Genomic DNA, 72,089 nt, shown 5'->3' with positions numbered 1-72,089 from the left:
TATTGTTTCCATATGATTGCCACTCATATTTCCAAACTCTGGGAGGTTTAGACTCAACCTGCTCTATCTTTCTGAATAAGATGCTCCCTTCATTCTAAGAATCAACCTGGTGAGCATTCTGCAAACTGTCTCCCATGCAAGTACACTGTTCCTGAAATGAAAATATCAAAATTGGACACAGCAATGGGTGTATCCTTGATTTTCTGTTTACCTGTAACAAAACATCTCTGGTTTAACATTTGATTCTCCTTGCAATAAAGGCCAACATTATATTTGCTTTCACAGGTACTTGCAGTACCTACATGTTAATTTTTTTGTGTTTCATATATGAAATAATCCCATTATTTTTGTGTCTGGCAATTGGATGTGGGCTGATTTCAGAGCATCCACTTCCAAATAGTGGTAAGTGTATGGATTGGTCAGCAGTTTAGAAGGCCTGCCTCCTTTTCAGTTGATACCAGCACAGGTTAACTCATGTTTGCCAGGCCCTCCATCTCTCATTGCCTTCACACCCCAACCATGCCTTCAAACCCTCTTATATCTCCAATTCCCAGGTATATTCTATGCACAAAATGTAGGAAAATTCAAACTGACCAATTGTTGTCTCATCAGCCTATGCTTGATCATTAGTAAAGTGATAGAGGAATGATGAGCAGTGCTATCAAGCAATACTTGCTTTGCAATAATGTGCTTAGTGATGTTCAGTATGGTTCTGCTAACGTCATTCAGCTCCTGACCTCACCACAGCCTTGGCTGCTTTCAAACATGAACAAAAGAGCTGAACTCCAGAGATGAGATGTGAGTAACTGCACTTGACAGAAGGCTGAAGGAGTCCTAACAAAACTGGAATCAATGGGAATCAGGGAAAACTCTCCACTGCTTGCAGTCTTACCTAGCACAAAAGAAGATGGCGGCAATTTTGGAGCTCAGTCATCTCAGTGTCAGGCCATCTCTGCCTTGGGCTCCTCAGGATAGTGTCCTGGGCCCAACCACCTTCAGTTTTATCATAAGGTCAGAAGTGAGGATGTTCACTGATGATTGTACAATGTTCAGCACCATTCACGATCAATATCATTGCGATTACAATTGTCCAGAAATTGAACTCGGTTAGCCATGTAAATACTGTGGCAAGAAAAGCAGGTGAGAAGCTGAGATCCTGAAGACAGTACTCCACTTCCTGATTCGCCAAAGCCTGTCCACCATTTCCAAGTCAGGAGTGGGATGAAATACTTTCCACTTGCCTCAATGACCAGAGTGGCAACAGTGTTTGCCATTTGCAAGATGCACTGTAGAAATTTAACAAGGTACCTTATACAGCACCTTCCAAACTTAAAACCATCAGCATTTCGAGGGACAAAGGTGTCAAATACATGAGAACATCACCATCTGCACATTCCTCTCCAAGCCGCTTACTATCCTGAATTGGAACTATATCACTGTTCCTTCATTGTTATTGGGTCAAAACCCTGGAACTCACTCCTTTATAACATTTTGTGACTCCCAAAAATAAATGGACTGCAATGGTTTAAAACGCAGCTCACCACCAATCTCTCAACAGCAACTATGAATGAGCGGTAAATGCTGACCTAACTAGTGAAATACACATTACATGAATGAATCAAAACAATCACTTATAAATGTTTACCAATCACATGTATTCGCTGCGTACAGAACACACAGGAGTCATGTATGAACTCATGAATGTCTTTGAAATACTCACAAAAATAAAAGAAAATGTTCTTAACATTCTCTAGAAGACAACTGTCCTTACATTCTCAAATACTGTCAATCAAATACGACACTGACAATCCCATTAAAGAAAATGTTAATTCTCTGAAGACCATTTTTTTAAAAGAAGAGAATCCCTACAATGTGAAAACAGACCATTTGGCCCAACAAGTCCACACCAACTCTCTGAAGAATATCCCACCCAGACCCACTCCCCTACCCTTTCCTTTTAACCTATGGCTAAATCATCTTAGCTACACATTCCTGGACACTTTGGGTAATTTAGCATGGCCAATCAAGGATGCCTGCCTTGAAGAAGTTTTCCTCCTCTCTCTACAAGAATTTCAAAGAGTCCCTCTCCCACTGCAACTCCCAGGTCATTTCCTCTGCCCTGAAGCTACTCTATGCTACTTTCTCCCCACCGCCACCCTCCTCTAGCTTATCTCTCCACGCTCCAGGCTCACTGCCTTTATTACTGATGAAGGGCTTTTGCCCGAAACGTCGATTTTGAAGCTCCTTGGATGCTGCCTGAACTGCTGAACTCTTCCAGCACCACTAATCCAGAATCTGGTTTCCAGCATCTGCAGTCATTGCTTTTACCTCGTTGATTTTAATCCACCAAACCTGCACATCTTGGACTGTGGGAGGAACTGGAGCAGTCAGAGGAAACCCACACAGACACAGGGAAAACATGTAAACTCCAAGGCTGGAATTGAACCTAGGTCCCTGGTGTTGCGAGACAGCAGTGCTAACTACTAAGCCTCTGTGTCACACAATTTGTAATTAACTAAGTATAAACACAAAGCCAAATAGAAATAAACTTACTAATTTCATAAAACTATGAGTCAAACAAACTTAGCAGTCTCTTTCAAGCTGTGAAAATGGTTCCCCATTGCACTGAATTCAATGCCTTTGAACTCTATCAAGCATTCATAATGAGGCCATTTGGCAAAACAGATATTTAGCCATCTGCACAGCCTATGTTTTGACACATTTGCCAGATCGAATACTTTAAAAAAAAAGTATGAAAATTTGAAGGGTTTGTCAATGCTATTATATGGCTCATTGTTTCTGTATCTGTTAGGTATAGGAAGCAGGATGACCAACTTGTTTTAAGCAAAATAAGAAAGTTTTACCATGACGTGGATGATGACATTAGAGTGGAGAAGATGTGATGGTGACCATAAGAGGGTTGTAGTGGTGTGGGTTACTGCGATCGGTGGCAGGGGTGGTAGGAGAATGAGGTTTTCTGGTCACCATAAGAGTGGTGAGGGGACAAGATGTTGGGCAAACAGAACTTGCGATTTATTGTGTGGAATCATGTATTTATCAACTCTTTCCTGGTTGATTCATAGACTTGCAGTACAATAATTAAGCAAACTCCCTCTAGTGGCTGATGGTCATTAGGGACATACAACAAGAAAGAGGGAAATGCGACAGTCAAACCTCCAGTTGTCCTTGAAATCTTTTCCATTCATTCACAGGGTGTGGACATCACTGACCAGGCCAGCATTTATTGTCCACCCCTAATTGCCCAGAGAGCAGTTAAGAGTCAACCAGATTGCTGTGGGTCTGGAGTCACATATAGGCCAGACCAGGTAAGGATGGCAGTTTCCTTTGTTAAAGGATGTTAGTGAACCAGATAGGTTTTTTTTCCTTACAATTGATTCATGGTAATTATTAGACTTTTTAATTCTAGATTTTTATTGAATTCAAATTCCACCAATTCCCTTGGAGGGACACAAACCCAGGTCCCCAGAACATCACCTGGTTCTTCAGGTTGCTAGGCCCAGCGATATTACTATTAGGCTATCACCTCCCCTAAATACAAGACAAAAGCTGTTCCTTAAAAGACTTTAAGACTCAAAATAAGGGACAAGCTCTTAAAATACTGGACAAAAGAACATTATGACTGGAAAAAAGCTTCAAAGCTTCAACAATGTGTTGAAATTAAATCAATTTGTAAATAAAACCAGACGGTCCTCTAGAGACATTCATATTTGTTTCTCCACACTGCAGAATGTAACCCCTCAAAATAGAGCTCTGGAGCATCTGAATCCTTACACAATACAAGTCAATTTACTGATCTCTTACTCTCTAAAGACAGAAACATTGAAGACATAACTTATCAAATATTATGATATTAAAGCTGGCAAGAGCTTTTAAACTTATTTGCCAGGATGTTCCTACTACTCCAACAGGCGTTCCTAATGTTTACAAACTGACATACCTAATGTGGCTCCCAAAGCATTAAGGAACCAAACCACCTCCATAGAAATAACAATAGAAGGGAAATTTGGAGCAGGCATTTAAAGAGTGAACCCAATGTCACTGGGCATGGTCAGTCAAGTTTCTGGACTCCGTGAAAATGGAATGGCAGCAGGAATTGGAAACAAGTGTAAGAATGCAGCCCAGCATTTTCTCCTTCTCAGGCAGGGTTGTTCATTGTTGGGAGACAACATTTAATCCCTTCATTTCCTCCAGGCAACATTCTTTCCCATCTATTATTGTATCATCAGAAAATGTGGCTACAATATACTCAGTCTCGTCATCCAACCATTGATTTAGCTTGTCAATAGCTGAGGCCCCATTGATTGCTGTGGCACCCCACAGGGTACAGTATGCCAACCTGAAAATGGTCCGTTTATCTCAACTGTCCAGTTTCTGTTTCTAAGCCAGTTCTCTGTCCATACTAATATCTTACCTCAGCATCATGAACTATTGTCCAGTCATATTTTTTGTGACATCTTATCAAATCCCTCTTAGAATTTAATGTACTACATCCTGAGACAGGGAATTATGTTTAAACAAAAGGAAGCATTTATTTCCCATGTATATTAATGACTTGAATGAGGGAAGTGAATGTACTATTACAAAGTTTGTAGACGACACAAAAATGACACAGCAAGTGAGAATGACACAAAGAGGGATACAGACAGACTAAATGAATGGGCAAAATCTTGACAGGTGGAATATAATGTGGGAAAATCTGAGGTTGTGCGCTTCGGCAGGAAGAATAGAAGAGTTGACTATTATTTAAATGGTGAAAGACTGCAGAAAACTGCAGCACAAAGCGATTTTGAGGCCCTTCTGCATAAATCACAAAAAGCTACAGCCACATTCAGTAAGTAATAGGGAAGGGAATTGAAAAGCTGCCCTTTAGTTCAAAATGAATAGTGTATAAAAACAGGGAATTCTTGCTAAAATTATAAAAAGCACTTATTCAACACCAAGACTAATGTGAACAGTTTGGTTCCTTTCTCTAAGAAAAGATAGACAGGCATTTGAGGCAGCCCAGTGAAGATTCAATAGATTGACCCATGAATGGAAATAATTATGAGAGGTTGAGTAGGTTAGACCTGTACTCATTTGAGATTAGAAGAATTTGAGGTGACTTTATTGAAACATGTAAGATTCTCAGTGAACTTGACAGAGTAGATGCTGAGAGGTTGTTTTTCCTTGCTGAAGAGACTATGGAGAGACAGTATAGTACAGAGTAAGGGCTCACCCAGTTTGGAAGGAGATGAGGATGAATATTTTTCTCCCAGAGGATAGTGGGTCTATGGAAATGGTAAGGTAAAAACAATGACTGCAGATGCTGGAAGCCAGATTCTGGATCAGTGGTGATGGAAGAGCACAGCAGTTCAGGCAGCATCCAAGGAGCAGCAAAATTGATGTTTCGGGCAAAAGCCCTTCATCAGGAATAAAGCTCTACTGTAGAGCTGCGTCATTATTTAAGATTGGGAAAGGGATTTACAATCAGAAAGGGAATCAAGAGTTATGGAGAACAAGTGGGTTGAGGATTATCAGATCGGCCATGATATCACTGAACGGTGGAGCAGACTCAACAGTGTGAATGGCCTACCTCTTTATGTTCTTAAGCTAATTATAGGAATGAAGATGAACACAAGCAATGACTTAATAGTTTTACAATTAAAGAGTTTAGAGTCTTTTAATATCTGATAGATCTCTGGCACGGAGCCTGTCCCCGTTACTCAGAAGGGAAGGGTGAAGAAGAGCAGAGCAGTAGTAATTGGGGACTCGATAGTTCGTGGCACAGATAGGCGGTTTTGTGGGAACGAGAGAGACTCACGTTTGGTATGTTGCCTCCCAGGTGCAAGGGTACGTGATGTCTCTGATCGTGTTTTCCGGGTCCTGGAGGGGGAGGGGGAGCAACCCGAAGTCGTGGTCCACATTGGCACCAACGACATAGGTAGGAGGAGTGCTGAGGATGTTAGACAGGCTTTCAGGGAGCTAGGTTGGAAGCTTGGAGTTAGAACAAACAGAGTTGTTGTCTCTGGTTTGTTACCCGTGCCACGTGATAGAGATTCGAGGAATAGGGAGAGAGAACAATTAAATGCGTGGCTTCAGGGATGGTGCAGGAGGGAGGGGTTCCAGTTTTTGGATAACTGGGGTTCTTTCTGGGGACGGTGGGACCTCTATAAACAGGATGGTCTACACCTGAACCTGAGGGGAACCAGTATCCTTGGGGGGAGGTTTGCTAGTGCTCTTGGGGGGGGTTTAAACTAACTCGGCAGGGGCATGGGAACCCAGATTGTAGCTTCAGGGTGCAGGGCCTGGAGTGTAGGGAGGTGAGGAACATGGCATCAATTTCCAAGGAGGGTGCCTGTAAACAGGGAAGTGGCTTGAAGTGTGTATACTTCAATGCAAGAAGTATACGAAATAAGGTAGGTGAACTTGCAGCGTTGGTTGGTACCTGGGACTTCGATGTTGTGGCTATTACGGAGACATGGCTAGAACAGGGACAGGATTGGCTGTTGCAGGTTCCGGGATTTAAATGTTTTAGTAGGGTCAGAGGTGGGGGTAAAAGAGGGGGAGGTGTGGCATTGCTTGTCAAAGATAGTATTAAAGCGGTGGAAAGGACGATGGATGAGGACTTGCCATCTGAGGTAGTTTGGGCTGAGGTTAGGAATAGGAAAGGTGAGGTCACCCTGTTAGGAGTCTTTTACAGGCCTCCTAATAGTCCTAGAATCATTGAAGAAAGGATTGGGAAGGTGATTCAGGAGATGAGTGACAGTAATAGGGTGGTTGTTATGGGGGACTTTAACTTTCCTGATATTGATTGGGAAAGCTATAGCTCAAGTTCGTTAGATGGGTCAGTGTTTGTTCAATGTGTGCAGGAGAGTTTCCTGACACAATATGTAGACAGGCCAACAAGAGGTGAGGCCATACTGGATTTGGTTCTGGGTAACGAACCAGGCCAGGTGTTAGAATTAGAGGTAGGTGAGCACTTTGGGGATAGTGACCATAATTCGGTGATTTTTACACTCGTGATGGAGAGGGATAAGTGTGTACTACAGGGCAAGAATTATAGCTGGGGTAAGGGAAATTATGATGCGGTGAGGCATAACTTAGGATGTGTGGCTTGGAAAAGTAGACTCCAAGGCAAGAGTGTAATTGATATGTGGAACTTGTTCAAGGGGCAACTATTGAGTGTCGTTGATAATTATGTACCTGTCAGGCAGGAAGGAAAGGGTCGTGCGAGGGAGCCGTGGTTTAATAAGGAATTGGAATCCCTTGTTAAATGGAAGAGGGCGGCCTATCTCAAGATGAGACGTGAGGGTTCAATTGGGGCGATTGAGAGTTATAGGGTAGCCAGGAAGGACCTGAAGAGAGAGCTAAAAGCAGCAAGGAGGGGACATGAAAGGTCCTTAGTAGATAGGATTAGGGAAAACCCTAAGGCTTTCTATAGGTATGTTAGGAATAAAAGAATGACTAGGGTAGGAATAGGTCCAGTCAAGGATAGTAGGGGGAAGTTGCGTGTGGAGGCGGAAGAGATTGGGGAGACACTGAATGAATACTTTTCTTCAGTATTCACTCAGGAACAGGGCATTGTTGTCGATGAGAATACTGAGGCACAAATAAGTAGAATGGATGGCTTTGAGGTATGTAGAGAAGAGGTGTTGGAAATCCTGGAAAAGGTGAAAATAGATAGGTCCCCTGGGCCTGATGGCATTTATCCTAGGATTCTCTGGGAAGCAAGGGAGGAGATTGCAGAGCCATTGGCCTTGATTTTTATGTCCTCTTTGTCTACAGGAGTAGTCCCAGAAGACTGGAGGATAGCAAATGTGGTTCCCTTGTTCAAAAAGGGGAGTAGGGATAGCCCTAGTAACTATAGGCCGGTGAGTCTCACTTCTGTTGTGGGCAAAGTCTTAGAGAGAATTGTAAGGGATAGGATTTATGCACATCTCGATAGGAATAATGTGATCAAGGATAGTCAGCATGGTTTTGTGAAGGGCAAGTCGTGCCTCACAAACCTTATTGAATTCTTTGAAAAGGTCACGAAGGAGGTTGATGAGGGGAAAGCGGTAGATGTGGTATATATGGATTTTAGTAAGGCGTTTGATAAGGTTCCCCATGGTAGGCTACTGCAGAAAATACGGAGATATGGCATTGAGGGTGAGTTAGAGGTTTGGATTAGGAATTGGCTGGATGGAAGAAGACAGAGGGTAGTAGTTGATGGCAAAGTTTCTTCATGGAGTGCCGTCACTAGCGGTGTTCCGCAAGGATCTGTTTTGGGACCATTGCTGTTTGTCATTTTTATAAATGACCTGGAAGAGGGGTTAGAAGGTTGGGTGAGCAAGTTTGCGGATGATACGAAAGTCGGAGGAGTTGTTGACAGTGAGGAAGCATGTGGCAGGTTACAGCAGGATATAGAAAAGCTGCAGAGCTGGGCAGAAAGGTGGCAGATGGAATTCAATGTAGCTAAGTGCGAGGTGATTCACTTTGGGAAGAATAACAAAAAGATGGGGTACTGGGCTAATGGTCGGATACTTGGTAGTGTGGATGAGCAGAGGGATCTTGGTGTCCATGTACACAGATCTCTGAAAGTTGCCACCCAGGTAAATAGTGTGGTGAGGAAGGCATATGGCGTACTGGCTTTTATTGGTAGAGGAATTGAGTTCCGGAGTCCTGAGGTCATGATGCAGTTGTATAAGACTCTGGTACGGCCGCATCTGGAATATTGTGTGCAGTTTTGGTCGCCATACTATAGGAAGGATGTGGAGGCATTGGAACGGGTGCAGAGGAGGTTTACCAGGATGTTGCCTGGTATGGAAGGAAAATCGTATGAGGAAAGACTGAGGCACTTGGGGCTGTTTTCACTAGAGAAAAGAAGGTTTAGGGGTGACTTGATTGAGGTGTACAAGATGATTAGGGGGTTAGATAGGGTAGACAGTATGAACCTTTTCCCGCGTATTGAGTCGGGTATTACAAGGGGGCATAGCTTTAAATTAAGGGGGGGTAGATATAGGACTGATGTTAGGGGTAGGTTCTTCACTCAGCGAGTCGTTAGTTCATGGAATGCCCTGCCAGTAACAGTGGTGGACTCTCCCTCTTTATGGGCATTTAAGAGGGCATTGGATAGGTATATGGAGGATAGTGGGTTAGTGTAGTTTAGGTGGGCTTGGATCGGCGCAACATCGAGGGCCCAAGGGCCTGTACTGCGCTGTATTCTTCTATGTTCTATGTTCTATGTGTGTTCGACACAATAAGCAAACAGGCTTTACAAACCATCTTTTTCTATTTCTGTCATCTGTAAAAGGAAAACTAACACTATTACATTGAATTTACACAATCTAAATGCTCACTTCTCAGACAAATTGCAGACATGACAGCAACTTGTATTTTCAGGTGAATTACCAAAGTCAGTTAAAGGAAACAGTTGGAAGAATTTTACCATTAACATAACCATCCTTAATGATACCCAACTGTGAGAACTGGTTGTAAAAAATGCTCTGGAAACAATTTTGCTACAGAAATTATATCTAAAATACGTGCAACACTTGTTGAAGCAGGGCTTGGATTGGGATGTAAGAAACACGTTACTACTACAATTGCACCGTCTTTTTGAGCTTTTAGAAAACATCAATCTAATTCATGAAATATCTGTACTTTTTAGTGTTGTCTCAAGCTAGAACCTGCTGGTATCTCAACAAGATCTAATACAAAATGCTAAAGGGTATTAAATATATTGATGTAAGTTAATATGAAACTTCTGACTTGCAGAAGAGTATTTAGACGTGCCACTTCAATGTCCCTGATGGTCTGGGGTTAACCCACTTGTTCAAGCAAAATAAAACGTTTTTTTTATTCACTCATGCAACATGGACGTCGGTTGACCAGTAATTGTTGGTTGTGCCTGGTTTCCCTTGAGAGGGTGGGGGTGAGCTGCTTTCTTGAACAGTCCATGTGCTCCAGGCCAATTGGGAGAGAATTCCAGGACTTTGACCCGGCAACAGTGCAGGAACGGCGATGGAGTTTCAAGTCCGATATGCAATCATTGGCAAACAAAGTTCACCATTTGGAGCTCCTCAGATACTGAAGTAGACCATGATCTCTACAGTATCTAGGCTTGGGCTGCCAAGTGGCAAGTAACATTTGCGCCTCGCAAATTCCAGACAATGATTTTCTCCAATAAGAAACAATCCTACCACTGGTCCTTGACATTCACTGGTGTTACCATCACTGAATCCCCCATGATCAACATTCTTGGGTTTACGATTGACCATAAACTCATCGGACTTTCTATATAAACACAGTTGCTAAATGAGCGGATCAGAAGCTAAGAATACTTCAGTGAGTAACTCACTTCCCGACTGCTCAAAGCCTGTCTGTCATTTTGCAAGGCAATGATCAGGAGTCTGATGAAATACTCCCCCTTGCCTGAATGAGTGCAGCACCAGCACCACTCAAGCTCATCCAGGACATAGCAGCCTGCTTCATTGACATCGCATCGACAAGAAGCACCCACTCCCTCCATCCCTGATGCTCAGTAGCAGCAGTGTCTACTAACTAAAAGATGGGCAGCAGAAATTCATCAAAGACATTTAGACAGCAGCTTCCATACACATGAACACTTCTATCTTGAAGGAAAAGTGCAGCAGGTACATGAGAATACCACCACTTGAAAGATCCCTTCCAAGTCAGTCTTGATCATGACTTAGAAATATATCCATCTGATGAAGGAGCAGTGCTCCGAAAGCTAGTGCTTTCAATTAAACCTGTTAGACTATAACCTGGTGTTATGCGATTTTTAACTTCGGAAATATATCGCCTTTCCTTCACTGTCACTGAATTCCGTACCGAAAGGCATTTTGGGTCAACCTACCACACATGGACTGCAGTAGTTCGGTAAGGCAGCTCACCATCCACCTTCTCAAGGGCAACTAGTGATGAGCTAGAAATGCAAGCCATGAGTGAGTAAAGATGGCAAGTGGTTTCTAGGGAAGCTTGCAGGTGGTGGTGTCCCCATGTATCTGCTGCCCTTGTCCTCTAGATGGGAGTGGTCATTGGCAAAGAAGGCACAACATTCTGCACTGCGTTGTGTAACTAGAACACTCTGCTACTACTGAGTGTCAGTGGTGTAGGGATTGGATGTGGTGCCAATCAAGTGGGCTGATTTGAACTGGATGATGTCAAGCTTTTTGAATGTTGTTGGAGCTGCACTCATCCAGGCAAGTTAGGAGTATTCTATGTAAATGGTAGACAGACTTTGAGGTGTCTGGAGGTGTGTTACTTATTGCACGATTTCTAGCCTCTGACCTCTTGTAGCCACTGTATTTATATGGTAAATCTAATTGAGTTTCTGGTCAGTGGTAACCTCCAGGATATGGATTGGAAGGGATTCAGGTAATGTTGAAGTCAAGGAGCAATTGTCTCTTATTCGAGATGGTCATTGCCTGGAATTTGTGTGGCATGAATGTTGCTTGCCATTTTTCAGCTGAAGCAATTTGAATTATTTTGAATTAATAGGAATTAACTGAATCTTTATCCTATGTATGCTAACTTGAAATTGTCCTAACTTCTAAAAACAATGTAAAAGTTAACTCATCCCATTTTTGCTATTTCATATCACAGTTTTATTTAAGTTTTTACATCATCCAAAGTCACATGACACAGGGTTGTGGTCCAGCAGGTTTATTTGAAATCGCACGCTTTCGAGTGCTGCTCCTTCAACTGTTTAAGGAGATGTGCTCTGAAAGTTTGTGATTTCAAGTTAAACTGTTGGACTATAACCTGGTGTCGTGTGACCTTGTCCACCCCAGTCCAACACCGGCACCTCTGTCATTTTACATTGTAGCCACTGGGCTAGTTCCCACTTTTGATTATTGCCCAGTGTATCTGCTGTAGTAACATGAGAGAGTTGAGGCCTTATCAGATTTATGGTATGTGAGCGTCGATGTGGAAGGGGCACAGCAGGTTGTGTGGTATCGGGAGGCAGGAGTGTCCAGATGAAGGGTCCCGACCTGAGATGTTGGCGCTCTTGTTCCTCTGGTTTTACATTTCGTGCTTTTCCAGCACTGGACACAGTTCTCTCGCTGTGGCCTAACCACCATTTTATAGATTTACAGCATCATCTCCCTGTTCTTAAATTTTATGCCTTGACTAACAAAGGCAGATATCCCATGTGTCACCTTAACCACTTTACCTGTCCCACTACCTTCAGGGACTGGTGGACATACAAATCAAGATCCTGATCCTTACTGCTGCTTCATGTATTCCCTTGCCTTGTTTATGCTGTCCAAGTTCATCATACCGCACTTGCCCAAACTGTATTCCAATTCTTTTGCCATTCACCCAAAATTAGTCTCCTTTGATTCTTGACTGTGCTGCCTATGTGATCAATTTCTCCCTATCTATGCAAGTAGCTAAGTTTCTAAACTCCCCAGAGCTTATCCACTATGTCCAAGTCCCAGTCAGTGTGATCAACACTCTCCACTTATGTGGATGAATGCAGATCAAACAACACTTGAGAAGTTCAACACCATCCAGGACAAAGCAACTGCTTGATCACCCATTTACCAACCTGAATACTCACTGATTCACCCCAGCAATGCACAGTGGCAACAATGTGCATCGTCCGTATGATGCACTAAAGTTACTTACGAAGACGTTTTTGACAGCACCTTTCAAACCTGTGACCTCTACTGCCTAGAAGAGCAAAGGTATCACCTAACAGTTCCTTTTCAAGCTACACACCATCCGTACTTAGATCTATATTGCTATTCCTTCATTGTCACTGAGTCAAAGTCAACATGGATTTGTACGTGGGAAATCATGTCTCAGGAATGTGATTGAGTTTTTTGAAGAAGTAACAAAAAGGATTGACTAGGGCAAAGCGGTGGATGTGATCTATACGGGCTTCAGTAAGCTGTTCAACAAGGTTCCTCATGGGAGACTGGTTAGAAAGTTTAGATCTCATGGATTACAGGGCGAATGAGTCATTTGGATACATGACTGGCTCGAAGGTAGAAGACAGGGTGGAAGGTTACTTTTTAGACTGGAGGCCTGTGACCAGTGGAGTGCCACAAGGATGGGTGCTGGGTCCATTACTTTTCATCATTTATATAAATGATTTGGATGTGAAGAGATTAGGTATATTTAGTAAGTTTGCAGATGACACCAAAATTGGAGGTGTAGTGGACAGTGAAGCAGGTTACTGCAGAGTACAATGGGATCTTGCTCAGATGGGCCAATGGCTGTGAAATGGCAGATGGAGTTTAATATGGATAAATGCGAGGTGCTGCATTTTGGAAAAGCAAAGCAGAGCAGGACTTATACACTTAATGGTAAGGTCCTCAGGTGTGTTGCTGAATAAAACGACCTTGGAGTGCAGGTTCAAAGCTTCTTGAAAGTAGAGTCGCAGGTAGATAGGATAGTGAAGAAAGTATTTGTTATGCTTTCCTTTATTGGTCAGAGTATTGAGTACAGGAGTTGGGAGGTCATGTTGCGGTTGTACATGGCATTAGTTAGGCCACTTTTGGAATATTGTGTGCAATTCTGGTCTCCTTCCTATCAGAAGGATGTTTTGAAATTTGAAAGGGTTGAGATAAGAGTTACAAGGATGTTGCCAGGGTTGGAGGATTTGAGCTATAGGGAGAGGCTGAATAGGCTGGGACTGTTTTTGCTGAAACGTTGGAGGCTGAGGGGTGACCTTATAGAGGTTTATAAAATCATGAGGGGCATGGATAGGATAAATAGACAAAATATTTTCCTGGCATGGGGGGAGTCCAGAACCAGAGGGCACAGGTTTAGGGTGAGAGGGGAAAGATATAAAAGAGACCTAAGGGGCAATGTTTTCACATAAAGAGGGTGATGCGTGCATGGAATGAGCTGCCAGAGGAAGTGGTGGAGGTACAATTGCAACATTTCAAAGGTATCTGGATGGGTATATTAATAGGAAGGGTTTAGAGGAATATGGGCCAAGTGCTGGCAAATGGGATTAGATTAGGTTAGGATATCTGGTCGGCATGGACGAGTTGGACCGAAGGATCTGTTTTCGTGCTGTACATCTCTATGACTCTATGACTATTACAAAATGACTTGACTCTGCAAAACTTTGAGTAAAACATAGCACCATCTGCTGACTGACCTCCAGTGTTCTATTGTAATGATTTAGACTGCAAACAACCAATTCTCTCAGGAAAGATGGATTACTACTTAATATCTTGTTCTGTTCAAGTGAGGAGGGGGAGTTGTCTTCCATCTTATCTACCTTCTAGGTTGGCCACAATAAAGAGTTTGTTTTCTTTTTTAGTGTGAGGTTATATCTCTCTAATAAATATATTATTACCTAATGTTTATTATATCAGTAAGGAACCAATTGTAAGGTTTAGATGAGTGGAAGAAAGAGCAAATTTATTATCTGCTAGCCCAAAGAAAAGTAGCATAGACATGACTTCAAATATACCTTTACAAATGCACAAATTAGCAAAGGGGTAAGCTAAGTTTAAAGGGAGATTAAAGGAACATACAACCTATAGTCCTCAAGGTGCCTTTGAGGCGTACTTGTTTTTAGGCTGTGACTGGGATTGTTTAATTGATGTCTTACATCTTCAGCAATTCCGAATATGGATGATTTCTTTAAGTTCTTGGTGCCAGAAGCTTCTTTCCAATTTGCGTTGTCGGGCATTTTTCCTTATTGTAAGTTTAAGACAAAGAGCCTTCTCCAGTTCATTACGATCACAAATCCATCTTCTTTGTTCTTCCAAATACTGTTCCCTGAAAGACACCTGGTTTATGTATTCCAGACGTCTGTGTTCATTAATTACAAGCTTGATCACTGTGGGCAATGTCTTTCATTGTAAAGGTGATATTATGCACCAGTCCCTCAAAGTAATCAAGCAGGTGCAGCTGTTGCTGAAGAAGGCAAATGGTATATTGGCCTTTGTGTTGAGAGGATTCAAGTACAGGAGAAGAGATAGCTTTCTGCAATCATACAGGGTATTGCTGAAACCACATCTGGAGTAGTGAGAGCAGTTTTGGTCTCAGTCTCTGAGGAAGGATGTTCTAGTTATGGAGCGAGATCAACAAAGGTTACTGACCTGATTCCTAGGATAACTGGACTCACATATGATGAGAAACTGGATCAATATAGACTACATACTTTGGAGGTTAGAAGAATGAGATAGTAGTTCACAGAAACCTAAAAAATTCTAACAGGACAAGACGGGTAAACTCAGAAAAGATGTTCCTGATGGCTGGGAATCCAGAACCAGGGGTCACAGTCTAAGGATATGTGGTAGATCATTTAGGATTAAATGAGGAGAAATTCCTTCATTCAGAAAGTGCTGGGGCTATAGAATTCACTGCAACGAAAGCAGTTGAGGCCAAAACATTGAATGTTTTCAAGAAGCGAATAGATGTAGTTCTTAGGGATAAAGGGATCAAAGGACTGAGCAAAGTGATTAGCCATGATCATATTGAAATGTGGAGCAGGCTCGAAAAATCAAATAGCCTACTCTTGCTACTCTTTTTATGTTTCAATGTTTCCACCTTCAATACAATCAGTTCTTCTATAACATGATGAATGTGTTCTTGTACAACCCCATGCTATAGAAAAATAGTGCTTTAGAAATAGCGCTTAATGTATTGGCGGTGTAATCACATTATAGCCAACACCCGTTTTAAAAGTTCATCTGTTGGATTCGAGTCCCCAGTTCGTCAATCACAGTGTTTATGCTGGGAGATTACTTTGACACTTTGGAGCTACACTCTGAGTGATCTGATTTAACAGACCAGCATAGGTACTAGTCATATTGCCTGAGGCTAGACATCAGTCAAGGTCCAAAATGATAGGAAACAACATCTATATCACCACCAGCAGGTTTCTAGGAACAGCAGAGAGAGATGCAGCTCATAGACCATACCAGGGATACAGGGTCTGCAAGCAGAGGATACTCTTCCTTATGGTGTCTGAACACTGCTGCCTCAGAAAGCATAGAGTGTTGCGCCAGCTAGTAAAGATGTTTTCAGCTTGCTAAAACTAGACTTATTGCCAGTCAGAACTGGTCGTTGAGCTTTCTAAGTGGCTGTCAAAATATCAACCCACTTTACATTTTCCTACTAATTATAACGATTATTTGGCATCCACCAAATTGTTACATTGCAGTGCAGGTAAACCAACCCATCATATCTGCACTGGTACTCTGAGCATTTTGACTTTTTTATAATATCTCTGTGCATTGTTTCTATTTCAAAAATTACCTAATGCTGTCTCAACTAAACTTTCCTCCACACACTTCAAGATAGTGCATTCCAGACCATAACTGCTTGCTCTGTGAAGAATCTATTTTCTCACTCTCACATTTGCTTGTTTTGCATAGCATTTTATAACTCTTCCACTTCAAGGAAAACTAGCTCAACATCTCCAATCTGTCCCCTTAATTGAACTATCTCTGGAACTTTTCTTGTAAATGTCTTCTGCACTCTTTCTAACACTATCACATCCTTATTATAATGTGGCACACAGAACTGTACATAATATTCCAATAGAGGTCTAACCAGTGTCTTATGCAAATGTACCATAACCTTCAAGCTCTTAAACTTATTTGTGATCCTATTTATGAAGCTTGGAATACTGTATGCTTTATTAACATTGTCCTGCCATATTAAATAACTTATGTATATAATAGTAAGGCTGCAGTAGTGAGTACAGTGAATTATTTCTTGATTATATGTTTTGTGGAGATAAATATCTTGATTAAACTTAAAATATAAGCCATAGCTATTAATTTAACCTGGGGCAGTGTTTTGTAGAGGAATAAGACGGTGTTATTTTCTGGGACTGTAGATTGTGAAGGAGCAAATATGGCCTTTGCAGTGAGATGTATTTCTTGTCAGATGTGGGAGTTTAAAGAGAGTTTCAGGGTTACTGTGGATTATATTTGCCATAAATGCTGTTGGATGTGAATCTTAGCAGATCGAATGGATCGGTTGGAGGGACAGTTAGAAGCGATGAGGAGTTTGCAACAGCAACAATATGTGATGGATGGCAGGTATAGGAAGGAGGGAAAGTCTGAGATACAGTCACATAGATGGGTTAACTCCAGGAAGGGTGAGAGAGGTCGGCACCTTGGGCAGGAGTCTTTTGTGGATATACCCATTTCAAACAAGTATGCTGTTTTGGAAAATGTAGGGGGTGATGGATTCTCAGGGGAACGTAGCACAAACAGCCAGGTTTCTGGTATTGAGACTGGCTCTCATGCAACGAGGGGTATGTCGGCTTCCAAGAGATCAATTGTGTTAGAGGATTCTGTAGTCAGAGGTACAGACAGACGTTTCTGTGGCCAGCAGAGAAAAAGCAGAATGGTGTGTTGTTTCCCTGGTGCCAGGATCAAGGATGTCTCAGAGAGTGTGCAGAATGTTCTCACGGGGGAGAGGGGCCAGCAAGAGGTCATTGTCCACATTGAAGCCAACGACATAGGAAGGGAAAAGGTTGAGATTCTGAAAATGAGATTACAGAGAGTTAGGCAGAAATTTAAAAAGGAGGTCCTCAAGGGTAGTAATATCTGGATTACTCCCAGTGCTACGAGCTAGTGAGGGCAGGAATAGGAGGATAGAGCAGATGAATGCATGACTGAGGAGCTGATGTTTGGGAGAAGGATTCACATTTTTGGATCATTGGAATCTCTTTTAGGGTAGAAGTGACCTGTACAAGAAGGACGGATTGCAGCTAAATTGGAAGGGGACTAATATACTGGCAGGGAAATTTGCTAGAACTGCTCGGGAAAATTTAAACTAGTCAGGTGAGGGGGGTGGGACCCAGGGAGATAGTGAGGAAAGAAATCAATCTGAGATTGGTACAGTTGAGAACAGAAGCGAGTCAAACAGTCAGGGCAGGCAGGGACAAGGTAAGACTAATAAACTAAACTGCATTTATTTCAATGCAAGGGGCCTAACAGGGAAGGCAGATGAACTCAGGGCATGGTTAGGAACATGGGACTGGGATATCATAGCAATTACAGAACATGGCTCAGGGATGGGCAGGACTGGCAGCTTAATGTTCCAGGATACAAATGCTCCAGGAAGGATAGAAAGGGAGGCAAGAGAGGAGGGAGAGTGGCATTTTTGATAAGGGACAGCATTACAGCTGTGCTGAGGGAGGATATTCCCAGAAATACATCCAGGGAAGTTATTTGGGTGGAACTGAGAAATGAGAAAGGGGTGATCACCTTATTGGGATTGTATTATAGACCTCCTAATAGTCAGAGGGAAATTGAGAAACAAACTTGTAAGGAGATCTCAGCTATCTGTAAGAATAATAGGGTAGTTATGGTAGGGGATTTTTAACTTTCCAAATACAGACTGGGACTGTCATAGTGTTAAAGGTTTAGATGGAGAGGAATTTCTTAAGTGCGTACAAGACAATTTTCTGATTCAGTATGTGGATGTACCTACTAGAGAAGGTGCAAAATTTGACCTACTCTTGGGAAATAAGGCAGGGGAGGTGACTGAGGTGTCAGTGGGGGAGCAGTTTGGGGCCAGCGACCATAATTCTATTTGTTTTAAAATCGTGATGGAAAAGGTTAGACCAGATCTAAATGTTGAAGTTCTAAATTGGAGAAAGGCCAATTTTTACAGTATTAGGCAAGAACTTTCGAAAGCTGATTGGAGGCAGATGTTCGCAGGTAAAGGGACGGCTGGAAAATGGGAAGCCATCAGAAATGAGATTACAAGAATCCAGAGAATGTATATTCCTGTCAGGGTGAAAGGAAAGGCTGGTAGGTATAGGGAATGCTGGATGACTAAAGAAATTGAGGGTTTGGTTAAGAAAAAGAAGGAAGCATATATCAGGTATAGACAGGATAGATCGAGCGAATCCTTAGAAGAGTATAAAGGAAGTAGGTGTATACGTAAGAGGGAAATAAGGAGGGCAAAAAGGGGACATGAGATAGCTTTGGCAAACAGAATTAAGGAGAATCCAAAGGGTTTTTACAAATACATTAAGGACAAAAGGGTAACTAGGGAGAGAATAGGGCCCCTCAAAGATCAGCAAGTTGGCCTTTGTGTGGAGCCACAGAAAATGGGAGTGATACTAAATGAATATTTTGCATTAGTATTTACTGTGGAAAAGGATATGGAAGATATAGACTGTATGGAAATAGATGGTGACATCTTGCAAAATGTCCAGATTACAGAGGAGGAAGTGCTGGATGTCTTGAGAAGGGTAAAGGTGGATAAATCCCCAGGACCTGATCAAGTGTACTTGAGAATTCTGTGGGAAGCCAGAGAAGTGATTGCTGGGCCTCTTGCTGAAATATTTGTATCATCGATAGTCACAGACGAGGTACCCAAAGACTGGAGGTCGGCAAACGTGGTGCCACTGTTTAAGAAGGGCAGTAAAGACAAGCAAGGGAACTATAGACCAGTGAGCCTGACCTCGGTGGTGGGCAAGTTGTTGGAGGGAATCCTGAGGGACAGGATGTACATGTATTTGGAAAGGCAAGGACTGCTTAGGGATAGTCAACATAGCTTTGTGTATGGGAAATCATGTCTCACAAAAGTGATTGAATTTTTTGAAGAAGTAACAAAGAGGATTGATGAGGGCAGAGCAGGAGTTGTGATCTATATGGACTTCAGTAAGGCGTTCGACAGGGTCCCCCATGGGAGACTGATTAGCAAGGTTAGATCTCATGTATTACAGGGGGAACTAGCCATTTGGATACAGAACTGGCTCAAAGGTAGAAGACAGAGGGTGGTGGTGGAGGGTTGTTTTTCAGACTGGAGGCTTGTGACCAGTGGAGTGCCACATGGATCTGTGCTGGGTCCCCTACTTTTTTTCATTTATATAAATGATTTGGATGCAAGCATTTACAGTTAGTAAATTTGCAGATGACACCAAAATTGGAGGTGTAGTGGACAGCGAAGAGGGTTACCTCAGATTACAACAGGATCTGGACCAGATGGGCCAATGGGCTGAGAAGTGGCAGATGGAGTTTAATTGAGATAAATGCGAGGTGCTGCATTTTGGGAAAGCAAATCTTAGCAGGACTTATACACTTAATGGTAAGGTCCTGGGGAGTGTTGCTGAACAAAGAGGCCTTGGAGTGCAGGTTCATAGCTCCTTGAAAGTGGAGTCGCAGGTAGATAGGATAGTGAAGAAGGTATATGGTATGCTTTCCTTTATTAGTCAGAGTATTGAGTACAGGAGTTTGGAGGTCATGTTGCGGCTGTACAGGACATTGGTTAGGCCACTGTTGGAATATTGCGTGCAATTCTGGTCTCCTTCCTATCGGGAAGATGTTGTGAAACTTGAAAGTGTTCAGAAAAGATCTACAAGGATGTTGCCAGGGTTGGAGGATTTGAGCTATTGGCAGAGGCTGAACAGGCTGGGGCTGTTTTCCCTGGAGCTTCGGAGGCTGAGGGGTGACCTTACAGAGGTTTACAAAATTATGAGGGGCATGGATGGGATAAATAGGCCAAGCATTTTTCCTGGGGGTCGGGGAGTTCAGAACTAGAAGGCATAGATTTAGGGTGAGAGGGGAAAGATATAAAAGAGACCCAAGGGGCAACTTTTTCACGCAGAGGGTGGTATGTGTATGGAATGAGCTGCCAGAGGATGTGGTGGAGGCTAATACAATTGCAACATTTAAGAGGCATTTGGATGGGTGTATGAAGAGGAAGGGTTTGGAGGGATATGGGCTGGGTGCTGGCAGGTGGGACTAGATTGGGTTGGGATATCTGGTTGGCATGGACGGGTTGGATCGAAGGGTCTGTTTCCATGCTGTACATCACTATGACTCTATGACTCTATACACAAGGCTTTCTGCTCCTGGACATCCTTTACATTTGTATCCTTTATTTTATACTGTTTCTCCATGTTCTTGTGCCAAAGTGCATCACTTTACTCTTTTAGATTTAGATTTAGATTTAGATTACTTAAAGTGTGGAAACAGGCCCTTCGGCCCAACAAGTCCACACTGACCCGCAACCCACCCAGACCCATTCCCCTACATTTATCCCTTCACCTAACACTACGGCAATTTAGCATGGCCAGTTCACCTAACCTGCACAGTTTTGGACTGTGGGAGGAAACCGGAGCACCCGGAGGAAACCCACGCAGACATGGGGAGAATGTGCAAACTCCACACAGTCAGTCGCCTGAGGCATGAATTGAACCTGGGTTGACAGGAAGAAGAAAAAAAATTACCTAAATGATTGTCACCTATCCAACCACTCTGTTTAGTGTCAATATCCTTTTGAAATTCTGCACTGTCCTCCCTACAATTTACAACTGCCCACAAGTTGTGTCTTCTATAAGCTTTGAAATTATCCTCTGCATAACAATATTTAGACAAATAATAGATATATATATATCAATAAAAGCAAAGGTTCCAATATTGACCCTTTGGGAACTCCATTACAAACCTTCCAGTGCTAAAAAAATCCATTATTGCAATGTTCTCCTTAAGCACCCTCTTTCTTTATTTTCTTTTCTGTATTTTCTAAACAGCAAAGTTCAATACTCTGTTTTTGCCACAATATAATAATTCCACAAAGCAAACTATATCCACCAATCCTAGTAACCATATGCTCTGCATTTACACAGATTCAATGTAATCCTGATGTGTGTTTTGATCCCTTCTCCCAATTTCAACTCCACTTCGTAACTTTCTGTTCTCTATGTTAGTGTTACCTGCCTCTCTCAGAATTTTGTGCAAAACCAGTATTACTTTATAATATTCTTTCCTTGATGCCCACATCCTGCAGAGTTAGTCTAAATTTTCTCCAACAGCTCTAGCAAAATTTCAGCAAGGAACTCTGTCCAGGCTCTGAACAGTGTAACCCATTTGTCTTATATTGGTCCCATCCTCTCCGGAGTCAGTTCAGTATCCCAAGAATCTAAAGTCCTCCCTGCTGTACCATCTTCCCAGCCCTTTTTAAAAGAATAATTTCATGGTATATGAACTTCACTGCCTGCACAAGAATTTATTGTCCATCTCTAATTGCCCAGAGGGCAATTAATTGTCAACCACAATGCAATGATGCAAGATTTGTCTTAACTTTCTATTTCTTCACTCACTTACATTCAGCATCAGGCACTTCAGCCATCTCCATTGTTAAAGCCTTGAAACTGTTTTAATTTAAATATTAACAACAGACCCACATTTGTATCTTTGAAATTGAGCACAAAAGTCTTTGGTGGTAATTGTTACCCAGAGGGACTGTGACAAGTAAATTTTTAATTAATTCTGCCTCATTATACATTACTAAGTCAAAAATAGCTTCATACTTGGTTGGTTCCAGATGTATTGTGTTAAAACACTTCTGGATATTTTTGATAAACTTATCTTTGAGGCTATTTGATTTGTCCAAACCTATGAAAATTAAAGTCACCCATGATTATTGCAGCATCTTTCTTGCAAGCCTTGATCCATGCTCTGTCTTACTTTGTAGTTAGTTTCAGGGACCTATAAACTACTCCAAACAGTGACTTGTTTCCTTTGCAATTTCCTATCTTTCCCTAAACTAATTCCTGCAATTGAGTTGATCTCAAACTTTATAAACGGTGTTACCCCACATCCTATTTCTTTCCACCTGGCCTTCCAAAAATCAATACCTTTTAATGTTCTGGTCACAACCTTGGTCACCTTGCAACTGCTTTGTTCTAACAGCTATCATGCCATATTTATTCATTTCTATTTATGTTATATTTTCAACCATCGTATGCGAAGACAGGAAGCATTCTGTTACAGAGACTGTTAACTCAGCTTCTAACCCATTTTTCCTATGCTGACCTTATTTGTTAGTGTACTTTTTTTATTTGTACAGTCTGTTCATTTCTGTCACAATTGGAAGACAGTTTAAATGAAATGATTAGTGGTTACCTTACCTGTGATACAATGTGTGTCGGGTGTCCATGTGAAATGACAATATTGAGCAGCTGATGAACGTGAACAGTTTATATGGTAGGTGAAATTAGAGAAAAATAGAAGGGCAGTGGACTCAAAGGGAGAACATAATGACAGTGATATGAGTTGAAATCATCAAGGATGAGATGTTGCTCATCCTCCGTGTGGTTGTTTGAAGTTGAAGGTGGGAAGAGTACAGTCAGCAGAATAGATACTGCTCTCTGCAACAAAGTCAGAGTCTCAAAGGCTGTGTGGCTTACCTGATGTCAAGGTTCAGGACATCTCTTCTGGGCTGAGAGGAATTTGGAGTGGGTGGGGAACAATCCAATTTTCAGAGTCCACGTAGGTACCAATGACATTGTTAGGACTAGGAAGAAAGATTTGCTGAGGGATTACAAGCAACTCAGGGCTAAATTGCCACAAAGGTAATAATCATAGGAGTCACATGCAAATTACATAGGCTAAATAAGATGAAAGATGTAAATGTAGGAATTAATAATGAGGAACAGGGAATTGGCAGATAACGTAAGTCAGTACTTTGCATTGTTTTTCATGGTGGAGGACACTAAAAACACCCGATAAAGAACAGGTAAGCAAAGTATTAATGGAAGGAAATGTCTTGCAACAGTCTCTATCACACAGGACAAAGTATTTCACCAATGGGACTGAAGTCAGACAAGTCAATAGGACCTGACCCAGCTAACATCAATATATTTTAAAGGTTTGAAAAATAATGGAGGCATTTGTCAAATACTCTAGAATTCACCAAATTCCGGGAGAACGTCATTGGATTGATAAACTTCTAATGTGATACCCCAATTCAAGAAGGGAAGGAGACAGAAAGCAGGAAACTATAGGCCACATAACAAAACATCTGTCATTGGGAAAATGCTAGAGTCCATTATTGAAGAAGAGGTAGCAGAATATTTCTCAATCAAACTGAGCAACTGGTTTTGTGAAAGGAAAATCATTGTTGACAAATTTGCTAGAGCTCTCTAAGGACATAATAGGTACAGTTGATAAAGGGGAACCAGTAGATGTAAAAAAACAAAGCTAGATTAGAAACTTTACATAGTTCTTGATGGGTAATGGGCAACAAGGATTTTAATTGGGAAGCAAGAAGAATCCAATAAGCTGAGACACTCAGAGAAGAAGACACCAGAGGAACTATAGGATGTGACTGGTGGATGTATGTTTAATACTTTTCTTGGAAGATTTCTAATTGTTAAAACCTAACTTTATTAAAACCTAACATCTAACTTTATTAGAAATTGGTATTATAGTCAAGTGAGAAAAAGTCAATATGGAGAACAGAATAGAAAGATGCCAAGGTAGTTGGATGTTAGGAAAATTATATATGAAGTTTTAGCAAGCTTATTAATGGCAAAAACTGAATCACTTAAGCTGGTTGAAAACTGTCTGTGTAAAAGTAACAATGAATTGTAGATGTCTCTCTGTATAAAGTAAGAATGTTAAAGCTTTGAAATACTGTGTTACAAGATTAGCTACAGCCACATGAAAATTCTTGGCATTCTCAACCACAGAGCTGAAGATGATTGGGGACATGCAGCCCTTTAGGACCAACAACATTGGTAGAAAGCGGGATGAGATCCTACAACAAGAATTCAGGGAGATATGTTACAGATGAAAAAAAAATTCTCATAGATTGTAATCTCTGGGTTACTCCTGGTGCCATGAGCTAATAATCAAAGGAAAAGGGGGATGGAACAGATGACTGCATGGCTGATGATTTGTGGGGATGGTCTTTAAATTCCTGAATCACTGGTTCATTTCTGGGAAAGGTGGGACCTCTTCAAGTCCATAAATATATATTTACAGTACAAAAGTCAACCCATTTTGATTGGAACTTTCAAAATTTTGCATTCCATATCCTGTGTTTGTGAATTGCCCATCGACACAGTTCTATGGAGATTTTCTGGTTTATTAGTACCAACATGAATTATACCCTCTGAGGTAGTTTTAGAAGCAGCAATTCTAAATGCCGACCACAGTGATTAGGCTGCAGCTGTTCCTTACAGCTTAGTGGCAGGAATGCAGTAGTCAAGAATGTCTCTTAATTCTGAACAGACACACACCACTTTGTGGTCTGATTGCATCAGTTACTCTTGATTGGCACATTCATAAATTTACTTTATCATGTTTGTGTCTTAGTTTGAATGCTTTCATTTCAGTAATTAGCTTGTTTTCTTTAAAAGTTCAGTTTAAAGACGGGTTGGTTCTTGGGACACAAAACCTGGCTATTTCTAACAATTGTCCAGTTACGAATTGGCTTTGAAGTTAACATCAAAGACTGATTCCTGGATTGTCCACGAGGAAGGTTTGGAGATATTGGGCCCGTTTTTATGTATATTCATTGGAGGTTAGAAGAAGAGGTTCGTAAAATGCATTGTGTGAACCTGACAGGGTGGATACGTAGAGGATGTTATCCCTTCTGGAAAAGACTAGAGCTATCCTACAAAGTTTTAAAATAAGGGGTCTGCCATTTAAGACTGAAATGAGGTTTACAAAATTATGAGGGGCATGGATAGGATAAATAGGCGAAGTCTTTTCCCTGGCGTAGGAGTGTCCAGAACTAGACAGCATAGATTTAGGGTTAGAGGGGAAAGATATAGAAGAGACCTAAGGGGCAACATTTTCACGCAGAGGGTGGTATGTGTATGGAATGAGCTGTCAGAGGAAGTAGTTGAGGCTGGTACAATTGCAACATTTAAAAGGCATCTGGGTGGATATGTGAATAGGAAGGGTTTGGAGGGATGGGCTGTGTGGGACTAGATTGGGTTGGGATATCTGGTTGGCATGGACAAGTTTGACCGAAGGGTCTGTTTCCATGCTGTACATCTCTATGACTCTATAACACAAAATGTTGTTCCTCACATTGATAAATGCTAAGTGTCACAGAACACAGAATTATCATAATTGGTATTGTTTTATTGTTGTATTATTGTTAAATTGCTACATTTATTAGAGAAGTTCTTGAGTTGATATCAATATTCCCTCATCCATAATGACAGGGAGGGGAATATATCAACAACTCACCTCTTATATTTCAGCTGTCATTGTATGACAGTTCGTTGCCTTCAAAAATGAGATAACAAAAAGTCCAGAGACAGCATGTTCCTGTTAAGGTGAGGTACCAGAAGACTTGAGGTTGGCTAACGTGATGCCACTATTTAAGAAAGATGGTAAAGAAAAGCCAGGGAACTATGGACGGGTGAGCCTGACATCGGTGGTGGGCAAGTTGTTGGAGGGACAGGATGTACATGTATCTGGAAAGGCACGGATTGATTAGGGATAGTCAGCATGGCTTTGTGTTTAGGGAATCATGTCACACTAACTTGACTGAGGTTTTTGAAGAAGTACTGAAGAGGATTGATGAGGGCAGCATGGTGGATGTGATCTATATGAACTTCAGTAAGGTGTTTGACAAGGTCCCTCATGGTGGATTGGTTAGCAAGGTTAGATCACATGGAATATACGGAGACCAAGTCATTTGGATACAGAACTGGCTCAAAGGTCGATGACAGAGGTGGTCATGAAAGCTTTTTAGACTGGAGGCCTGTGACCAGTGGTGTGCCACAAGGATTGGTGCTGGGTCCACTGCTTTACGTCATTTATATGTGATTTGGATATGAACACAGGAAATATAATTAGTAAGTTTGCAGATGACACCAAAACTGGATGTGTCATGGACAGTGAAGAAAGTTACCTCAGAGTAAATGTGATCTTGAGCAGATAGGCCAATGGGCTGAGAAATGGCAGTTGGAATTTAATTTGGATAAATGTGAGGTGCTGCATTTTGGAAAAGCAAATTAGACCAGGATTTATACACTTAATGGTAAAGTCCTGGGGAGTGTTGCTAAACAAAGAGACCTTGGAGTGCATGTTCATTATTCCTTGAAAGTGGAGTCTCATGTAGATAGGAAAGTGAAGAAAGCATTTCGTATGATTTGAACATTGGAGTCAGGAGTGTTGAACATAGAAGTTGGGAGGTCATGCTGCGGCTGTACAGGACATTTGTTAGGCCACTTTTGGAATATTGTGCGCAATTCTGGTCTTCCTCCTATCGAAAGAATGTTGTGAAATTTGAAAGAGTTTGGAAAAGATTTACAAGAATGTTACCAGGGTTGGAGGGTTTGAGTTATAGGGAGAGGCTGAATAGGCTGGGGCTATTTTCCCTGGACCGTCGGAGGCTGAGGGGTGACCTTATAGAGATTTATAAAATCATGAGGGATGGATTAGGTCAATAGACAAAGTCGTTCTCCCAGGTTGGGGAATCCAGAACTAGAGGGCATAGGTTTAGGGTGAGAGGGGAATGATTTAAAAGGGACCTAAGGGGCAACATTTTCACACAGCGGGTGGTGCTTGTGTGAAATGAGCTGCCAGAGGAAGTGGTGGAGGCTGGTACAATACAATATTTAACAGGAATGAGTGAATGAATAGGAAGGGTTAGGAGGGATATGGGCCAAATGTTGGCACATGGGACTAGATTTATTTAATAAAAACCGACAGAACTGCAGATGCTGTAAATCAGAAGCAAAAACAGAAATTGCTGGAAAATCTCTGCAGGTCTGGCAGTATCTGTGAAGGGAAATCAGAGTTAACATTTTGGGTCCGGTGACTGTTCCTCACCAGACCTGAAACATTAACATTGATTTCTCTTCACAGATGCTAGCAAATCTGCTGAGATTTTCCAACAATTTCTAGATTTATTTAGAATATCTGGATGGCATGGATGAATTGGATTGAAGGGTCTGTTTTTTTTATGCTGTACAGCTCTATGACTCTAATTCTATGGCTTTTTGTTGCCCGACTGGACCTGTGTCTCATCATCCTGATGAAGGGCTCCTGCCCAAAACGCTGATTTTCCTGCTCTTCAGATGCTGCCTGACCTGCTGTGCATTTCCAGCACCACTCTAATCTTGACTGTGCCTTGTCTGCTCACTGTGGTGGCAATGCATGTTGTGAGCTCTATGCACAACTTTTAAAAAAAAAATGTATACCTATTTGCACCATTAATTTATAACTTGCTTAGCAGGAATTTTAGTTTTACACACAGAAATCACTGCCAAGCTAAATGTCTTACTGGGAATACTCTTGATTCCAAGTATATTTTATAATTGTCAGGTGTACGAGACTTGAAACTCTTTTGAGCCAACACTAGTTTTTTTTTGCATATCTTAACAGGTCTTAAATGAAGGCTTTAACTTAGATTGACTGCTATTTTACCCCTTTTAATTTTCCATGAGTTCCTGCTGACTTGTTGAAGTGCTAATGGTTGCTGATTGTGCACCATTATTTATAAAGTGGTAAGATCTTTAAAGCTGTAAGCTCACTTGGTCCTTTGGAAACATTGTCTTTTAGGTTCAATAGATTTTTTTAAGTGTTATTCTTTGTGGTATTAAGCAGTGATGCTCACCATTGATTACCAATGGGTAGACAGATTCTGCCACCAATCCTCTTTCCTTGACAAGGTTTAAGGTCCTATCTGGTTTATAATGAACAGGAACAAGCAACAGGAGCCCTCAACAAGAGATTGTTGCCTTAATAAGATTTAGTTTATTGCACAATAGTAATAGGATACAAGGTTACACTAGTAAAATAAACACTGTTACATTGGCTAAGATGATACCTGAGGGCAATGTTTTCTCTAAGCTACGTCATGGTGCAGCTGCTCAGTAAATCCATGTTCAGCAATTGGTATGCTGATACTATTTGCAGCATTGATTTCTGGTTCAGGAAGTTGATGCCACACACAGACTTGGAGGTCAAAACAGAAGAAATAAAATTTAGCAGGAATGCTGCCTGTAGGTACAGATTTGCATTCCATGAATTTCAAAAGTGCAGTGCTTTAACTCCATCCAAGACTGATCATTAGATTGGGCAGAACTTACAGAGTCATAGAGATGTACAGCAAAGAAACAGACCTTCGGTCCAACTTGTCCATGCCCACCAGATATCCCAACCTAATCTAGTCCCACCTGCCAGCACCCGGCCCATATCCCTCCAAACCCTTCCTATTCATTTACCCATCCAGATGCCTTTTAAATGTTGCAGTTGTACCAGCCTCCACCACTTCCTCTGGCAGCTCATTCCATACATGCACTACCCTCTGTATGAAAATGTTGCCCTTTAGGTCTCTTTTATATCTTTCCCCTCTTACCCTAAACCTATGCCCTCTAGTTCTGGTCTCCCCAACTCCAGGGAAAAGACTTTGTCTATTTATCCTATCCATGCCCCTCTTTAAGGTCACCCCTCAGCCTCTGATACTGCAGGCAAAACAGCCCCAGCCAATTCAACCTCTCCCTGTAGCTTAAATCCTCTACACCTGGCAACATCATTATAAGTCTTTTCTGAACCCTTTCAAGTTTCACAACATCCTTCCAACAGGAAGGAGACCAGAAATGCACACAATATTCCAAAAGTGGCCCAACCAACATCCTGTACAGCCGCAACATGACCTCCCAACTCCTATACTCAATACTCTGACCAAAAGCCTTCTTCACTATCATATCTACTTGCGACTCTACTTTCAAGAAGCTATGAACCTGCACTCCAAGGTCACTTTGTTCAGCAACACTCCCTAGGACATTAACATTAAGTGTATAAGTCCTGCTAAGATTTGCTTTCCCAAAATGCAGCACCTCGCATTTATCGAAACTCCAGCTGACACTCCTCAGCCCGTTGGCCCATCTGATCAAGATCCCATTATAATCCAAGATAACATTCTTCGCTGTCCACTGTACTTCCAATTTTGGTGTCCTCGACAAATGTACTAACTATAGCTCCTACAAAATCTATACCTCCTCCAAATCATTTATATAAATGATGAAAAGTAGTGGACCCAGCACCAATCCTTGTGGCACTCCATTGGTCACAGGCCTCCAATCTGAAAAACAGCCCTCCACCACCACCACTACCCTCTGTCTTTTGTTTTGTCTTCTCTCAGGGTGAACAGGATGTCTGACACTCCTGTTTTTCCTCTCTCGTTTTACTCACACTACTGCCTAACAGCGTTAGCACTTATTTTTCCCTAGCACCCATGTTGTGTGTGTGCAGGTGTCGGACACAGTGAAGAACAACAAGTGTGTAAATCTTTATTTATATTCCACTGCCAGGAAGAAAGGAAACAGAGTGACCCATGACAAACCATCCTCTGTTTTCCACCTTCAAGCCAGTTCTGGATTCAAATGGCTAGTTCTCCCTGTATTCCATGAGATTTAACCTTGCTAATCAGTCTCCCATGGGGAATCTTTTTGAATGCCTTACTGATGTCCATATAGTCTACGTCCACCACTCTGTCCTCATCAATCCTATTTGTTACTTCTTCAAAAATCTCAATCAAATTTGTTAATGGAGCCTCCAGTATTAATTTAGTACTGCTATATTGTACAACACATGAAACTACCATACCATCATAAGAATCCATCTAGTTCCAGGAAGAAGGTCTGCCATGCTTATCTGGTCTTGGTCACATATGACTTCAAACCACTCTTTACTGTTCTGTCCTGAAATGTCACAGCAAGCCACACAATGTTTCACCATCACCACCACTACCAGGTTAGGTGGGGACACACAGTAAATGTTGAGCTCATCAGTGATGCTCCTCACCCAAGAAAGAACAATCAGAAAAAAATAACATTTCCACTGAGAAGAGGCAACATCAGGATTGCAGGGGGTGACCTGCTGTTTAAAAAAAAAGAAAATTAAAAACAGACAGAAAAGGGATGAAGTGAGAGTGAGTTGCTCAACCAATGCCTATGACCCATAGTCCATCCATCCTGCTGTCTCTCCCCTGGCCATGGTGACAATCTGCAATGACTTTTTCTATTTTCGAAAAAAACCGCCTTGGAACTCGCTGGCTGATTGGCCGGTTTGCAGCCGCGGGGTGATTGTGACGTATTGCGGGCTTCCAGCGCTCGTGCTGTCAATGGTAACCGCCTGCCCTGGGGGGAGGGGGCGGAGTGAAACAGCGGCGCCAGCACCGGCCTGGGGCATAGTGAGCGACAGTGTTGGTACCGGCACCAGCATCGGCGGCAACACCGACCCGGAGACGGGGACAGAGACCGAGAGCTGCAACCTATCCACGGCCCCGCGGGTAAGGCAACAACACGGTGGGTGGGGAAGGCCGCCCACAACCCGCCCTCACACCGCCTTCCTAGGCTCCTCCTCTCCCGGCCTGGGTCTACCCTTGTCGCGCTTTCTTCTTGTGCCCGGCCAGGCCCAGCGATCGCCGCCCTCTTGCAGGTCAGTCCCGGCCGAGAGGAGCAGGCGGATGCCGAAACTGAGCGGCGGGAGGATGGGTAGGATGGACGGACGGACTTGGGTGTGTGAGGGTGGGGGATGTTGTGAGACTCTGACGGCAGGGATTTGCAATGAAGCCCGATCTCGGCACAGTGAAGTGTAAGCAGGGAACCGGTGTCTGGTATCATGCTGACCGTGGCTTGACGCTTTCGCGATCACCCCTCCCTAGTATTTGAAGACGCCGAGGTGCTGTTGTCCTGGGAGACGAGAATGCACTCGCTAGCTCCCAGTCCGAAAAACACGGGAAGCAGAACTGAGATGATTATTAGAAATCTGTGCACAGTGTAGCCGATGCAACAACGTTTCTTAAATTCGCCTCTCCTCTTGCAGGTGTATTTGAAAATAGTGATTTCCTCTGCTTCCCTCTCCTTTTGGCTGAGCATTCACCAAGTTTGTTTGAAAATGACAATAACATGCGTAAAAACAATGACTGCAGATGCTGGAAACCAGATTCTGGATCAGTGGTGCTGGAAGAGCACAGCAGTTCCGGCAGCATCCAACGAGCAGCGAAATCGACGTTTCGGGCAAAAGCCCTGAACTGCTGTGCTCTTCCAGCACCACTGATCCAGAATAACATGCGTGTCTTCAGAATGAAGGACTTGAGATAAGAATGCAGTTCAAACCAGCAGACCATGGACAAACAGGAGGCTGGAAGAAAGAACACATCAAGCCAGGCAGCACCAGGAGAAGTTAATGTTTGGGGTGTATAGACAATAGGTGCAGGAGTAGGCCATTCTGCCCTTCGAGCCTGCACCACCATTCAATATGATCATGGCTGATCATCCTTAATTAGTATCCTGTTCCTGCCTTATCTCCAAAACCCTTGATTCCACTATCCTCGAGAGCTCTATCCAACTCTTTCTTAAATGAATCCAGAGACTGGACCTCCACTGCCCTCTGGGATAGAGCATTCCACACAGCCACCACTCTCTGGGTGAAGAAGTTTCTCCTCATCTCTGTCCTAAATGGTCTATTTTTAAGCTGTGTCCTCTGGTTCGGCACTCGCCCATCAGCGGAAACATGTTTCCTGCCTCCAGAGTGTCCAATCCTTTAATAATCTTATATGTCTCAATCAGATCCCCTCTCAGTCTTCTAAACTCAAGGGTATACAAGCCCAGTCGCTCCAGTCTTTCAGCGTAAGGTAGTCCTGCCATTCCAGGAATTGACCTTGTGAACCTATGCTGCACTCCCTCAATAGCCAGAATGTCTTTCCTCAAATTTGGAGACCAGAACTGCACACAGTACTCCAGGTGTGGTCTCACCAGGGCCCTGTACAGCTGCAGAAGAACCTCTTTGCATCTATACTCAATCCCTCTTGTTATGAAGGCCAGCATGCTTTTAGCCGCCTTCACTACCTGCTGTACCTGTGTGCTTACCTTCATTGACTGGTGTACAAGAACACCCAGATCTCTTTGTACTGCCCCTTTACCTAAATTGATTCCATTTAGGTAGTAATCTGCCTTCCTGTTCTTGCCACCAAAGTGGATAACCATACATTTATCCACATTAAACTGCATCTGCCATGCATCTGACCACTCACCTAACTTGTCCAGGTCACCCTGTAACCTCCTAACATACTCCTCACATTTCACCCTGCCACCCAGCTTAGTGTCATCAGCAAATTTACTAATGTTATTACTAATACCATCTTCTATATCATTAACATATATTGTAAAAAGCTGCGGTCCCAGCACTGATCCCTGCGGTACCCCACTGGTCACTGCCTGCCATTCCGAAATGGAGCCGTTTATCACTACTCGTTGTTTCCTATCAGCCAAACAGCTTTCAATCCAGGTTAGTACTTTGCCTCCAATACCATGCGCCCTAATTTTGCTCACTGACCTCCTATGTAGGACTTTATCAAAAGCTTTCTGAAAGTCCAAATACACTACATCTACTGGATCTCCCTCGTCCATCTTCAGAGTTACATCCTCAAAAAATTCCAGATGATTAGTCAAGTATGATTTCCTTCATAAATCCATGCTGACTCTGACCTATCCTGTTACTACTATCCAGATGTATCGTAATTTCATCCTTTATAATAGACTCCAGCATCTTTCCCACCACTGAGGTCAGACTAACTGGTCTATAATTTCCTGCTTTCTCTCTCCCACCTTTCTTAAAAAGTGGTACAACATTAGCCACCCTCCAATCCGCAGTAACTGATCCCGAATCTATCGAACTCTGGAAAATAATCACCAACGCATCCACGCTTTCTCGAGCCACCTCCTTCAGTACCCTGGGATGTAGACCATCAGGCCCCGGGGACTTATCACCTTTCAGACCTAACAGTCTCTCCAACACCAATCCCTGGCAAATATGAATTCGCTTAAGTTCAGGTCCTTCAGCCATTGTTACCTCAGGGAGATTGCTTGTGTCTTCCCCAGTGAACACCGATCTGAAGTACCAATTCAATTCTTCTGCCATTTCTTTGTTCCCTGTAATATATTCCCCTGTTTCTATCTTCAAGAGCCCAATTTTAGTCTTAACCATTTTTTTGCCTTTCACATACCTAAAAAAGCTTTTACTATCCTCCTTTATATTTTTGGCCAGTTTACCTTAGTACCTCATTTTTTTCTCTGCGTATTTCCTTCTTAGTAATCTTCTGTTCTTTAAAAGCTTCCCAGTCCTCCGTTTTCCCTCTTATCTTTGCTATGTTATACTTTTTCTCTTTTAACTTTATATGTTTCTTAACTTCCCTCGTCAGCCACGGCCACCATGCCGCCTCCTAGGATCTTTCTTCCTTTTTGGAATGAACTGATCCTGCATCTTCTGTATTATACACAGAAATATCCGCCATTGTTCCTCCACTGTCATCCCTGCTAAGGTATTGTACCATTGAACTTTGGCCAGGTCCTCCCTCATAGCTCCATAGTTCTCTTTATTCAATGGAAATATTGTCACTTCCAATTGTACCCTCTCCCTCTCAAATTGCAGATTGAAGCTTATTGCATTATGTTCACGACTTCCCAATGGCTCCTTCACTTCGATGTCCCTGATCAATTCTGGTTCATTGCACAATACCAGATCCAGAATTGTCTTCTCCCTGGTAGGCTCCAGCACCAGCTGTTCTAAGAATCCATCTTGGAGGCACTCCACAAAGTCTCTTTCTTGAGGTCCAATACCATCCTGATTCTCCCAGTCTACCTGCATGTTGAAATCCCCCATAACAACTGTAGTAACATCTTTGCGACAGGCCAATTTCAGCTCCTGATTCAACTTACATCCGACATCCAGACTACTGTTTGGGGCCTGTAGATAACTCCCAAGAGGGTCTTTTTACCCTTAGTATTTCTCAGCTCTATCCACACTGACTCTACATCCCCTGATTCTAGGTCCCCTCCGTGCTAGGGACTGAATATCATCCCTTACCAACATGGCCACCCCACCCCCTCTGCCCGTCGGTCTGTCCTTACGATAGCATGTGTAGCCTTGAATATTCATTTCCCAGGCTCTGTCCACTTGAAGGCACGTCTCAGTTATCCCCACAATATCGTATCTGCCAATTTCCAAAAGAGCCTCAAGCTCATCTATCTTATTTCTAATGCTTCGTGCATTCATGTATAGTATTTTTGATTTGTTACTGCCCTCATCCTTCCCATCAACTCCTATTTCACTCAACCTTACAGCATGATCCCTTTTTGAGTTTTCTGCCTCATTGATACAGTTGTCTTTCTTGACTTCCCTTGTTCTAACTTTCCCTTAATTTCTTTCTTAAACATCCAGTTTGTCCCCTCCCCCCGCTACTTAGTTTAAACGTAGCTGTGCTGCAGTAGCAAACCTGCCTGCCAGAAATCTGGTCCCTAACCTATTAAGGTGCAAACCGTCTCTCTTGTATAATTTATGTTTGCCACAAAACATACCCCAGTGATCCAAGAATTTAAATCCTTGCTTCCTGCACCAGTTCCCCAGCCACACGTTCAAGTCCATTATCACCCTGTTTCTGGCCTCCCCAGCCCGAGGAACTGGAAGCAAACCGGAGATAACCACCTTGGACATCCTGCTTTTCAGCCTTCTTCCTAGTTCTCCGAAGCCCCGCTGTAGTATGTTCCTCCTCTTCTTCCCAACATCATTTGTGCCGACATGTACCATCACCTCTGGCTCTTCACCTTCATCCTTGAGGATTCCTGCACTTTGTCTGTGATGTCTTTAACCCTCGCACCAGGAAGGCAACACACCATCCTTAAGTCCCGCCTGCTGCCACAAAAACCCCGCTCAGTTCCTCTCACTATGGAGTCCCCTATTACCATGGCTTGCTGTGTTCTTCCACCCTCCTGCTTGTCTACTTTGGATTACAGCTTCTGCAGTTTTTTTTGTCTCTCACTTTACACTATCTGTAGACTTGGTATCCAAAATACTGCTTGGGGTCCAAAACCCGTACCAAATCCCTTTAACCTTCGCCCTATGCAGATCTATGATCGACAACCTCAATTTTTAAAAATCCCATTAATGTTTTCATGTCCTGCATGGCTTCACTCTGTCTTTCTCTGTATTTCCTGAAGTTTGGCGGTTAGCTTTTGTAATCCGTTTGGATGTTCCCCAAAAGCTAGCTTTTGTACTGTCTTTTCACCCTCTTACTCAATTGATTTGACCTCTTTTGCTGAAAATGAAACTCCTCCCAAACCTCAATTCTGCTTTTGTTTTAGGCCAATTTGTATGCCCCTTCCTTGGATCTTATATGACCCTCATTTTCTTTTTTTTTAGCCATGATTGGGCTACCTTTCACAGTTTAATTTTGTGCCACCAGGAATAAACAATTTTCGTAGTTCCTCCATTCTCTTCAACTGTTTGCCATTGCCTATCCAATGTCATCACTTTAAGTAATGTTCCCCAATTTACCCAAGCCAGCTTGTGTCACACAGCATCCTAGTGAGCTTTGTTTAGACTTGGGGCCCTAGTCTCAGAACTAACTATGCCACACTCTAACCTAACAAAGAATTCTGTCATATTATGGTCACTCCATCCAAGGGGCCTTACATTGCTAGATTGATAATTATTCCTTTATGATTACACAATACCCATTCTAGAATGGCCTTTACTGTCATTGGTTCCTCAATATGTTGAAGCTAGAAAACCAACCCATACAACGTTCCACAAATTCCTCCTTTATGATATGGTTATTGATTTGGTTTGCCCCTTCTGTGTGCAGATTAAAGTCACCCACAATTACAGCTGTAACTTTATTGCTTTCATCTATAATTTTTCATTGAATGCCTTCCCCAATATTACCACTACAGTTTGGGTGTCTATTTACAAGCCCCGTGATCACTTTCTGCTCCTTGGTGTTTCTAAGTTCTACAGTATGGATTCTAATCATTGGTAGCAGACACTTTATATGATCAGAGATACAGCATATCTTGTAGGTTCAACTACTTTTTTTTTGCTGCATTTTTTACTGATCCTGACACAGTAAAGGTAATAGAAGGCTTCAGGGATTTTGAAGTTATGAAATGTTCCTGAGAGAATGACTAGGGAAAACTTTTCTTGTAGAAATAAGGAGGAAGTATGTCTTATCAATTTTAAAGTTGCCACTAAAAAGGGGAAATGGAGATCTGAAGAGAGAAATATTTTTAAACAGAATGTTGGGAGGTGGATGGAATGCTTTTTTGAGGAAACACGAATGCATTTATTAAGAGAAAATTGGATAAATATTTGGAGGGGAGGAAGACTGTAGATTATGAGAAGTGAAGAGTTTGGTGTGATTAATTTTGGATTGCCTACAAACAGGTGACATTGTAGTGATGGCTGGGACTCCCAACTGCTATCAATATCTCCATTTCTCAGGTTATTGCTTGTAATTAATCAATGTCATGAATTGAATATTGTAAATTAAAATCAATCAAGTTAATCTTGTAATTTCTAAAACAAAGTACCTTTTAAACTGATGGCAGTGACTAAAATTCAAGACTTTGTTAAACTTTGTGGGGCAAGTATTTTTAAAAATGTTCTTATGCATATGCATGGATTCCAAAGCATGTTCAATTCTCTAGTATTTTCATCTTTCAGGAGCGTGGAGCAACATGAGTTTAGCAGAAATTTATGATAACGTGAAAAAAGGGAGGGAATATGCCCTTTTAGGAAACTATGATTCTTCAATGGTTTACTACCAAGGGGTAATCCAGCAGATTCAGAAACACAGTCAGTCAATCCGAGATCCAGCATTAAAAGTGAAATGGCAGCAGGTATGGCTATCAAATTTTCTACACACCCCTATATTTTCTTGGGGTACTTGTTTACACATTTGCTGGCTAGCTTTTTTTAAATCTCAATTTCACTATTGTTTACTAAAGGAGGTGAGGTGAAGAAGACATTTTAAAATCAAAATATTTGGAGATCAGGAAATGTTTGTAGTTCCTACTATTCAAGCACTGACTTGAAAATTGTTTATTCCCAAATGATTTTTGAATTTTAATGTTTGTACCTTATCAAATAACATATCTCTTGATTAAAATACTTCAGTTGCTTAATATGATGTTAAACAATATTGGTAGGTTTGTGCTGAAATAAGTAAAATTAGTTAAATTGAATGTAAAGATGAGTGTAGAAAACTAGATGGGGAAATAAGATCACATTTGACATGCAGAATTGGGGAACAAGTGTATAAACTAAATCAATGGGAGGTATTGGTGCAGTGGGTGCATCACTGGACAAATAGACTAATGTTGTAAGCAATGGGTTTAAATTCCACCACAGCAGATGGTAAAATTCGGAAGATGTTCTAGTAGTACAGTGGTAGTGTCCTTACATCTCAGCCAGAAGGTCTAGGTTCAAGTGCCATCTGCCCCAGCAGTGTGTAATGACGTGTTTGAACAGGTTGATTAGAAATATCTATGAATTAAATAAATTAGTAAAGGAATTGGGCAATAAATGATTTACCAGTTATTATTTTACAGCTTCACCTTTTATGGGACCACACTGTGTGCTTTTACCTGTACCTAATGGTTTGAGCAGGTTTCAGAACACATGATCTCTCACTTCACTTCCACAGTGATCTCTGGACTCTTGAGAATTCACTTTGAGCCTCCTTTTATTTCCTTTATCTAGATGCTGGTAACATTATATAGAAGCTGGCCTCAAGATATATGCAAAAAGGCCTCTTAGAGTCATAGAGATGTACAGCACGGAAACAGACCCTGCGGTCCAACTCATCCAGATATCCCAACCTAACCTATTCTCGCTTGCCGGCACCCAGCCCGATATCCCTCCAAACCCTTTCTATTCATATACAGTGGAAACGTGATTATCCGAATAAGATGGGTGGGCACTATTTCGTTCGGATAATCGATTATTCGGAAAATCCATTAACAACCTTTCCTCTGGGGCTTGGAGTTTTAAAGTCTGCTACCCGTTCAGGAGACTGCAGCAGCACACAGTGCGCAGGACCCTGCCCCCAACCACGTCCAACCCTGCCCCCCAGCACAAAGCGCACGAGCCTATGACCACCCCCCCCCCCCGTCCCCGTCCACCCCCAGCCCCTCTCCGAGGCAGCCGGACTGGACACCAACAATAAGACTGTTGTTGCTGCAGCTGCCTTTGTGAGGTTGGTCTCCAAATAGCACACAGCCACACATACAGCATTTTTCTGCAAATGTTTGACAGGTTCCCTGTACAGGGCAATGTTGGAGAGATTATTCCGGGGGGGGGGGGGGGGGTGCACCCCTCTGTAGAGCTCCAGGGGAGAGAGAAGGCGGGAGGTTAGTCATTTGGAGACGTGCCTGTTTAATCACTGAACAAAAGATGCGATCACTGCTGGAAACACGTCTTTGATGTAATATTTCTATCGAGACCTCGAGATCCCCTTTGGATAATCTGATTTTTGGATAATTGGTATTCGGATAATCGAGTTTCCTCTGTACCCATCCAGATGCCTTTTAAATGTTGCAATTGTACTAGCCTTCACCACTTCCTTTGGCAGCTCATTCCATACATGTACCACCCTCTGTGTGAAAATGTTGTCCCTTAGGTCCATTATATATTTCCCCACTCCAGGGAAAAGACCTTGTCCATTTATTCTATCCATGCCCCTTATGATTTCATAAACCTAAATAAGGTCACCTTTCAGCCTTCTACGCTCCAGGGAAAATAGCCCCAGTCTATTCAACTTCTCCCTATAGCTCAAATCCTTCAACCCTGGCAACATTTTTGTAAATCTTTTCTGAACCCTTTCAAGTTTCACAACATCTTTCTGATAGGAAGGAGACCAGAATTGCATGCAATATTCCAAAAGTGGCCTAACGACTGTCCTGTACAGCCGCAATATGACCTCCCAACTCCTATACTCAATACTCTGACCATTAAAGGAAAGCATACCAAACGCCTTCTTCACTAACCTATCTACCTGCGACTCTACTTTCAAGGAGCTATGAACCTGCACTGCAAGGTCTTTTTGTTCAACAACACTCCCCAGCACCTTACCATTAAGTGCATTTGACCAAATACATTTCAACAATCTAATTTGGTACAGCTACAGGGTAGCAGAAGAACTAGTGTATATTCCCAGTGGCATACTGCATTTAATCAGGATTTAAGGATATAACCTTTCTTTTATTAAACAATAATATTTTTATCTCCTCACTAATTAGATTTTGCCAATTTTTAAAAAAGATTAAAATTGGTACTTTTCTACTATTCATTCCCAGATGTGAAGCACCAAAAACTAGGTTGCAACCTTTTGTATTGCTATTAACATAATTCCAAACTGAAAAATGAACAATAAATAACATTTTTATTTACAATGCTTGTAAGGTGATTGCTCTGAAAGTAAAGGGGCTCATAGTTATTACATTTTCTAACTTGGAAATTTTGTTACCGAGAAAGGGAAACCAATGACCCCGCATCATTTTTTCCACTACTTCCTACAATTGATAATTCAATATTAAAGTACAGAAGTTGATCATTTCCAGCTGTCCCTCACTTTAAGGACAGTGTCTACTTCAAGTCATGAGTTTCCGTCACAGGTCTTCATATGGCTGAGCAATGTGATTTTTCAGCTAGTGGACCTTTCAGTCGATGCATGTTTCCCAATAGCTAGTGAGATGCAGAGAGAATAAAAACCAACCTGATGAAGGGCCCAATGCCCAAAATGTCAACTCTTCCTCTCCTCGGCTGCCGCCCAACCTGCCGTGCCCCCCTCCAGCATCACACTCTCGACAAAGTCCATCCAGTTTGTCTATGGATCCTAGGATCTCAAATAGCTTTGTCCTTTCCAAATCATGTGTCAGTGCATTTCAGATCAGCTGGTCATCACTAACACACTATTCTACCCAAAAGGCAAGTTCAAGACTTCTTGGAAGGCATCTATGGCATCTGCAGTCATTGTTTTTACCTCCATGATTGACCACGTCATCGATTCATCCTGAGACCAAAAGGATGTCCTCATTACCAAAGCAATGATCTGTGCAGGAGAAAGTGAGGACTGCAGATACTGGAGACCAGAGTTGAAAAATGTGGTGTTGGAAAAACATAGCAGGCCAGGCAGCATCTGAGGAGCAGGAGAATCAACGTTTCGGGCATATGCCCTTCTTCATCTGTGCAGCAGAGTGATGGACAAACTACTAGCTCATCCACTCTTCAATGTCCAGCAAATGCCACAAGCAACAGCTGAAGACGAAGAAATAGCTCAGAAAAAAAAACTGAATGTTGAGTGGCTTCAAGAGCTGAGCAGATTAGTAACTGTCCAACGATGTCTTCACCAAAATCTTACTGGAATGGAAGAAATCTGAAAAGAGCTAAAAACAGTCATTATCTCATGTTGTGAAGGACTAGAAAACACAAACACTAGTGCAACAAGAATGACATCATCATTGAAGACCTCCTCAACAAGAGGAAAGTTCTCTATGCCTGGCAAATCATCATAAGTGGGGCAAAGAGGAGAACTCAAATAGCAAAGGCAGAGTTACAAAGGAGAACAGGGAAATCAAATATCAATGGTAGACTGAGAAAACAAAGGAGCTGCAGCTTCTTGCTGACAAGCTTGACACCTTGGGTTTCTTCAGTGCCAAGCCAATAACCCCCTTGCTCTCAAATTCGTACAGAGCAAGGATGGAACATCTGATGGAGAAAACACTTCACAGAAATCCTAAACCATGAGAAAAATATTGACAAGAATGCATTTGAGGAAATCTCACCAACTCTCCAAAGATGATCTTGGACTCTCATCTAGTCTGGAAGACATTGTAGCCACCATTAGACACATTAAGAATGGAAAAACCACCATTAAACATGAGGAATGGAAAAGTTGCAAGAGTAGATGGGATTCCAGGGAGATTTTGAAACTTGGAGGAGCAGAAGTTGCCCATCATTGCTATCGACTATTCCTGAAAATCTGAGATTAAGACAAAATCATTGTTGATCTCAAGGATACGACCATTGCCACAGTCTTCCAGAGAGGAAATGAAGTGAACTGTAGAAGCTACCATTTTCCTCAAACCGAAACCACCACCACTTTTTAAAGCTGCTCAAACAACATTAAATCGTGATAGATTAAAGCATTCTCAAACTGAATATCAAGAAAAATAATATTTTGTTTCCCACTACTGACTCTGTTATCCCTTCCATCATATAGGTTCATGTGAAATGGAGCACCATGATACCACATGTCCTATCTGACCCAGGACAACTCGTTTCAAACCCAACAATCTGCCAGTAGCTAGTCTATGATTTTATGAAGGATAACATTTACTGCTTCACCTTGCCCAGGTTGTTTATTAAGTACCCAATTTATTTTCTTGTTAGCTCCAATCTTATTATCCACACATTCCCAGCTCATCTAAAACTCAACTGGTTGATCTGAATCAGGTCTTGCTTACCGAGCACCCTGGGTTTAGTGATCTTCACCGAAGTCTTGTTTACTTCAAACTCTTCTAGTGTCAACCTAAATTCTTGCACTGTACTCCAGGCTGAATCTTCCATTGTTGTCCAACTCTGGTCGTCTTCATATTCATCTTCTCCTTAATCTCACCATTAATTGCAGTGTCTTTCAACCACCTGAATGTCATTGTCATTGTTCCTTAATGAGTTTTGATTTTTTTTTATTATTCTTTTAAAAACCTCCTTAAGATTAATTTTCTCAGTCATTCTTTGCTTCAGTGCTTTATTTCTCCTGTGAAGAAAAGGAATAGCTCTCATTTATGTTGTGCTGTTAATTCAGAGGTAGGAAGAAAGATCTGTCATCAAGCTGAAGAAGGAATGAAGAAGGCCATAAGAGATTCAGGCCAATGAATCTGTTCCTCCATTCGATCATGGCTGATGTGTTTCTTAACCCTGTTGTTTTGTCTCGTCCCCATAATCTTTGGTCCCCTCACTAATCAAAAACCTTGCTATCTCTGTCTTAAATACTCTCAATGACGGCCTCCACTGCTTTTTGTGGCAGTGAGTGCCACAGATTCACCCCCCTCTCGTTGACGAAATTCCACCTCAGCTCCATTCTAAAGGGTTGCCCTTTCATTCTTCAGGCCCTAGTCTCCTACTGGTGGAAACATCTTCCCTACAGCCACCCTAGCCAGGCACCTCTGTGTTGTCAGTTTCAATCAGATCTTCCCATATTCTTCTAAGTTTGATTGAAGGCCAGGGTTAGAGGAAAACTGGTGAGTGGGGAAGTATTAAGGGATGAAGTGCCAATGTAGGTCAGTGAAAATTAGCTGACAGACAAGTGAAACTTGGTGTAGAATAAGACAAGGACAGGAGAATTTATAATGCTAGAATTAATGGAGGATAGGGATTTAAGGAGCATTTATCCCTTTTGGTGACAAACATTTGAATGAGAGTTTCAGCATCAGATATGGGCAATGTCGTGGAGGTGGAGGTGAAAGTGAAAGTAGACTAAAGTAGGTTGTCGTTGTAATGGAAAAGATGTGGGTCAGGAATTCAGGTTTGAGTCAGCTAGGTTGGCTTAGAATGTTTTATGCCACTAATTTGATTGCACAGAAATGTGAGTTTTTGATGTTTTAGGTGTGCATAGCGAAATAGGATGCTTTTACTAAATGAATGTTCTTACTAGCACTTGATTAAGTATTTTAAGATGAGAACACAATTTAACAAAACATCCCTTTCCCCATCTTGTCAAATGCTTTGCTGTAGATGATGATTAATGAAGTTAACAATTTACTAGTAATGCCTGATGTTATGATTCCAACACACAAAAAGTAAACTAATATTGCTAAATATATTAAGACCGTTTAGACAAAGAATAAAACAAGTTTTATCATATTTCCCAACACTATCTTTTACAGATACTCAATCCAAGACTAATATCAGTCCTATTTCGGCTCTTTAATTTCTTACTTAAATTCTTAGCAACTTTCGTCCTTGAATTGTGATATGGTTGTCGGCAAGTCTGTTGATGTGAACCATTTTTCAATTTCAATAGTATAAACCCCCTAGTTCTAATACCTCAAAGACTCCCATACAAAGTTCTCAGTTTGAAAGTCTCTTAAACTGACACCATTCTGCCAGGTACCGATTCCCTTGAACTGAGAATTTTATACTCCTGCTAGGATGAAACTGTTCTTCCTTCCGAACTGAAGTCAGGAGTCTTAACTAGTGGCTTCTGATCTATCATCGTCTCGACCATTAATACTAGTGAGAATCTGCTAGGCACCTGAATATATCACGTGCCTTTTTTGGATAAGATATATTTCGTTAATTTTCCAAATAACGTTATGACCTTTTAACAATAAATAATCTTCAAAGAAATGAAACCATACATCTCTCTTCTAAGATTTCAAATTCCCAAATTAAATATATTGTATATCTTTTATCGCAATGATGGGTTTGTTCATTTGTAGTGATGCAACTTTTTCAGTGCAAATTAGTAGGATAACAATGAGAAGAAATCCTCTTTTCTTCTTTAAGTATTTGAAATATGTAAGCCAATTGTAAGGATTTGTTGTATTGGTTAAAATGAATTAGTTTGGCAAAAATCATAGATCAAAGCTGGTACTAAGTCAGTCTGAATGGCTGTCATAAACTATTTAGGAAGATGGTTATGGTTAATGGAGATCAATTATAACAGCTCTTGGACATCTCTGCAGGAGTTCCTTAGGACAGTGTCCTAGGCCCAACCATCTTCAGCTGCTTCATCAATGACCTTCCCTCCAACATAAGGTCAGAGGGGGAACATCCTCAGCATTAAATTTGTCAAACCTCTTAAGAATCTTATACATTCTTGTGAGACCACTTCTCCCTATTCTAAACTCAAGTGAGTAGAGTCTCAACCTGTTCAGTCTTTGTTTATAAAATAATCCCTCCATATTAGGGATAATCCAAGGGTGTCTTCTCTGAACTGCTTCCAATGAAATTATATCTTAAGTGGATCAGCACTGCTGTCAGTATTCCAGATGTGATCTCTCCAACCTTGTGCTGTTGCACTAAGACTTTCTTACTCTTAAACTCCAATACCCTTGAACATTCCATTACACTCCAACATTCCATTAGCTTTCCTATTTACCTGCTACAACTGTGTTGTGTTTTGTGCACAAGTAGCCGTAAGACCCTTTGTTGCAGCTTTCTACTATAGTTTTTCTCTGTTTAAGTAATCTGTTATTTTTGTTCTCCATTCAAAAATGAACAACTTTGCGTTTTCCTATAACATACTCCATTTGCAACTTGTTGCAGTCCCGGCACTGATCCCTGTGGAACCCTACTGGTCACTGATTGATTGCCAACCTGAGAAAAAGCCCCTTATCCCCATTTGCTGTTTCCTGCCCCAGAGCTAATTCTCTATCCATGCCAATACACTACCTCCAACACTGTGAGCTCTCATCTTCTGACTTAACCTTTTATGAGATATGTTGTTGAATGCCTTCTGAGAGTCAAAATACAACACATTTATTGGTTAACCTCTGTCCACCCTGATTGAGACTTCCATGAAAAACTGTAATAAATTAGTCAGACACAATTTCTTTTTTATGAAGATGTGCTAACTCTGCTTGACTAGATTATGATTTTCCAAATGTTCTGCTATTAGTTCCTTGATAGTTGATTCCAGTACGTTTCCAGCAACAAATATTAGGCTAATCAGCCTATAGTTACCTGTTTTTTTGCCTCCATCCTTTTTGAATAGTCGTGTCACATTAGTAGTTTTCCAATCCTCTTTTTTTTTCTGGAATACAATAATTTTTGAAAAATTACAACTAATACATCATGCTCTGTAAGAACTAGGAGCAGGGGTAGGCAATTCAGCCCCTAAAGCCTACTTTGCCATTTGATGCAATCATGGCTAGTCTTATCTCGGCCTGAACTCCACTTTCATGCCTCCTCTGCATAAGCTTTCACCCCATTAATAATTAAAAATCTGTCTAAATTTTTCAATGTACCAGTATCCATCACACTCTAGGATAGTAAATTCCCCAGATACATGACCATTTAGAGAGAAGTAATTTCTCCTCATCTGTATTTTAAATCTGCTACCCCTTATCTTAAATATATGACCTCCTTTCTCGATTGCCAAACATGAGGAAACATTTTTTCTATGTCTACTTTGCCTATCCCCTTTATCATTATCTATTTGATTTCTCATTTTTCTAGACGGGACAGAGAATAGGCCTAAACTGCTCAATCTTCGTTCATAAGCCAAATCCCATTTCTTTGGAATCAATCCAGTGAGCCTCCTCTGAACTGCCTGCAATGCAGCCACATCCTTCCTCAAGTAACGGGACTGTAATTGTATGCAGTATTCCAGGTGTGCTGTCACTAATGCTCTGTAGAGTTGCAGCAAACTTTCCTATTTTTATACTCTTCTCCATAAATGTGAAAATTCAGTTTGCCTTTCTGTTTTCTGCTGCACCTGCATACTGGTTCTCTGTGATTCATGCATGGGGCCACCCAGGTCCAGATGCTGCTGCACTGAAACAGTAAGGTTTCGCTCCATTTAGATATAAGTTGTCACAGAGTCATAGAGATGTACAGCATGTCCAACCCGTCCATGCCGACCAGATATCCCAACCCAATCTAGTCCCACCTGCCAGCACCTGGCCCATATCGCTCCAAACCCTTTCTAATCATATATCCGTCCAAATGCTTCTTAAATGTTGTAATTGTACCAGCCTCCACCACTTTCTCTGGCAGCTCATTCCATACATGTACCACCCTCTGCGTGGAAAAAGTTGCCCCTTAGGTCTCTTTTATATCTTTTCCCCTCTCACCCTAAACCTATGCCCTCTAGTTCTGGACTCTCCGACCCCAGGGAAAAGACGTTGCCTATTTACCCTATCCATGCCCCTCATAATTTTGTAAACCTCTGTAAGGTCACCCCTCCGCCTCCGACGCTCCAGAGAAAACAGCCCCAGCCTGTTCAGCCTCTCCCTGTAGCTCAAATCCTCCAACCCTGGCAACATCCTTGTAAATCTTTTCTGAATCCTTTCAAGTTTCACAACATCTTTCCGATAGGAAGGAGACCAGAATTGCATGTAACAGTGGCCTAACCAATGTCCTGTTCAGCCGCAATATGACCTCCCAACTCCTGTACTCAGTACTCTGAACAATAAAGGAAAGCATACCAAACGCCACCTTCACTATCCTATCTACCTGCAACTCCACTTTCAAGGAGCTATGAACCTGCACTCCAAGATCTCTTTGTTCAGCAATGCTACCTAGGACCTTACCATTAAGTGTATAAGTCCTGCTAAGATTTGTTTTCCCAAAATGCAGCACCTCGCATTTATCTGAATTAAACTCCATCTGCCACTTTTCAGCCCATTGGCCCATCTGGTCAAGATCCTTTTGCAATCTCAAGTAACCCTCTTCGCTGTCCACTACACCTCCAATTTTGGTGTCATCTGCAAACTTACTACTTTTACCTCTTATGCTCGCATCTAAATCATTTATGTAAATGACGAAAAGTAGAGGACCCAGCGCAGATCCTTGTGGCACTCCACTGGTCACAGGCCTCCAGTCTGAAAAACAACCTTACACCACCACCCTCTGTCTTCTACCTTTGAGCCAGTTCTGTGTCCAAATGGCTAGTTCTCCCTGTATTCCATGAGACCTAACCTTGCTAATCAGTCTCCCATGGGGAACCTTGTCGAACGCCTTACTGATGTCCATATAGATTACATCGACACCTCTCCCTCATCAGTCCTCTTTGTTACTTCTTCAAAAAACTCAATCAAGTTTGTGAGACATGACTTCCCACGCACAAAGCCATGTTGACTATCCCGAATCAGTCCTTGCCTCTCCAAATACATATACATCCTGTCCCTCAGGATTCCCTCCAACAACTTGCCCACCACCGAGGTAAGGCTCACTGGTCTATAGTTCCCTGGCTTGTCCTAACCACCCATCTTAAACAGTGGCACTATGTTTGCCAACCTCCAGTCTTCCAGCACCTCACCTGTGACTATCGATGATACAAATATCTCAGCAAGAGGCCCAACAATCACTTCTCTAGCTTCCCACAGGGTTCTCGGGTACACCTGATCAGGTCCTGGGGATGTATCTACCGTTAAGACATCCAGCACTTCCTCCTATGTAATCTGGACATGTTGCAAGATGTAACCATTGATTTCCCTACAGTCTATACCTTCCATATCCTTTTCTACAGTAAATACTGATGCAAAATACCCATTTAGTGTCTCCCCCGTTTTCCGTGGCTCCACACAAAGGCCGCCTTGCTGATCTTTGAGGGTTGAAAATGTGTTGCTGGAAAAGCGTAGCAGGTCAGGCAGCATCCAAGGAACAGGAGAATCGAAGTTTCGGGCATAAGCCCTTCTTCAGGGATCTTTGAGGGTCCCTAGTTACCCTTTTGTCCTTAATGTATTTGTAAAAGCCCTTTGGATTCTCCTTAATTCTATTTGCCAAGGCTATCTCATGTCCCCTTTTTTGCCCTCCTGATTTCCCTCTTAAGTATACCCCTACTCCCTTTATACTCTTCTAAGGATTCACTTGATCTATCCTGTCTATACCTTACATATGCTTCCTTTTTCTTTAGTCATCCAGTATTCCCTATACCTACCAGCCTTTCCTTTCACCCTGACAGGAGTATACTTTCTCTGGATTCTTGTAATCTCATTTCTGAAGGCTTCCAATTTTCCAGCCGTCCATCTACCTGCGAACATCTGCCCCTAATCAGCTTTTGAAAGTTCTTGCCTAATACCATCAAAATTGGCCTTTCTCCGATCTAGAACTTCAACTTTTAGATCTGGTGTATCCTTTTCCATCGCTATTTTAAATCTAATAGAACTATGGTCGCTGGCCCCAAAGTGCTCCCCCACTGACACCTCAGTCACCTGTCCTGCCTTATTTCCCAAGAGTAGGTTAAATTTTGCACCTTCTCTAGTAGGTACATCCACATACTGAATCAGAAAATTGTCTTGTACGCACTTAACAAATTCCTCTCCATCTAAACATTTAACACTATGGCAGTCCCAGTCAATGTGTGAGGAGAAAGTGAGGTCTGCAGATGCTGGAGATCAGAGCTGAAAATGTGTTGCTGGAAAAGCGCAGCAGGTCAGGCAGCATCCAGGGAACAGGAGAGTCGACGTTTCGGGCATGTTGACATGTTCCTGAAGAAGGGCTTATGCCCGAAACGTCGACTCTCCTGTTCCCTGGATGCTGCCTGACCTGCGCTTTTCCAGCAACACATTTTCAGCCCAGTCAATGTGTGGAAAGTTAAAATCCCCTACCATAACCACCCTATTATTCTTACAGATAGCTGAGATCTCCTTACATGTTTGTTTCTCAATTTCCCTCTGACTATTAGGGGGTCTATAATACAATCCCTTTCTCATTTCTCAGTTCCACCCAAATAACTTCCCTGGATTTATTTCTGGGAATATCCTCCCTCAACACAGCTGTAATGCTATCCCTTATCAAAAATGCCACTCCCCCTCCTCTCTTGCCTCCCTCTGGCAGCGCCAGAGACCCGGGTTCAATCCCCACCTCAGGTGACTGACTGTGTGGAGTTTGCACATTCTCCCTGTGTCTGCGTGGGTTTCCTCCGGGTGCTCCGGTTTCCTCCCACAGTCCAAAAATGTGCAGGTTAGGTGAATTGGCCATGCTAAATTGCCCGTAGTGTTAGGTGAAGGGGTAAATATAGGAGAATGGGTCTGGGTGGGTGCACTTCGGCGGGTCGGTGTGGACTTGTTGGGCCGAAGGGCCTGTTTCCACGCTGTCAGTAATCTAATCTAAATCTAATCTTTCTATCCATCCTGTAGCATTTGTATCTTGGAACATTAAGCTGCCAGTCCTGCCCATCCCTGAGCCATGTTTCTGTAATTGCTATGATATCCCAGTCCCATGTTCCTAACCATGCCCTGAGTTCATTTGCCTTCCCTGTTAGGCCCCTTGCATTGAAATGAATGCAGTTTAATTTATTAGTCCTATTTTGTCCCTGCCTGCCCTGACTGTTTGACTCGCTTCTGTTCTCAACTGTACCAGTCTCAGATTGATCTCTTTCCTCACTATCTCCCTGGGTCCCACCCCCCCCACCTTACTAGTTTAAATCCTCCCGAGCAGTTCTAGCAAATTTCCCTGCCAGTATATTAGTCCCCTTCCAATTTAGGTGCAATCCGTCCTCCTTGTACAGGTCACTTCTACCCCAAAAGAGATTCCAATGATCCAAAATTGTGAATCCTTCTCCCATTGAATCCAGCTCCTCAGCCATGCATTCATCTGCTCTATCCTCCTATTTCTGTCCTCACTAGCTCGTAGCACTGGGAGTAATCCAGATATTACTGCTTTGTAGGACCTCCTTTTTAAATTTCTGCCTAACTCTCTGTAATCTCATTTTCAGAATCTCAACCTTTTCCCTTCCTATATCATTGGCTTCAATGTGGACAATGACCTCTTGCTGGCCCCATGAGAACATTCTGCACCCTCTCTGAGACATCCTTGATCCTGGCATCAGGGAAGCAACCACCATTCTGCTTTTTCGCTGCTGGCCACAGAAACGTCTGTCTGTACCTCAGACTACAGAATCCCCTAACACAATTGATGTCTTGGAAGCCAACGTATCCCTTGTTGCATTACAGCCAGTCTTAATACCATAAACTTGGCTGTTTGTACTATGTTCCCCTGAGAATCCATCACCCCAACATTTTCCAAAGCAGCATACCTGTTTGAAATGGGTATATCCACAAAAGACTCCTTCTCTAGGGTGCCTACCTCTCTTACCTTTCCTGGAGCTAACCCATCTTTGTGACTGTATCTGAGACTCCCCCCCCCACCTTCCTTTTACTGCCATCTATCAAATTCCTCATTACTTCTAACTGTCTCTCGTTCGGTCTGATAAAATTTGCATCCAACAGCTTTTATGGCAGATATAATCTGCACTAATCTCTCTTTAAACGCTCACATCTGACAAGAAGTACATATCACTGTACTGTACTGAAGGCCATTTTTGCTCCTTCACAATCTACAGACCCAGAAAATAACTGTCTTATTCCTCTGCAAAATATTGCCCCAGGTTAAATTAATAGTTATGGCTTATATTTTAAGTTTAATCAGAAGACATATCTCCAAAAACACATAATCAAGAAAGAACCCAGTCTACTCACTACTGCAGCCTTTTTATTGGACACACTTAAAACAACGATTAACTTATCTGATTTTGTGCTGTGAACTTCGCCCAAACAGGTTCCTCCAAGATTAGTTGTGAATTTCACTGTTTGTTAATTTTCCCAGATGCACCCCGATGTCCAGCGATACATGAATTCAAAACAGCAAAGGCAGTAACTGTGCAGGTTCTCTCTCTCCTGCACTGTCCTCACCATGTGCTTCCTTTCTGTTCTTCCTTTTAAAACTGCTGTTGTTTTCACTTTTTTTTTCCAAAGTTCCAAAACAATGCAACAGCATATGAAACCATAATTGCTGCTCCTGGAATTCGAGGAAATCACCTCCTCCAACACCTAAAATACCTCAAAAAAGGAGCAGCTGTTACAGCCAGAAATTTTTCCCATCCTCCATCTTGGATTACCCAGTCTTTCTATTCTTCTGACCAAACTGAATGAACTCTACTGACATAAAATTTCATTTACTAAATTTGGGCTCATTCACTTAATGTACCTGTGTATCCATTTGTAAATTTATTTCTTCATTAGAGCTTACTTTCCGAGCTATTTTAATGTCATCTGTAAATTTGGCTATAGTACTTTGTGTCCCTAAGTCCAAGTCATTAATATTGATTTTAGATGTTTGGGGTCCAAGGACCAAACCCTGTGGCACTGGACTAGCTACGTCTTGACAACCAGAAAAAGACCCATTTATCTTAACTCTGTTTTCTGGTGGCTAACAAGTTCTCTATCAAAGTTAATGAATTATCCGTAACCCCATGTGATCTTACCTTGTACACTAAACTTTAGTGCTTCACCTTATTAAATGCCTTCTGGAAGCCCAGATATGCTGCATCTACAGGATATCAATTGCTTGTTACATCTTCAAAATATCGGTTGGAATAGTGGCTCAGTGGTTAGCACTGTTGCCTCAGCGCCAGGGACCTGGGTTCAACTTTACCCTCCGTCTGTGTGGAGTTTGTACATTCTCCTATGTCTATGTGGATTTCCTCCCACAGGTTAGGTGGATTGGCAGTGCTAAATTGCCCATAATGTCCAGGGTGTGCAGGCTAGGTGGATTAGCCATGGCAAATGCAGGTTTATAGAGGGAGAGTAGAGGGGGTGTATCTAGGTAAAATGTTCTTTGGAGGATCAGTGTGGAAACGATGGGTAGAATGGCTGCTTCCACACTGTAGGGATTCTGTAATTTACTGTTCATAAAACCATACTGACTCTGGTTGTAGTTTGACTTCAAAATGTCCTGTTTTATTTCCTTAATTATGGATTCTAACAATTTTCATATGACTCATGTTTGACTAACTGGTCTGCAGTTTCTTACTTTCTGCTCCCCCCACCCTTTGTGAATAAGGATGTTATATTAACATGTTTCCAATCCACTGAAACCTTTTCTGTGTCCAGGGAATTTTGGATTCTTATAATCAGTGGATATCACTTTCCTTAGGACCCTAGGATATAATCATGAGGCTCTGGTAATTTATCTGTCTTCAACTCTATAGTTTGTGCAGTTCTTTTTTTTCTAGTGGTAGTAATTGTTTTAAGTTCCTCCCTTCCTTTAACCACTGCATTACCTGTTAATTTTGGGAAAACTGAAGCAAAATAATGATTTTGTGACAGCTATATCCGTGTTCCCTATTATCAACTCCCTAGTCTCATTCTCCGAGAGACCAATATTTACTTCAGCTACCATTTCTTTTTATATACTTATAGAAACTGTTGCTATTCTGTTTTCTACTTTGCCCTGCTTTTCTATTATAATTTGCCTTTGCTTTTAATTACTTTTTTTATTAACCTTTTGAACTTTAAACATTTCTCAATCTTCCATCATGTCATTTGCATATGCCCTGATTTTTGTCTTTATATTAACTTCAAGTTCTTTGCTTAGCCATGGTAATTTATTCTGCCCCCTGCCAAAAAAAACTATCTTCCTTTCTGGAATATATTTTAGTTGGGAGCAATTGAGTATGTCCTTATGCAACTGCTCATTAACTGTCTTGCCTTTTAGTCTTCCCGCTGGTACCGGATGATCAGATCTGTCTTACTGCCGATGTAATGACCTTTATTTAAGTCCTGAACACTAATACGGACTCAAGTTTCTTGCCCTCCAACTGATTTAGAGGAGCTTCCTCTCTGATTGCTCCAAGAAACAATATTGCTCCAAGAAACAATGTCTAACATATTTAATGAATTCTCTCTTGAGGATATCCTTGCCAATTTGAATGCACCCAGATCATTGCCAAGTACACCTAGAAAATCTAGTGTGTAAGCAAGTTAAAATGGGACTTAAAAATATTCTGTTTCAGGAATAATAAAAGACTATTGCTGTTGTTTATTTTCCAGGTGCGTCAAGACTTAGTCGAAGAATATGAGCAGGTCAAAAGTATTGTTAACACTTTGGAAAGCTTTAGAGTAGAGAAACCTCCAACTGATTTCTCTGTACCTCAGCAAGATGAATCTTCCAGAGATCCCAGTGTTTGGCCACCACCTATTCCTGTTGAACACCGGTGTGTAAAATTAGCAACACTGAATGTTAGTTTAGTAAAATTGAGTTTTGGGTATGAATTTTCTTTAGTAGTTAAGACTCCTTTTAAAAAAAAATCTATATCCAATGTCAATGTTCGAAAAAATTTTTATATAAAGGGTTGAGATTAAGGGGATGTGAAGAGGTGGGGAGTAACAAAGTCAATGTTGTAAGGCCAAAAAGTAGTCTGTGGTTAATATTGTTCAAATAGTATAAGAAATTGCAGCTGCAGTAGATCACACCATCCAGCAAGGTTGCTGCACCTTGATCACACCTGAGCTATGTCAACTCCAGTGTCCCACTCCATCCCATTTTCCACTATTCCCCTTTCACCCAAATATTTATTGATCTCGTTCTAAAGTATCCTCTAAGCATGCAGTATCCTTTAGGTTCGACAATTATAAACAATGGTCACTCAAATGGAGTTTAATGTCATCAAATTCTAATTACTGATCCCCTTTTTGTGAGACTATGACCTTTAGTTCTAAATATTCTAGCCAGGAATACAAGCTTGCAGCATTAATTAGAAACTTGATTCATTGGCTTGTAAACTCCCCCTGCATACCACTATTTACTGAAAGGTATGCTGCTTTCCAAGTTATATAATTTTACTCTTCCCTATATAATGCATCTGGGAGCTCGTTGCCAGGACAGCTGGTTTGCAACGCAGCATGATGTCATCTACGTGGGTTCAGTTCCTGATGGAGGTCTTCTCAATCTCGTCTGAAGCATCTTGACCTTGCACCATAATAACTCTCCGTGGACTTGAACCCAGGCTTCCTGGCCCAGAGGAAGGGCGACTGCCACTACTGTACCAGAGCCCTTCTTCCTCTCGTCTATTTAGTTTCTTTTGTTCTATTTCCAGAAGTGCTCTTACACAAAACTGAATAGTTCCCCCTCCTCATCTATTCTTTTTAAATCAACCAGTTCAGGGATGTTCTTACTTCTGGAGCAAGTGGAATTTTAATCCGGGCCTCCTGGCTGAGACGTAGGAGCAATACCACTTCACCTCAAGAGCTATTTCCCCCTCTCATCTAAGACAATGATATGGATTATAAACACCTGAGGTCCATGTACTGACTACAGGCATTACACTGGTCACCCCCAAGTCCTGAATATACTTCCTTTTGGATAGCTGAGTTGGTGTATTATCAGTAATGGCTTACTTTCTGGACATCATTTGACAGGCACACATGAATACTGCTTAACACAGTGTCGTGTTGAATTTCACAGAGCTCCTTTGATGAAGCGGCAGAATCGTGAGGTTAAACCTGCACGGAAAGAGTCACCTGTTGTCCAGGCAAGAGGTCTTGTGGGTCGAGGTCAGCAGGCTGGTAGAGCTGAAAAATCTAGCAGCAAGCATAGCGGTGATTCCAAAACAAGAGGGAAAGAGGACAAGGTATAATTTTGGTGCTGCTTGTTAATTGTGCAATTATGAAACTTGTTGACAATTGTTTTTGCTCATAGGATGACCAGTTATCATCTATAAGTTTTTAGATGTTGAAATCATCAAATTGTGTGCCTCTTTCAAACCACGTACTTTGTGTTATTTTTATTATGTTTATGATTGTTTTCATTTTTCTTTCTGCCTGGGTGTATGTTCAGGACAAGATTTGTCCAGAGAAACTGTTTAATTGGTCTTTTCATTAAGACCCGTAGTCTGCAGCATGACAGCACCTCTCTGGCTGTCCACCTGACCAGCTACTGTGGGAACAGCACAGGAGCAGAAAACTTCCAGACTGCAAAGAGTCAAGATTGGTCTTGTTCTCTTGTACAATCTGCAGCGAACTAACAAAGATCATCAACTATTCCCTTTTACCATTTCCTCTCAGCCATTGCCTGTAACCAGTGACTAGAGAAACAGAGTAATTAGTGTGCCAACTGCCTTATGTATTCAATAGGATGCAGAAATTACATCAGAAACACTTGAAAGAAGCAAAAGGTGTACCCTGAATCCAGATTTGTTAGCCTGAGTCTAACAGACAGATCAGTTGGGCACTGAGTATTTTGAATTCTTCTTTAACTTTTGTCACAAACTCAGAGTAAGCAGGCTTGGGTATCAGTGCAAATTCCAAAGCAGATTGTGACATATACAGATTCATAATTGTCTTCTGCTTGGTCTTTGGCCTAGTGAGGAAAAGCATGATTGAGGACATAGATTTCAAAACTGACACTAAGTTTACTGGGCAAAGATTTAGACAATCTACAGTCGGTACCTCAAAGCATTGGAGATACCATTAGTAGTGCTTTCACAAGATCCTTCCATTTGTTTGTCAAGAAAGGTGTTCTAACAGCAGTGTGCTCTGCCAAGTCAACTTGCACAGCGTGTAGATGCTAATCAATAAAAAAATGAGCTCTTCTGGGCAGAACAAGTCATTTGTATTGCACCAGATACAACTGTTGTAATTAGACTCACTGAGGACATAAAATTCTCAGGAGGATAACAGAATTGCTTTGGGGATAGTCTCAAAGCATTCTTGAAAATGTTGTATATTCATACTTACTCATGGGAATCCATAGCCTGTGATTGACTGAAATGTGAATGTTCATCCAGAAAGGCACCAACACATCAAAAGATTTCACTAGAATGTGCAAAGGCTTTGGAGGAAGTGTGCAAATCTCCAAGCAACCTTTCTACCCAATCCTTCAAACACAACAAGTGTATTTCAGAGTTTCTGATTGTTTAAATCCATTGTGCAATCTATAAAACCCTTTGGATGGGAGTGGAATAACTAATTATCTGTCCCAAGGGACTGCTGAAGGAGGCCTTGTAACTTGTCCGGCCAAACCTGAATGTTGTTGAGGTCTTTCACCGTATAGGCATGGACTGCTTCATCATCTGAGGAATGTGGCTAGCTACATCAGATTTGTTTCTTTCCCCTTCCAAATCCTCAGTGAGTTAATCTGGTATGTTGTAAATTGTAATCATTTAAATCTGGTTTTGCCATGAGGTGTAGGAAACTCAATATGTTTGATCTATCAGTTTCAATTTTCAACCTACATGTGGCAATGAAACAAATTCACATTATTTATTTTGAACTTTTTATTGATATTGTTTTTATGCAAACAAATAGTGTAACTCTGAAGCACCAGAAGGATCAATTGATTCTAATTGTAATGAAGAAATAAATTCCATAAGGATCCTTTTTAAATTTTGAAAAATAAAATTGTATTTCACTGAGCAGGTGAATGAAGATTTTAAGGACCGTTGATAATTCACATTCGTTTTATTGCTTTTTTCCAACTGTATTTTTCAAGCAGTAAGTGTTCTGCCTAAAATTAAAATGGTGCAATGACTTCAAAATATAAAACTAGACAAAGTAAACATGACTGCTCTCTAGAAGTGGCTTCTTTAGCAGTGTTGCAGCAGCAGAATTTCATATTCAGTAATGATTTTGGTCTGAATTTGGTGATTAGCAACGAAGCAATGACATGCATCATTGATCACAAAATAAAGTCTGAAGTGGAGGTGTAGTTTGTAAATTTCACTCCAGTTTCAGCATGGCTGTGCAGTATTCACTAAATGAAGAAATTAGAAAGGATACAGGTTGGGAAGGATAGTGAATAGATGAATATTCAGAATCTGTCCAAATTAAACTACAGTGTAAATTCATGTTAAAAAGTAATTGAAGCAAACAATTAGGTTAGCAGAATCATCTTAATTAATTTTAATAAAGCCAAGCGAATCATATTAAAAATCATTTATATATCTATGGATCATGGATGTTTTAAAAGAGACTTTAAATTGTTTTAAAAAGTGAGATCCTTCCCACAATTTAGAAACTGTAATATGTTTTAGTATTTGTGCCCTTGATAGCTTGGATTTTTCAGTCATGAAGAGATTTTGAAGGCACTACACGTTGTAATGAACATACTTTGTTTCAAGCAGGCGATCAGGCCAAACTATTGCTGCTGCTATTTCTTATCTGTTAACTGTGAGGTCAGTGAATACAGTATTGAAATCCTGTGGGCAGTGCAGATGGTCTACTGCTGTTTGAATATGTACATACTACAGTGTACCTAAAACTTTCTCTGTGCCTCACCTGTACAGCTGTGCTAAATATCACCAACTTTACTGTTATTAGCACAGGAATATCTAGTCAATTAATTTTGACTATTTTATTAGTGGGAACCAAATATTAAAATATTGTACAATATCGAATTATTTTCTTTAAGTAAAAGTAGTTAAATACTCCATTCTTAATCTTGGACAGCATTCATATATCTGTCTTCTGCCTTTCTAAGTGTCCAATAGCTGCATTTCACCAATTATGTTTTGCTGATTTAGAGATGACAATGTTGGACTGGGGTGTACGAAGTTAAAAATCACACCACACAAGGTTATAGTCCAACAGGTTTAATTGGAAGCACACTAGCTTTCGGAATGTTGCTTCTTCATCAGCTGGTTGTGATAACCAACTGATGAAGGAGCGACGCTCTGAAAGCTAGTGTGCTTCCAATTAAACCTGTTGGACTATAACCTGGTGTGGTGTGATTTTTAACTCTGTTTTGATGCTCACCATTTGCATGTTCAAAGAATGGGAGAAAGTTAAGACTGCAGATGCTGGAGGTCAGAGTTGAAAAGTGTTGTGCTGGAAATGCACGGTTGGTCAGGCAGCATCCAAGGAGCAGGGGAATTGACAATTTGAGCATGAGCTCTTCATCAGGAATCACATTGATGAAGAGCTCATGCTTGAAACGTTGACTCTCATGCTCAAAGAATAGGTCTTGAATGAATCTGTATCTGCCTCCTGATATGTGCTTTGAAAATTTACTTTCTTTTTGTGCATTGATGTATAGTAATGATAAAATATTAATTATGATCTCTTGTTAACTTGATTATAGAGCAGAAGGAACCTGCAGGAAGCATCAGGAGATGGAGATGGGAAAAAATTTGATGGAACTGGTTATGATAAGGACTTGGTTGATGTTCTGGAGAGAGATATTATTTCCAGGAATCCCAATGTCCATTGGTATTATAATTTTAATACTGGAGTTTTAAAAATACTCTGGCTTTGGTCACGGGTGCAAAACCTAGCATGTTCATTTTTTGTTCAGGGATGATATAGCTGATTTAGAAGATGCCAAGAGACTTTTAAGAGAAGCTGTTGTGCTACCAATGTGGATGCCTGACTTCTTCAAAGGAATAAGGCGACCCTGGAAGGTAGGAATTAGTTTCTGTTGAGATTTTTATAGAATTATTATATTTTGTAGCACAAACAGACATGTGACCTACACTTCCACTTTTCCCTGACACTTAACAAATCTTCAAGAACACGTTGTCTTTTTAAAATTCCCATGGAATCTGATTCCACCATATTTTCAGGTGTTGTGTTCCAGATCTTAACTCTGTATGTTTGCATTTTTGCTCCTTTCTCATCACATTTTGTTTTGCCAATTATTTTAAATTTGAGAACTGGGTGCTTAGCCTTTTGGCAAAGGAAATAGTTTCTCTATACCTGCTCTGTGTAAACCTCTCCACTTTGAATTTTTCTATTAGCTGTCCCTCTGTTTAACCTTCAGAAAAGGAGAATCTCAACTTCTCCAGTCTCTCCACATATCAGGATTTAAAGGAAATTAGCTCTCTGGGATAAGTTTTGTCTCCGCCATGAGGCCATGACATTCTTTTTCAAGTGTTCAGAATTGTGCACATTGTTCCAGCTAAGGCCTAGCCAAAGATTTATGAAGGTTTTGCATTATTTTCTTGTTTTGTACAAAATGTCTTTAGCAAAACTGGAGTCAGTGGAAATGGGGGGGTTAATTCTCTGCTGGTTGGAATCATATCTGGCACATAAGGAGATGATTATGGTTGTTGGGAGTCAGTCATCCCAGCTCCAGGGGAACATTGCTACAGGAGTTCCTCAGGGTTCTAGGCCCAGCTGTCTTCCACCTGAAAGCCCCTGCTGTAATCTACTCATTATTCTGACTTTGGAGGTATATTATTATTTCTTCAGTGTAGCTGGGTCAAAATCCTGAAACTCCCTCCGTAATGGCATTGTTAGTCAACCATAGCAAATGAAGTATTACAGTTAAAAAGGCAGCTCACCAAGAACGCAGCTGAGGATGGGTAATAAATGTTGACCCAGCCAGTGATGCTCACATCGCATGAACGAATTAAATAAAACATAATCTTGCCACTGAAACTTGGAGTACATAATTATTTTAGAAATAATTCTGGTACTCTTGTTGCCACTTAAAAAATGAGTTATTAGATGTATTCTCTTGTGGAATTCATGTATAAAATTATATTTATAATATATAGTGTGCTGTAACTATTTTATTTGAATCAATATTTGTTATTTTTATATTTTAGATACAAATAAGCAGTGTTTTGAACAGACTTGTTTTTCAGAATCTACTGATGTATTTAATTGTTTTCTTGTTTTTGGAGATAACTTTTAAAAACTGCAAATTCTTTTGTCAATGTCATGTCATTTTAGTTTTCTTTATTCCTTCTGTTAAGATTAATCCTCGGGAAAAGGTATAGGCAATTCAAAAGCTTGTTCCGCCATTCAATTAGTTTGTGCTAATAACTTTTTTTGATTGACCTGTCTTTATTCTAAACCCCTTGATACTCTTGCAGAATGAAATTCTCAGTCTTCAAAATTTTTGTTGAATGAGCACCCACAGCCTTTTGGGTGAGAAAATTCCACATACCTTTTGCAGAATAAACTTCCTAGTTTTGCTACTATATGTGGGATGAGAAAAAAGAGACACTTCCATTTTATATTGAGATTTAAAAGTTCTTCGAATGCCACAAAGCACTTTACGGCCAATTGAGTATTTTTGAAGTGTTGTTATTGCTGTAATGTAGGAAACATAGCCAAGTTGGGCCTAGCAAGCTCCTCTGGACAGTAATATGATAAGAACAAGGTAAGCATTTTCTTGTGACATTAATTGAGGGATGCTTAGTGGAAACAAAGTTTAGCTTCCCTGCTCTACTTTGAAATAGTGCCTGGATTTATTATGTTCAGTTGAGAGGGCAGAAGGAACTTTGGTTTAACATTTAGTACAAGGATAACATTTCCACTTGTGCACTTGTTAAAGCAGTAGAGTGTCAACCAAAGTTTTTGTATTTGAGTCCTGGAGTAGGTCCTTAACACTCAATGTCTGATTTAAAAATGAGAATGTCATCCACTGAGCCAGCCTACATCTTGAATGGGAGTGCAGATTGTTATCTAAATGACAATTAGATTGAGAAAGTGGGAAGATGTAATGAGACCTTGGTGCCCTCATACACCAGTCACTGAGGAAGCATGGTGTAGCAGGCAGTGCAGAAGGCAAATGTTATGATGGCCTTTATAGTGAGAAAATTAGAGTGCAATAGCAGTAGGCCTTGCACTGCCTTGGTGAGACCACACCTATAGTATTGAGAGCAGTTTTGGTCTCCTTACCTGAGGAAGGAAAATGAGGAATCTTGTAGAAACCTATCAATTCTAGCAAGACTAGTAGACAGGTTAAGTGGAGGAAAGATACTCCTGATGTCCAGAATCAAGGGTCGCAGTTTTAAGGTTAAGGCCATTTAGGACTCCGATGGGGAGAAATTGCTTCAGAATAGTGAGCCCATGGAATTCACTGCCACAAAATGCAGTTGAGGCCAAAACATTGAATGGTTTCAAAAAGGAGTTGGATATAGTTCTCACTATTAAAGGCATCAGTGGGTATACAAAGTTAAAAAATCACACAACAGCAGTCCAACAGGTTTATTTGGAAGCATTAGCTTCGGAGCACTGCTCCTTCATCAGGTGGTTGTGGAGTATAAGATCATAAGACACAATTTATAGTAAAAGTTTATAGTGTGATGAAACTGAAATTATACATTGAAAAAGACCTGGATTGTTTGTTAAGTCTCTCATTTTTTTTTAATTACCACATTGGTTTCAGTTCTTTCTTACGCAAATTGCAAAACTTTTTTTAAAAGTTACATTCTCAAGTGAACTTTAACAATTGGTGTCATGTCGGCCCAGATAATGCATGTCAGGTGTGAGCTGCCCTGTGTGATACTCAATGTGAATCCATGTTAGATTCTTCAAATCTTTTTGTTTAGATTAGAATCAGTCTGACCATTGTGGCACAGATAGTCTCACATAGGGCAGCTCACATCTTCAATGCATTATCTGGGCTGACATGACACCAATTGTTAAAGTTCACTTGAGAATGTAACTTAAAAAAGGTTTTGCAATTTACATATGAAAGAACTGAAACCAACATGGTAATTAAAAAAATTGAGACACACAACAAACAATCCAGGTCTTTTCAATATATAATTTCAGTTACATCACACTGTAAGTCTTTGCTATAAATTCTGTGTCTTACAATCTTATACTCCACAACCATCTGATGAAGGCGCAGTGCTCCGAAAGCTAGTGCTTCCAATTAAACCTGTTGGACTATAACCTGGTGTTGTGTGATTTTTAACTTCGTACACCCAGTCCAACACCGGCATCTCCAAATCAGTGACTATGGGGTGGGAGAAAATGGAAACCGGGCACCGAGTTGAATATGGAATGGCAGAGCTGGCCATAAATGCTGATTAGCCTACACTGTTCATGTTTTTTATGTTTCTCTGTTAAAAATGACATTTGCTGTTATACTTGCTGGTTATTTACGTAGTCTAACGATCTTTGTCCTTGGCGTAGAAATCAGTTGGTAACATTCCACTTTTTTTGTTTACGACAGTATGACACTAACTTAGTACTGGGGCTACCAAATCCCAATGTTGGATCCCTTGCTTATATTACTGATGGGTCTAATAACTACTTGTCGGTTCCCTTACTGATAGTGAAGCAGGTGCTGGACTGGGCAAAACTTCAGGTTTCTTCAGTAGCTGCATGGAATACCATCTTGCAGCCTGTAGATTTTAAAGATTGTACAGGAAGAAGGTTGATGCGAAAGACTGGATTTCTTTTGTATAATTGCTTCATGTGAAGTCCTTCATATCGCTTTGTGACCTACTTTGCTTCAAAGATTATGCTCTTGCATTTGTCTGTTCTTGCTGTTGCTTGGAGATGCTAGTCCCTCTGGACAAGCCAGTAAAGGTGATAATCTGGATTGAGAAATGATCATCTTGGCAGTATGACTTTCAAGGAATAATGTTCCCATGACTTAAACCTCCCAAGAGTTGAAGGGCAAAGACTGATGTACATAAATTGTTTATATACAACTTCAACAAAGAAGGAATCTAGATTTACAAAATTCTGACATTATTTAGAGCTTGTCTCCCATTCAAGAGTGCAATGAGCTAGAGGAGAACTTTGCTATTCTGAATATTCTTTAAATTTGGAATAGAATTTGAAGTGAAATTCTACTAATACTTTTCATATTCCAGGGTGTCTTAATGGTTGGACCACCAGGCACTGGCAAAACCATGCTAGCTAAGGCTGTGGCTACAGAGTGTGGAACAACTTTCTTTAATGTGTCCTCTTCCACATTAACTTCAAAGTACAGGGGAGAGTCCGAAAAATTGGTTCGTTTGTTATTTGAAATGGTAAGTAAAATTGCTTATGTATTTTCTATTTGGTTTCTTGATGTTATATACGTAAAGAACAAATTTGATGTGAAAAGAAATATTTGTAATTTCGAGAAAAGCAGGGTTAGTCACATGACTTAATTCTATTCTCTACTACCCCTGCCACCTCGACAGTTGTCCTTCCAGTCCCAAACATGAAAATGTAAGGCCAGGTCTATCCACATTGCTATGATTTGTATGTGAAAATTAATATAGAACCCAAAAGGTAACATTGCATTTTTCATCATGATTTTGGATGCAGGATTCTCATTGTGTAAGGTTGTCCTATTTGTTTGTAAATAGTTAGTTCAATGCTACTACAAATCTGTTTTACTTTGTTTGGGTTGACTCTCATTCTGTACTGAAAACAAAGTTTTGTAATTTATACACTCCACAAAGTCCATGTAAAAGACCAGCATTACCATATGATATCCCATAGCTTTGACCAACTATTATCTTAATGGAAAGTACTGATCATAAACAGCTCAGTGATAAATTGGGAATGAGTGGAATTTGAAAACAAAACTGAATTAAACATAGCCTAAATAATGTGTCTAATTAAACATTCTAATTAGGCCATTTGCATAAGTGGTGTGTTATAAATGTTAGAAGATTACTTAGAGTATGTACAGTTCGGCCCATTTATTTAGGTTGCGTATGGATTTAGTTTTATTCTCATTTGTAACGAGGGAATGCTAGATTATATTGTTTGTATTAGGAAGTGGTGTTCTTTGGTTGATATATAAACCTATTAAAGTGGATATTAAAGATATTGTTTCTCCCCCCCCCCCCCAGGCCCGGTTTTATGCTCCCACAACTATATTTATAGATGAAATTGATTCAATCTGTAGTCGTAGGGGTACATCTGATGAGCATGAAGCCAGCCGTCGAGTCAAGTCAGAGCTACTCATTCAGATGGATGGTACGTTTCCTGTCTGTTAAAGGCATTGGTAAATGAACTGCACATAAATAAAAAAAAAATTAAGTATAATTACCACACCTTCAATCTTCTGAAGTAGCTCCACTCAGATAAGCCTGTCTGTATGCTTGATTTTTTTTTCTCTCTGACTTTAGTAATTTTACTACTGGTCTTGTTCACTGGATAGAGCTGAAACAAAATTGCAATGCAAATATTTTGAGTATATTATTTGTTTCATTGTTTATAGACGTTTGGTCGTAGTGAACTAGTGTATTGTAAAACAGACACATTTCATTGAAGCTTTTTGTCATGCATTCATCAGAGCCTTTTGTAAGAAGTGCCCAAAAAAGGATAACAACAATATTTATACTTTAGGAGAGGAGTGCTCATTGTTTAGCAAGTAGACTCTAATTTGTAGAGGCATTTCCACGAAAATTGATAACTGATTGTTTTGTTGCCAAGCATTGCATAAATTTTAACCAGGCTGGTTGACCCTGGTCAAGACATTACCATAAGAAGTGGACCTGTACCAGTTTTACTCGGCAAAATAGGTAACAATCATTTATGTGGTACACTTCTCTGGGTTCTGCCTTTAATAAATCAATCAACCTGCCTCCTTTAAAATTTATGGTTAATGTGACAATTAACTATCAGCTGTCATTAACTGATGTATTCTCCTCTGCAGAGTTAAATAAGTAGGTATAAACTTGGCAGATGTAGTATAATGTGGAAAAATGTGAGGTTATGCATTTTGGCAGGAAGGATAAGAGGAACTGATTATTTAAATAGAGAAAAAAATTAGAAACTACAGTACAAAGCAATTTGGAGTCTCTTTGCATAATTCAGGAAAAATATACCAAATGACTCCAGTGGGTAATAGGGAAGACAAATGGGCTGTTAGTCTCTCTTTTTTAAAGGGAATAGTGCATAGGTCTCCCTAAAAACATATATTGGGCACTAGTTAGACCACAGTTGGAATACTGTGAACAATTCTGATCCCATTATCTAAGGAAAGATATACTTCATTGAAGGCAATCCAGAGAAGGTTCACTGGGCTGATTCCAAATATAGAGGGATTTTCTTAGGTTGAGCAGTTTTGCTTGTACGCATTGAAGTTTAGAAAGAAATTTGATCTTTTTGAAACATGTATGATTCTTAGGACCTTGACAAGGTATATGCAGAAAGATTTCTTTTCCCTGTGGGAATGTCTAGGGCTAGATGACACAATCAGAGGTTGCCAATTTAAGACAGGAGGAGGAAGTTCTTCTGTGTATGGTGAATCTATGGAATTCTTTGCTGCAGGTGGTTATAGCTGCAGGTCATTATTGAAGACTGAGATCTGGCTTTAGCAAGGGAATAGAGGATCTTTGGGAAAAGTCAAGAAACTGGAAGTGGAGATTATCAGATCAGCCATGAATCATTGAATAGTAGTACAGACTTGATTGGCTGATTGGCTTAAATCTGCTCCTGTGTCTTGTGGTCTTAAATTACTTAATAAATAACATAAGTTGGGCAAGGTTTGCACTTGACATCATCCAGTCTTGGCTTTAAGAGTCTTTTCTGTGCTGGTGCTTGTCAAAGTAAATTTATTCAGAGTTGCAACATTTGCAATTTTTGATTGCCTTAAAAGTGAAGGGAGAAAGGCAGTGGATTCATTACTTAGAAATTGAGTTGGTGTGCAACAAAACAAGCATTATGACAGAGCAACTGCAAGCCATGGAATTTTCTTTTCCCCACTCCTTTACATTAACACCTGATTTATTGATTAACCTAGCATTGAAAGGTCATCAACTATTGTTGAGTGCAGTTACTTGGAAAGGGTCTTTATGTACATTAAAACCGATCTATTAAACATGCACACTTATTTTTGCTCTGACCAAAGAAAAACCTAAACTATTTGATACATATGGCTAGCTTAGTTTAAATTGATGCTTGCTGTATTTTTTGATGAGAAAAATGTTGAAAATTCTTTTCTGTAACACTAAGTTGAAAACGTTTAATATTTTCATTGCAGGTGTAGGGGGTGCTTCAGATAATGATGATCCCTCCAAAATGGTAATGGTATTGGCTGCCACAAATTTCCCATGGGATATAGATGAAGCTTTGAGGAGAAGATTGGAAAAAAGAGTATACATTTCATTGCCCACAGGTACAAGATCTTGAATGCTATTAATTGCACACGTGAAGTCATTTGTGAATAGATACGTGTTCAGTGTATTTTCAATTATGAGAAATATTAAATTTATTTTCTAAGGCAAATTCGTGATTATTTTGTAATCGGTGCATGTATAACTGAAGATTATAATCTTTAAAAGCTAATGCCTGAGCTTTATTGACAAGAAATAGGAAAAGTATAATCTGCTTCAGTTATGTTCTGGAATTACCTTGTCATTTTCTCTTCTTTAACAGCACGTGGGAGGGCAGAACTACTGAAAATAAATCTCCGTGGAGTAGATGTTGCTCTCGGTGTTGATGTTACAGTTATTGCTGAGAAGATGGAAGGTTATTCTGGCGCAGACATCACAAATGTTTGCAGGTAAGGATTTTTAATGCATCTAAGATAAAATGATGGTATAAAGGGTGGCCTAGAAACTTTAGAAACAATAGTGTATGCTGTGGTTGTGGGTATGTTCTCACTGAGCTGAGAAATTGATTTGCAGACATTTCGTTCCCTGTCCAGGTGACATCTTCAGTGCTTTGGAGCCTCCTGTGAAGAGCTACTGTACTGTGCCTTCTGGAATTTATTTGGTTCTGTTTCTGCTATTTCCTGTTGTCGGCTCTGGTTGTTTGTTGCAGTGGCCGGTATATTGGATCTAAGTCTATGTGCTTGTTGATGATTTCGGTGGCTGAGTGCCATGCTCCTAGAAATTCTCTGGCTATCCTATGTTTAGCACAGTGGTCTAGTGGTTAGCACTACTGCCTCAGTGCCAAGGACCTGGGTTTGATTCTCGCCTCAAGCGACAGTCTGTATCGAGTTTGCACGTTCTCCCTGTGTCTGCGTGGGTTTCCTCCAGGTGCTGCGGTTTCCTCCTGCAGTAAAAAATATGCAGGTTAGGTGAATTGGTCATACTAACTTGCCCATAGTGTTCAGGAATGTGTGGGTTAGGTGGATTAGTCTGGGGTAAATGTAACATAATATTAGGGGAATGGATCTGGGTGTGTTACTCTTTGGAGAATCGGTGTGAACTTGTTGGGCTGAAAGACCAGTTTCCACAACGTAGGGATTGTATGATTCTACATGATTCTTGTCCTCTGATCGTTGTGTTGTCCCAGTTGAATTTGTGGTCCTTTTCATCTGTGTGTATGGCTACTAGGCACAGCTGGCCATGGTGTTTAGTGGTGCAAAGATTGGAACAAACATCCCTACCGCAAATCCAACACAAACTCTGGATCAGATACGTAGACGACATTTTTTGTTATCATTAAGAGATCAGAAATCGAGAACACACACCAGACTATCAACACCGTACTCACAGGGATCATTTACGAGAAAGGAGGAAATCGGCAATTGACTCCCATTCTTGGATGTGATGATGCAAAGAACACAGAACAGTGAACCATGAAACCCCATGACCAGTTATTTCTAGTAGTAATACACAGATGACAAGAACCACAAATTCGACACAATGATCATAGGACAAGCTAAACATAGGACACCCAGAGAATTTCTAGAAGCATCGCACTCCACCACTGTTTTAAAAAATTCTCAAGGTCAGGTTCGTAGGAGAGTAGTCTGACACAGAACAAACGACCAAGAGGCGAGTCTGCTAGAATATGGGCATTTTATTCCCCGCAGCGTCGCCACAACCAACGGGTCTGGCTTATACTCACTCTACATGTTACCGGAACTGGGAGCCGTCAGTTCTCGTAGAGTGGTTGCCAACAACCCACGCTCGGCGGTTAAACGTAACCCCGGAGCAGACTCCCCGAACTGGAGACTTTTCCAGCTGATATACTCTTTTCCAGATATAAACATTCATGTGAACAGCAGAGCAAGGCTAAAAAACACATTCCATTCTGGTTACATACAGATAAGAAGATTCACACGGGGAGGTGTGTAATAAGATTCACACGGGACTAAGCAACACCTCCATTCCGGTTAGATTCACACATGTATTGGGACATAATTTTTAACCGTTTCACCACATTCCACTGCTTGGCCCAATACATGTGTTACATTATGATTCACACATGTATTGGGACATAATTTTACACCACATTCCACTGCTTGGCCCAATACATGTGTTACATTATGCTTAATTCAGTTCAATTCGTTTCAGTTAATTTCAGTTCAGTCAATTCAGTGTAGTTCAATTCAGCTCAGTTCAGGTCTGTTCAGTTCAATTCAATTGTGTTCAATTCAGTTCCGTCCATTTCAATTCAATTTAGCTCAGTTCCATTTTGTTCCGTTCAATTTGATTCACTTCAGTTCCACTCAGTTCAGTTCAATCCCATTCAATTCTGTTAACTCCGCTTCAGCTTTTTGGACATGCCCACATCCTCCGCTGTACCCCAGGCAAGGGGTTCTTCGGCAGGACTGGGATCCTCTCTCAAACAAACTGCCACGTACATGCCCACATCCATGCCATCCCGGGACGGTCGGGACCTCCACAGTTTGTTCTTCTGGTTTCTTAGTCTTTTTCCAAAACATTGTTCTGTATCAAAATCTCTCCTCAATTGCGATTGACCCTGCTCGACTACGCCAAATGTTTTAAAAAATTCTCAAGGTCAGGTTCGTAGGAGAGTAGTCTGACACAGAACAAACGACCAAGAGGCGAGTCTGCTAGAATATGGGCATTTTATTCCCCGCAGCGTCGCCACAACCAACGGGTCTGGCTTATACTCACTCTACATGTTACCGGAACTGGGCGCCGTCAGTTCTCGTAGAGCGGTTGCCAACAACCCACGCTCAGCGGTTAAACGTAACCCCGGAGCAGACTCCCCGAACTGGAGACTTTTCCAGCTGATATACTCTTTTCCAGATATAAACATTCATGTGAACAGCAGAGCAAGGCTAAAAAACACATTCCATTCTGGTTACATACAGATAAGAAGATTCACACGGGGAGGTGTGTAATAAGATTCACACGGGACTAAGCAACACCTCCATTCCGGTTAGATTCACACATGTATTGGGACATAATTTTTAACCGTTTCACCACAACCACAGACTCCATCAAAAAGCACGTAGACCTGGACCCAATATACCGGCCACTGAAAGCAGCAGAAATGAAACAAAGTAAATTCCAGAAGCAACAGTACAGTAGTGCTTCACAGGAGGCTCCAAAACTCTAAAGGTGTCATCTGGACACGGGCCGAAATGTTTGCAAATCAACATCCCAGCTCAGCGAATGTACCACAACCATAACAAGTGGCACCCAAGTTACAAATCTTTACACAAATGTGCTCCATTTTGAAAGTCAATATGAATTCCTGCATCAACAATCAAACTTAAATCCCTTGAATTTAACTTTAATGTTACCTTGCATTTTAATGTAGGAACTGGGCTGAGACACTTCCTAGGAATGTAGTCAGACAACTAGATCACAGATTGTTCTTCCTTATAGGCTAGTTTGACCACATTCATTGATCATGAAGAGGTCAATAATGAAAGATGTATCCAAGCTGATGAACAGTGTAATTGTGGATTAAAACAAAGAATCTGATGCACGATAGAAATCTTACTTAAAGATTTATTTCTACAATTACTGCTTTAATTGCTTTTAGAGATGCTTCCATGATGGCAATGCGACGTCGCATTCAAGGCCTGTCTCCAGAAGAAATCAAAGCTTTGTCCAAAGAAGAGTTGCAAATGCCTGTAACCATGGATGATTTTGAATTGTCTCTTAAGAAAATCTCCAAATCAGTTTCTGCGTCAGATCTTGAAAAGTATGCAACATGGATGGCTGAATTTGGTTCAGTGTAACTAATTTATGTAGTATACTTCATAAAATGGAAGGTTTTGAGTAATGCGTACTGTGTAAAGTCATAGGATATGAAGATTATTTTTGCACATTTGGTTCTTAAAGACAAGACATGATCAATTTGAGCCTTGAGAATCAACTTTACAGCAATCTTGACTCTTGCAAAGCACTTTAATACACTACTAAACTAATCTGACACATTTGGGAAAGATGAAGTCATTTCAAATTATTTGATGTATTAACCTGTTAGTAAGAAAATAGGATTCCCCCACCCGGTACGTATTGTTGGTCAGATTATTATTTAGTATTTTAAAGATAAAACAACGCTACATTTAATACATCTCATTCTCTCTCTTTCCTATATTTATTGTCAGAAGCATTCCTTTATTAGATAGTTGAAATGTATAAAGTTAAGTGATATGGTGCATTATAGTAATGGAACTACTTGGTTTAGCTGCCAAATTTGAAATAAACCATGTTGCTTAACTACTTAGATTTTATGGGCTATGTATTCAACAACCATAGTTCACAAAATTATAGCAATCTATTTATCCATTAGGAGAATTTTTAAGAAGTTTCACTTTTTAAGGAACTTTTTTTTTTAAAAGTAGCTTGATAGGAACACTGCAAAATTCAATATCTACTGATTGGGATGAATATTGTATGTAATAGTCAAGTTATAATCAGGCTCTTGAGCACATGGACATAATTTGAAATATTGGGTTACAGACAGTAATATATTTTCAGAATTATTAATACTTCTCTGAAGAGTTTAAGTTCTGTGAAAAATGACAAGCTTCTATCATTCTTTATTTTTCCCTACCTTCAGTATGGTACGAGATTATCTGATTTGTTCCAATGAAATTTTTATTCTATTTAAGAACCCAGGACATGCATGCTGATATTTAAATGTTACATGATTTGAATCCTTTTTAAAATTCATTCAAAATGGCACATTTCAAATTACAGAGCCTCCTTGAGATATAAGCATCAATTTGCTCTAAAATCCTAATGTCACATTGCATATCTTAGCAGCAGGAGAAGAAACTGCTTAGCAATGTGACTTTGTATAAAGAGGAAAATTGGCAAAAAGCTGAGAAGATGGTCTATTCTACCCAAATCTATCCTATGCTTTTGAAAGCTTTATTTTAGTTTCGATATTTTGGTTATTAGCTGTGCCATTCAGCATGCTATTATATTTATCTGCTTATGTCCTACCTCCCACTACAAAGCCCTATCTCCATTTTCAGTTGCCTGTCTAGATTAAAAAATAATCTTGGCTACTCTTTTACCAAAGGTATAACTTATTTTTCTTTGAAAAAGGAACATAAAGGCACATAACACTACTTCTGTGCAAGTTTTTAATCTTCAGAACAATTTAGTTGTCTTTTCTGTGTTAATAATTTTGCTTTCATATGCATCATTATGATAAGTTAATCATTTACCACAACGCTACTAATTTATGAATAGTCCCAGAACAGATTCAGGTATCACATTACACTTTTAATATAATAAGTGCGAATTAAATTTATTTCTAACATATAAAGCAGGAAACAAACTACTATTTTTAAATGAAATTTTCTTGTCATGCAGCTGCAATACTAGTGCAGAAGTAAACAGTCCTATTAACCCTTACTGAGTTAGTCTGTCTACATGGTAGCAATATGGAAAGCTAATTGTGACTAATCCATCTCTGGATGTACAGTAGAATGCATTGAAACATCAGTATTTATAGAAGCATTTCATTTTTTCTATTATTTTACTGTGTTTGTTAAAGAAGGATAAATAGACCAGAATATCTTGTATCAGTTAAAACTTGATATGTTCTGTAAGTTAGTTGATTCTTTCAGCATTCAGACTGAAAAGGAAGTGTCAGTTTTGGCTCTCTTGAATAGTGCTGAATGCATCGCTAATTCAGTGTTACTGTTTAGTTATGAGTATTCTTTTAGTACTTGCACTTTTTGTAATAAAAGACTTTATAGAAAAAGGGATCCTGTTGTTTTGTCATTTTATATTGTCATTGTAAATGTGTTATGTACTATTTTGGTAAGAGCAATTGTATTACTTTTGCATATTATTTATGTTTTATCCTGCTGTTATGGAACAATTCTAAATAAAGTTTCTTTTTTAGTTGTTGTGAAATCTCTGGGAATAATGGGAAATTCTGATCAGTCTGTTTAGTCAATCTACATTGTTGAATTAATAGCATTTTGCTGATACTGCCCACTGTATTCCCACTTGTGGTGAATCTACCTTGTAAGTGGAACAGGCCATATGAACCATGATGATGGGCTCAGGCATTAAGACTTTATTCTGAGAGAAATGGCTATGTCATGTTATCTGAACAATCTTTGACACAGGTCCCCAGGTGTTAGTAAGGAGGATTTTGCAGAGGAAACAGAGCGAGGCATACTGTTGCCATTTCTAGTGCTTTTGTAGATTCAGTTTCATTCCTTTTTTTCCCAGACTTTGGAGTAGTTCGATATAGCTGGATGGCTTGTTAGAGA

General features: G+C 40.7%; 1 protein-coding gene across 2 annotated transcripts; it reads left to right on the top strand.

Moving 5' to 3' along the window:
• The first annotated feature begins 30,885 nt into the window (after nt 1-30,885).
• Nucleotides 30,886-71,717, top strand: katnal1 (katanin p60 subunit A-like 1). 2 transcript variants are annotated; one of them, XM_043692036.2, is made up of 11 exons: nt 30,886-30,999; nt 37,212-37,387; nt 53,051-53,214; nt 54,465-54,630; nt 58,077-58,204; nt 58,290-58,395; nt 62,560-62,718; nt 63,535-63,661; nt 65,673-65,807; nt 66,068-66,194; nt 69,386-71,717. In XM_043692036.2, exons 2-11 carry the CDS (start codon nt 37,226-37,228, stop codon nt 69,582-69,584), a joined length of 1,473 nt encoding a protein of 490 aa, XP_043547971.1. In that variant the 5' UTR covers nt 30,886-30,999; nt 37,212-37,225; the 3' UTR covers nt 69,585-71,717. The 2 variants fall into 2 exon arrangements, with proteins under 2 accessions (XP_043547971.1, XP_043547970.1); XM_043692035.2 differs by lacking the exon at nt 30,886-30,999 and adding an exon at nt 31,008-31,148.
• Nucleotides 71,718-72,089: the final 372 nt, after the last annotated feature.

Source organism: Chiloscyllium plagiosum, unplaced genomic scaffold (assembly GCF_037043375.1).
Source record: "Chiloscyllium plagiosum isolate Xiang-an unplaced genomic scaffold, Cpla_swu_hap1 HiC_scaffold_6, whole genome shotgun sequence".
In the NCBI taxonomy this organism is placed as follows: Eukaryota; Metazoa; Chordata; class Chondrichthyes; order Orectolobiformes; family Hemiscylliidae; genus Chiloscyllium; species Chiloscyllium plagiosum.
Note: the sequence above shows the minus strand (reverse complement) of the source record. Positions and strands in the feature narration are given on the sequence as shown.

Coding starts and splice junctions, on each gene's coding strand:
- katnal1 (XM_043692036.2), top strand. CDS start 37,226: ATGAGTTTAGCAGAAATTTATGATAACGTGAAAAAAGGGAGGGAATAT. Junction 37,388..53,050: donor TAAAAGTGAAATGGCAGCAG/GTATGGCTATCA, acceptor TTTATTTTCCAG/GTGCGTCAAGACTTAGTCGA. Junction 58,205..58,289: donor AGGAATCCCAATGTCCATTG/GTATTATAATTT, acceptor TTTTTTGTTCAG/GGATGATATAGCTGATTTAG.